The sequence below is a fragment of the Lissotriton helveticus genome, chromosome 10 (assembly GCF_964261635.1).
Source record: "Lissotriton helveticus chromosome 10, aLisHel1.1, whole genome shotgun sequence".
NCBI lineage: Eukaryota > Metazoa > Chordata > Amphibia > Caudata > Salamandridae > Lissotriton > Lissotriton helveticus.
The window spans coordinates 970453434-970525522 of NC_136071.1; the positions used below are offsets into that span (position 1 = coordinate 970453434).

At 46.6% G+C, this 72089-nt stretch overlaps 1 protein-coding gene across 1 annotated transcript; it reads right to left on the reverse strand.

The window, feature by feature from the left end:
* Nucleotides 1-19451: 19451 nt before the first annotated feature.
* MTERF1 (mitochondrial transcription termination factor 1) lies at nt 19452-52757 on the reverse strand. The gene is made up of 2 exons (XM_078664402.1): nt 52639-52757; nt 19452-20644 (listed from the first exon to the last, which is right to left on the reverse strand). Exon 2 carries the CDS (start codon nt 20617-20619, stop codon nt 19483-19485), a length of 1137 nt encoding a protein of 378 aa, XP_078520528.1. The 5' UTR covers nt 20620-20644; nt 52639-52757; the 3' UTR covers nt 19452-19482.
* Between the last annotated feature and the right edge of the window lie 19332 nt (nt 52758-72089).

Genomic DNA, 72089 nt, shown 5'->3' on the forward strand with positions numbered 1-72089 from the left:
AATTTGATATAATGTCATTTTCGTCTACCCATGATTGAATCCTGTATAAAACTATCCGACCTGCTACCTTCATTAGTGCATCAAGCAATGAAATTGGTCGGTAGCAGGTGGGATCATTTCGATTACCTTTTTTAAAAATTGGGACCACTATAGCTTCCCTCCAAGAGGGTATAAACCCCTGTTGGTTTACTTTATTTAAAACATTTGTTATCCCTGGAGCCCACAAGTCAATAGCGTTTTTATAAACATCTATTGGGACTCCATCGGGACCCGGAGCTTTACCTGAGGGACTATCGCTAATGGCCTTTAAGACCTCCCCACAGTTAAAAATAATATCTAACGGGAATGCCCTAAATGGGACAGTATCAGAATGTGTGTCCATCATCCCCGTTCCAAGGTTTACATAGTCTGAGGGGGTCACTTTATCGTAAAGTGATTAACCCACGATTCCCCATCAACGGCTTGGTCTATAATATCTCCATCTCTATTCATTAAAATAAGGGGTATTGACAACTTTCCAAAAAGCGGTATTATCCCTTCTTTTGGAAGCATCACACAAAGCAGACCAGGCCTCTTTCTTCAATTAATTTTTCCTAGTCTTAACGGCCGCTTTGTATTGCTTTCTGGCTTGCCGGATCTCAAATGGGGATCTAGGTGATGCGTGCAATGCCCTTTTCAGGATATTATGTGCTTTAGTGCAGCTTTTGTCAAACCAGCCGTGCAGTTTGTTGGATTTTAATCGGTATTCCTTGGTTAGTAACTTCTTCATCTCACTTTGTATTTTTATAAATGAAGTCACTACTTTTGATGGATCCTCTTTATAAGAAAGACAAACAGAAAGATCCTCACGACAGGCCGATACCAAATTTTTGAGGAAACCCGCTGGCTCCACCTTGTCCCATTTAATCACATATCCATTTCTGGATGCCAGTTTAATTTCCGGCCTGCATGAGGATTTCTCATTCAGGATCTTTTTATGTCCTCTGAGTTTTAAGGTAAAAGAAATGGGATAGTGGTCACTAAAGATAATTGGGAGGGTTTCCCACGAGGATATCAAACCCGCATGGGAGGTTGTTAGAAGTGTAAAATCAATCGTTGAATTACATCCCCTGCCGTTAAAGGTTGGACAAAACGGAATACTTGGGGTACATAATTCATTTATAAAAGAGAAATTGAAGTAAAATATCATGGTATTAAGGATATTACCGAGTTTGGAATGGATGAAATGGGTGGGGGTGTCCTCTTTGTGTTCAGCTAGGCCGCACATGCCAGTCGAACCATACGGGCAAATAGGACAGTTGAAGTCTCCCACCCAGAACAAAACCATCTCGCCTCGTAGGTGCTCCTGTAGAGTAGATAAGCTACTCTTTAATTTGTCCATTACATTTTCCATATTGTTTTTAGGCACATTATTGTAAAAATGTACTATGGTCCTGTTCTTAACATGGCCCCAACTAATACTCAGAATCTGATAAAACTCTGTGGAATAAAACTTTAAAATTTTAATTTCTGCTACCGTAGAAACATACGTGGACAATCCCCCTTTATTTCTTCCTTGGGTAGTTATGCTTGCAGGTGTATGTAGAATCTGGAAACCATTTATATGTAATTCATCCGCAGCCCAAGTTTCCTGAAGGCAGATTATATCAGAATTATGGGCTATATCTAACCAAGGTTGGTAGGAGATTTTATTAGCCAGTCCTGCGACATTCCAGGATAAAAGATTGTAAATAGGTCTTACAATCTGGGGGGGAGTAACATCATCGATGTTACTGATGGTATTTACCCTCCGTGAGGGAGAAGCTGGCTCTGTCTCATAAGCCAGTTTATACCTTTGGACCTTAGGGGAATTATAGGGTTTGTACACATCCAGACAGTGTGTAGACCCTGCATCCTGTTCTTCTCCCATCATGATTACAGACAGCTCCCTGCACGGTGATACTCTTGGTTGTTGATTAATATCGTCCAGCAATGGGGCAGAGACGTTCAGTATTATTTTCTGCACCCTATTTTTCCCCGTATCTCAATCCTGATCGTCCAGGCATGTTAATGCCTCGTAGCGATTTTCTAAGGGAATGGACCAAACCGGGCTATAAACAGACCTCTGTACTCTCTCGTTTTGGTATAAGCGGGGCCCGTCTGTATAAAATGATGGTGGGTAGCAAGCCTCCTGCCTACTATCAATCAGAGGAGTTGGAACTAATGGAATACGGCTGAAGTTCTTCCCAGTCTTACAAAGGGGTCTAGATGTACCAAGGGTTACTAGGGATTGAGGGTAAAAATAGCTCAGGCCACGGGTTGATATTCCGCCATCTCCTCTCGCCACATACCAATCCACAATGTGGGCAACTACTCTTCGATCCTTAAAATTGATAATCAGAACATCTCCCTCTATGTCCTTTGGCCTATGCCCAACCCATGCCAGTCTTCTCACAAAAATAATTTCACCATTTATGTTGTGTGGCAGTGGTCTATTATTTCTTAGACAATAAATTGCCTTGTTCTTTAATTCTGAATAGGGTTCCTTCTTCCCTGCTGCCAGTTCTGGAACACCAGTGAGAACGATGACATAGGTGGCTGCCTCTGGTGGCAGGTCTATATGCGGGCCCTTTATTTTAGTGTTCTTATTCGGTGGATTTTCTCTAGTAGTATTAATATTTAAGCCTTCTGGAGCTTTTACTAAACCAGCCGTATTTACTTCTCTGTTGGTTCTAAGTACACTATCTTTTCCTGTAGGGACTGAGTTGGGCTCTTTAGGCAGAGGTAAGGTTTCCAATGTTTTGTAAGCATCCGCCAGATTCTGCCCACGAGGGATGGTGACTTGTTTAGGTGTCACCAAATCTTTTAGCGGTTTACCGTTATTGGCGGTTGCTTCCGCAATAGTGCCCAGTTGTTCAGATATCCTCTTTACTCTTTCTATAAGAGGTAGGAGTAAAGATTTTACTAAGTGTTCAATGTTTTTCATTGAAACATTAGTCCCTGTGTGCGGAGGCTCTTTTGTTGACACATCTTTGACCTTTGTAGGGCTGATGTGAATTTTAGCTGTTTTTGCACATCTGCCGTGAATACAATCCCCGCCCCGTTTTCTCTTTAGTGTAACACCCTGCCCTTTTTGTCTTGTCTAAACATTTTTATTCCTAGGTATTGTGGTTTTTTTCTAGGGTCTTTGAGGGTTCCTCCAATAATAATTCCATTGAGGTATCCAAGGTATCACTATTTACTCGAGCCCCCCTATATAATTTCGGGGATGTATGTAATCTTGCAAAAGTAATGGAATGCTGCAATCTTTTTCGGAATTTTGTTCTATACCTTATGTAGGGGGGGAAGTTACTGTGATAAGGGAATCCAAGGAGGAATTTCTATTAGCAAGTTCTAGAGACAGTCGATGGTCAGCGATTGCTATCTCCTGATCAATTTTTGAAGCCGCCTTAGTTAGAAAGTGATCAAGCGTCCCTTTATTTGACCCTCCCCCCAATGAGTTCCTGGCCTTAGTTATCCGTTTAGTCATCTCTTCACACAACCTACCTAGCTAGAAAGGCAATCCTTGGGGGTAGTGATTAATAAACTTTACCAAAATCGTAGACTGGATATATAAACAAGAGTCTTACTACATGGGCAGTGTCCAATATCCATGGGGGGGGCCCGCCCCGGCCTCGTCTGGCCCCGGACGGCAACAGACGGCCCGACCTTTGCCCGGGCTTAGCCCGGCTAGTCCCGCGCGAAGCCTGACGCGTTATGGGCGTGGGTGCAGTGGAGAGTCCTGGGCAGTGTAGTCTCTGTTGGCCGGTTCCCCCTCTCGGCGGCCGCGCCTGTTCTCAAATGGAGGCGGCAGCGGGAGGAAACCACAGCAAGGAGCCCAGGGAAGCAAAGTGCCCAGCAGAGTCGTCACGGGAAATGCGAGGTGAGCAAAGCAAAATTCGACGCAAGTGATTACCAGTAGCTGAGATTAATTCAAGCATTCCATCCATCACGGCTGTGTATACTAACTTTAGGAGTTGACATTTCCCAGTCCTTAGCCCTTTTGTATCTGTAGCCTGTCTTGGGTCACATGATTTTGTGTAACAGAAGGGTAGACTTTGTGAATTCCTCTCAGAGAGTCACACAACAGAAGGATTAAGTGTGCCTTAGTGGGCCATCTGCTGACAGAATGGGGGAGCGGAGCTCAGCACAGCCCCACGTATACCTGAATAGCCTGTGCTCTGCCTTCACACAAAGAGCCTAACAACCCTGTATTATCAATTCAGCCAGCTTGGAGCCAGGGCAGGTGATGCAGGAAATTATATACACTTCAAAGCCACTGTCTAGAAGTTTCTCCCACCTTCCAGAACCAGGGCAGCAGGGTATAAAAGAATGTCCTCAGACTCCAGTTCTTCAGTACACTTCTGGACCTGTGGATACTCTGCCAGGAAGAATGACTGCTGTGCTGCAAAAAGGATAGCCACTTTGGCTGCTGCTCTAAGGAACTGCTGCCCTGCTGTGCTGACCCGCTGCCTGCTGCACGCTTGCCTAGGGAAAAATAACTGGATCTGCAACTTCTTCTTGAACCTAGGACCTCAAGAGTATCTCAAAGGGCTAGTCTGCTGGCCTCCTGATCAGAGCCTGAGGACATATAAGGCTCCTCAACTAGCTCCTGGACCCAGCTACAATGGATTCCTGACCCCAAGTGGTGACTCTCAGGTCATAAACTCTTAGTGTGGGTCACAGGCTCTTGAAATCAACTTTTTGGGCTCTTCACAACCGCAAACTGGCCCATTCACAAGAAACACAGTCATTCACAATGAACTTCAGTAGGAGAAGCCGTCAGCCCACCTTCGAACAGCAAGCATAGATCATCCATGGAGGAAAGTAAAGCTGCAGCCTACCTGTCCACAGCAGCCTGAAGTTTTGACTTTGGCCAAGTCCAGAACGACCAGATACCCACGGTTGGCACTTTACACCTTTATGTGCTATTTCTCACTTCATTCTTTAACAAATTATAACCACTGATCTACTGATTGGATTTTTGTTGTTTTGGTTCTATTATTTATTTAATTGTGGTTGCTTCTTGACTAGTGCTCAAACTCCAGTCAACTGGTAACCCAATTTCTAACAAACATTATAACTCTACGTATATTTCTTTTGTTCAACCCTCTCCTGTTGTGCATGGTAATGATATATTCAGATCGAAATTTGATTTGTTGTCCATATAAAGTTGGCATTTTTTGGCCACTGTGGCTAAGTCCATCATCAGGGAGAGAATCTCATATTTGACCTGAAATGCAGCAGGGAGAGGAATTCCTCAACAGTTTGCAGCATCACAGAATTATAAATGAGTGCATGGTTAACTGTAAACAACACACATAAGTAAAAAGCTATAAGGCTTACCTCATCTCTCCTCTTAATACCACACCCCCTTACTTCTTCCAAAGAGTAAGGGGTTCAATCTCCAAAGCAAACAATGTGCAGGACAAAGAACAACAGGGAGTACTGGAAAAGGATTGGCATACAGGCTCTGGAAAGTACTGCCACAAAAGGCGAGGTGGTTGACCAGTACCCGTGGGGAACAGAAACCTGTGTAGCCACCTCCTGTCAAAACATTTTTCCGCAACCAGTGAGACTATAGAAGGCTCTGAGTCATGTCCCTCATCAAGGGCCATTGAAACATTTAACCGGCTAAACGCACACAGCACAAAATCAATTAATCTAGATGCAACAGCGTAGGAACCTATTCATCTGCAGTGCTATCAATCAATCAATCAGTGACACTTATAAAGCGCGCTACATACCCGTAGGGTCTCAAGGCGCTGGGGAGGGGGGGGTGCCGCTACTGCTCGAACAGCCAGGTCTTCAGCTTCTTCCTGAAGGAGAGGTGGTCTTGGGTCAGGCGCAGGTCGGACGGGAGGGAGTTCCAGGTCTTGGCGGCCAGGTAGGAGAAGGACCTTCCTCCTGTAGTCGCTCTTCGGATGCGGGGGACGGCGGCGAGGGCGTGGTTGGCTGATCGGAGGTGGCGTTTGGGAGCGTAGAAGTTGACTCGGCTGTTGAGGTAGCTCGGGCCTTGGTCGTGTAGGGCTTTGTGTGCGTGGGTGAGGAGGCGGAAGGTGATTCTCTTGTTGATGGGGAGCCAGTGAAGGTCTCTCAGATGACCGGATATTACTTGGACAGCATCTTCACATCACAAATTAGTAATGAGAGGGGTCTTTAAAAATCGCACAACCTCATGTTCGTACCTGGTGTGTGAAGATCTGCAATTATGGATTCCCAAATAGATGTGGGAGGATCCCACTTAACAATAACTTGTCACAAAATGGGGAGTTAAAGATCTGGAAACACAGAGTAAAATTTCATGCAAATGCGGTCGCTGCCTGGTTCTAGTCCCAGAACAATCCCTTCAATATCACTAGTATCACACAGTTCAAAATATCCTACCATAGTCTCATAGCCTCTTCCCTGTTCAGGTATGGCAGTTTACCCTTAACTAATATTCTATACAAATGCAAAGTATCATGAACAGAATTAAATGTCTGTAGCCACTAGTAGTACTTATTGGCTTCATTAATAATCCGCCTTATCAACAGAGATGTTCCAGTTTGATAATTGTAAGTCCAGCATTTGAAAAACCCATCTTATAGAGGAGGTAAAGCAGGAGTAGGTCTGCCACACCATAACCTGTTGTGTATGGTTTGGTTTACTTTCATGCTATACTGTCAGTGGAATTCTTGTTTTCATTCATGGTAGAACGCTTGATGCATCCTTGGGCATTAAGGGGCATCTTGTAGCATAATTCCAGTTTGGGAGTGCTTCTGGATGACAGCCTGATGCACATTTGTGACTTTTCCATTATGGGCCTGTTTGATTTCTTCATAATAAATCTACAACCATCAGTAAAGATTGAGTGCAGCCTCATTTCATCTGCGCATGGCCACTCACCTAAACCCCCATCTTGCGATTTAAAATCAACGAAGAACATTCAGTAACTATTCCTCAAAGTGGTGTGTCAAGGTACCAGCTTATGTTATGTTATGTCCAATTGTAGCGCGCTCGGATACTCGTGAGTGTCCGGGCGCGATGCCATAGGGGTAAAGGGAGAAGCTCTCAAGCAAAGAAGTGAGTCTTAAGTTTCCTTTCGAACATGGCTGGGTCCTGAATGGACTGCAAGGCAAGGGGGAGGGAATTCCAGGCTACACTTGCCTGCACCACAAAAGAGCTACCACCCACCCTCTGGAGCTTAAAGCGCGGGACCCGCGCCAAACGAAGGGACATAGATCGGAGAGCACGCAAAGGAAAGTAAAAGCGCCTCTGAAGATAAAGGGGGCCATCACCATGGAGAGCACGATGAGCCAAAACCAGAGACTTGAACTTGACCCTGACAGCCACAGGCAGCCAATGAAGAGAGCGCAATTGAAGAGCCACACTATTCCTCGCCGAAATGCCCAATAACAGTCTGGCCGCCGTATTCTGGACCACCTGGAGCTTTTTAAACAGGTAGCCAGGGGCGCCAGCATAGGGGCATTGGCGTAGTCCAAGCGTGACAAAATCAGAGCACACATGACAGTTTCTATTGCTGCCTGCGGGAGGAGTGGAAAACAATTGCTCAGAGTCTTAAGGAGGTTGAAACAGCTTCCGGACAATATCATAATATGTGTTGTAAAAGAAAGTATCTCATCGAACCACACTCCCATGTTTTAGCTGGCTGTCCCGAAGAGAGGGGAAGAGGAGAGTCAGGTGGCCACAGCTGTTTGCGGAAGTCGGCAGGAAACTTACCATAGAGCGAAATCTTAGATTTTTGTTCATTGCACTTGAGCTGTGCATCCACCAGCCATTTAAAGATGGAAACTAGGCACTGTTGCGCCGCTGAAACGGAATCTGATATTTTGTCCCAGATACGCAGCAACTGTGTATCGTCCGCATAGGCCATCACCTTAGTCCCAAGCTCCTCTGCCAGATATATCAGTGGCTTAACATACATTTTAAAAAGGAGAGGGCTAAGAGAAGAGGCCTGCAGGACACCAGTGGTAACCAGCTGAGGGGAGGAAGCGAAAGGAGGGAGCCAAATCTGCTCAACCCGCTCCCTAAGGAAAGACCTAAGCCAACCCCAAGCAGCTCCCGATACACCAATCTCTGCGAGTCGGACCAAAAGACGAGCATGTTAGACCGTGTCGAACACCGCCGAGAGGTCCAGCAAAATCAATGCTGCCCTCCCGCCGGTGTCGAGGCACTCCCGGATTGCCTTCGACACCTCTACTAAAAATAGTCTCAGTGCTGTGAGAGGCTCATTCCCCTGATTGAGCTGGGTGCAGAAGTGCCTTCCTCTCCACATATTCTGTGAGTTGTATATTGCCCACCTTCTCACAGACCTTGGCAATAGCCAGAAGAAGGGAGATGGGCCGATAATTCCCTTGGCTAAGGGGATCCAGGGAATATTTTTTAAGAAGAGGCAAGATCTTCGCCTGCTTCCACCCTTGAGGAACCACAGCTGTCTGAAGGGACAGATTGACAATACAGTCCACCTCTATATGCACACTCTCTGCCGCTGTTGCCAAAAGCCTGGCCGAGCAGGAGTCCGAAGGAGAACCGGACTTGAGCCCCCTGAGGATTTTAAGATATTCCAGGGGTTCGACTGCACTAAATGCTGACAGAGAGCAGGTGGAAGCGGCAGGTTGCACCGCCAAAGGCCCCACGCGGCAACCATTACCAGAAGGAAATGTAGCCTGGATGGCCTGAATTTTATCTCTGAAACAGCATGAGAGTTTGTTACACCAGGCGAGAGAAGATGGAATCACACTCGCTTGAGCCCGCGGTGACGTAAAATTCTGTACTATGGCAAAGATTTCTTTTGCGTTGTTCTTGGCAGAATCAATGCAAACTGCAAAGAATTGCCGTTTAGCTACGGCAATGGCATCATTGTAAATTTTTTGCATTGCTCTAAGTTTCCTCTTGGCTATGGGGCAGTAACCACTCCGGCACCAAGCTCGCCCCAAAATCTTGCAATCGTGCTTAGCAGCTTTAAGAGTCAAGTTGAATCAAGGTTTAGAAGGTGCATCTCTGGTGGGTCGGACGGGACGAAGAGAGGATACAGAATCAACCGCCTTCGCCACCCAACCAGTAAACCCCGACATACACTCCTCCAATTCTCCTGACAAAACGGGCCTAGAACGATCCAGAGCCTGTATAAATTCCAGAGGATTAATTTTCCCAAAAGCTGGCTTCAGGTAAGAGCGCACCTGTGTCTCTGCACTAGATACCATCCAAGAAAAATAGGATATAAAATAGTCGAACCAGGTCACTGAACAGCATATACTATCCCAGATGAGTTTGTATACTTTGACTGCTGATTTTTTCCAGTATAATGGGTCTGTTAGTACTCCTGGTATTTGAGAAAGTTCTGAGCAATTTTTTAGACCGGTCCTATTAGTGACTTTACAGTTTTCCACAAAATGATGCAGGTCCCTAATTCACTCATGGGGAGTTAATTTAGAGCAAATTTCAGTATTGTCCCAAATTGAAGATCACACAAGTAGTCTACTTAAGGTTTGCACATACACATGTGGGGCATGTGAAACTGAACTTTGACCGCATCATCTCTTAAAAAATGTAAATATTAATCGAGGATGACATTACTTTTTTTCTATTGAGATCTTGCTGGGCAGTTATGAATCACTTTCAAACAGCCAAAATCTAGCTCTATGAAGAATAAATGGTCATTCTTATGGTTGGGAAGTCCACCCACCCCTCCTTTGGAGGTTGAAACTTTGCGTTTTTCACGGATATGTTTGTTTTGTAGTCGACACCCCAGCCACAATCTAATAATCTAACCAAGCGTGCGTGAATGACTTGTGCAATAAAACGTTGCACGGTACCCATAAGTTAGTAACACGTATAATTCTTGTTAAACGGTTTCTTCAAAATAAAGTTTCATTTTCACGGTAACCATTAATACTTCACATGGACAATATCAATTCTATCTTTAACTCCTTCACATTTGTTTTTTTGTATCTTAAAGGTTAGTGAGCTCTATCTTGCAGGCAGGAGAGTCTGACGTGCATTGGGCAATGCCATTTACAAGTACACATGAACTAACAACTGATCTCTGAGAGCAATGTACAACATGCGTAGGAGTAACGTAGTGGGAATGTTCCCTTATTTATGATTAGAATTTGCCGCAATCCTGTCCATTCCATAGTTAGTGTGGGAGCCTATGATCCGGAGAAATGTATTGAAAAGCCAGGTGATACTTGACCACGGATCACCTCCAGAACCTAGTTGTACTTAGGGTTCTTCTCAGTGTTCTCTTTCTCTCCTCCAACCTCATTTCCTTCGCTCATTGGTGAAGGCATCTGTGATCAGCTCAGAATATACAGAGATTGCGTGTGAAGGGATTCACATAGCTTCCACGTAACTAAGATCAGTCTCTGTGCAAGACCCAACACAGTCCTATACCTAGTTGTGCTTGACTCTTCGGAAACGTAAGGAATCTGTGGGCCCTGGTATTAGACATGCATCCCTTAAACTCTAGCTAACTTTGACAGTAGAGTTGATACCACAGGTTTCTTACACCATATAACCATCTAACTCTGCGCTAACTAATAGCGCAACCTTCTTTTCTAGCAGGGATTCCATTAGCTTTTATTCAAAATCCTGTTTATTTTCTTGAAATTGCGATCTCTGCTGGGTTCCAAGTGTCCAGCAGAGCATGATGTGCTCTGTAAAATGGTATGCTTATGTCTTCTCAATGTAGTCCTACCACTGTAGAATGGTCCCGACTCCATGTCAGACAACTAGGCTATCAGTGGGGACTCCCCAAAATATTAGTTATCAGCCCCCTTAGTGAGAACAGCAATGGTAATGGAAACCTTATTATGTTGTACTGAGGTCAGAAATAAAAATTGTGAAACAAGATAAACCATCCTCATAGTTTTGTACTGCAGTCTTTTTAGAGGCTGCACACATTTCTGACAGCTATTCCCTCTCTTAGTCAAATAAAATTAGCTTTACTACTAATTGAAGTGTAGGATTTGGTAAACGTGAATTAAAGCCTACATTTTATTGGGACTGGGAAGCACACATTTGTATAAGTTGCCCATTTTTTTGTTGTATTATTAGTGATTATTAGATATCGTGTCCTAATTAGATTGTCTGTGACTTGAGATCTGGAGATAGAAGTGGCGTTCGATTATACAATTTAGAGACTTTATAAAGTGCCCAAAATATGGTCTAAAACCATGGTGGTAAGGGAGCGAGGGATGATGGCATGAGACTGTGCAAGTAGTAGCTGTGTCTTTCACAGCAAATCTGTCCGTGCAGGGGCAGCGTGATTATTGGGTGCAGTTTGTTCTTAAATCACGCCCAAGCACAGGAGCCATCTTAGATTATGGAGCACAGTTCTTTCAAGAAGCACATGGCGATAAAGTGCCAATTGAGTGAAGTATTGTCTTAAAAAGATAGTTTCCATTCATATTCACATAAAATACCAGAATTGCTTAAAGCTATCCGGTAGTAACTGATGGCGCGAGATTACCAGCTCAGAAACATCATATTCACCTGGGCCCATAAACATTCACACTTTGAACTAGTATTCGATGTTTATCTACCTGCCTATCAGAGTTTTATTCACTTTAGGATGTATACCTGTATACCATGGCCTACCAAATCCTTGTCACATATGCTCTAAGTCCTAATACTGATGGATCAAAAGGAGTTAGAATAATAGGTGTAGTATAACATATACTTTCATGGAAATAACCTTCAGACTCTGGAAAAGATTGAAACACTTCATCTATGCAATATTTTGTGAGTCAGATACCATAACAGTGAAATTAGGGACTTTGCCAGTAAGAAAATCATTATTAAAACAAAAGTCTTGCAAGACTTAAAACATATACTTTTAGACATAGACACCAGGGAAGGGTAAGAAAGAGAAACGGTACATGGACATACCACACAGATTATATTTACCTAGAATGGTGTGAGGACCAACCCTGGCCACGGGCTGGGACAAGAAAGGGCGCCCGACTAAACAGATGCCAACAGGACAGATCAGGTGCAAGACAGGACAGGTAACCTCCGCTAAGTGCAACGCCAGCATCACACCCCTCTTTGCAGCTACTCTCGAAATCCCTCTGGGTGACAGAGTCTTCTCCCTCAGCAATTTCCCAATTTTTCGTTCAGGGTGCTCGACCAGCCCTCTGAGGTCTGTGGCATCCTCGATCTTCTTCAGCATACGTTGGGTCAGTGACAGGTCTGTGACAAGTCGGACAATCTAACTGACTAAAAACTGCCTTAGTTATACTATTTTCCAGGGCATGTACCACCCCCAATGTTGCGAACATTTATATTCCCTTCATTTGATTGGTTAGAGAGACGAGTAGAGGTCATCACACCATACCAGTATTAGATCATTTCTATTCGATGAAATTGATCAATGTTCCCACCCATAATTTTACTTTCCCATTATTTTATTCCACCTAGCAATATTAACTTCAATTCATATACAATGTATTCAAAATCATTCAAATTCTTCCTCTTGCTCCGGGTCACAAGGTGAGGTTCCCATGAACATCGCCAGTAAGATGGGAATTAGCAGCGGTTCAATGACAGAGCTTCGAGGTTTTCAACAACAACTGCGCATGACCAGCAGATTCAAAATTGGAGTTTGTAACACCCTTCAGGCCCAAATACGAACTATTAATAAAGTCACAGAAACACGTCAGAATACAAAAATAAATTATTGCACTGTATACCACTTATTTCTACTCTAACCCTAGGCTGATTGTTGTGGAGGGCGCCCTGAACGTTGTAGGGAAGTCCTCACTTCCGGTTCGTCGGCTAGCCGCCATCTTGGTCGGCGGTCTAGCTGTCCGGAGCCTCCCAACACATAGAGTATTTAAATCGGGCTCGAGAACGAGTTCTGGTTGATACATGCATGGTGCGCCTGCTTTTTTGAGCGTTTTTAATCTGTCACCGTTTATTGTGTGCACTTGTATTTTGTACTCTGGGGCTAATTGTAATAATTTTTAATCTTTAAAATACCTGCTTTGTAAATCCTCATACCTGCTCGAGACGCCCCGGTCCACCGCAGCCACTTAGGCTGATTGTTGGGGAGGGCGCCCCGAACGTTGTAGGGAAGTCCTCACTTCCGGTTCGTCTGCTAGCCGCTATCTTGGTCGGCGGTCTAGCTGTCCGGATACGTGTATTTAAGGGGGCTATGGCGCGGGAGCGCCAAAGGCGCACCAAAGGCAAGCCTGCCTGCGCCCGTCCATGCACGGACCGGGCTCAGGGCCAGTCCCTCTGGATCTTCCTCCATCGAAAAATCAGCATCTCTATGCTATTCGAGAGATATTCTTATAGGACTGGACCCCTTGAATGGAGAGGCTCTATGTCCACGAGTCTTGCCCAATTATCCTTCGAGGGACAGAGTAAGCATATGTCCTGCATGCACGACTCCACTCCCTAGGATCACAGACCATCAGAGCCAGCTGCCTGCTCCTGAATTAGGTAATATGACAGGAGGGCCCCCAGAGATGATACGCCAATCTGTATTTTGAAGAAGAAGAATATAGATAGTGCCTTAAATACTGGGATAATGAAGCCAGTTAAGAATGGGAGGAAGAGAGCCCTTGAATGTGGCCTGCTTAATGTTAGGTCACTCCCTAGACACGCAACTGAAATTCATTTGTTAATAGAGACCTATAACCTTGACGCTCTGTTTTTAACGGAGACCAGGACCGTGACAGGAATGGAGCTGGAATTAGAACCAGCATGTCCACCGGGATATAAGGCCCAGCATAGGCCCAGGACTAGTGGCAGGGGAGGTGGAACGGGAATTATTTTCAGAGAGGAGATGAATCTCACCTTATTGGACATAGATGAAATACACTGTGTAGAGATTTTGGGCTTTTCAGCCAGGGACGATGCAGGCCAGTCTACATCTGGTGTGATTTGTTACAGACCTCCAGGTGCATTGAATGCACACCAACAACAGGAACTGATTAATGTCATAAGCAGTATGGCGCTTACGCACACTCAGCTAATAGTGCTGGGGGACTTTAATCTATGGGAAAATGGCAATATGGACACAGCCTATCACAATATAATTCAATCCTGCACTAATCTGGGCATGAAGCAATGGGTGGAGGAACCCACGCACAAGGGCGACCATATTTTAGATCTGATTTTTGCAGAAGAGGGCCTTGTCAGTATGGGAGCAACTATGCCTATGGGGTGGACAGACCACCACCTCATCCTGTTCAGCATTCAAAGTCTGGACGGAACAAGACCTGGGGACAGGAGAATGAGAACGCTCTTTGGACGTGACTGGCAGGGTCTTCTTAAAAGGAATGCTGAGGCGGATGGCCCTGTGTTTCAAATGGGGGCCCTGTTTAATCCTGGAAAACAGATAACAGAGAACTACACAGCTTTTTATGATCACTTGATTAAGGAACTGGATCAGGACGCTCCAGTTAAAGCCATTGAGGAAATCCATCTGCCCCCTGGTATACGGAGAGATTGTGGAGTCTCAAGCTCTCGTGTAAAAAGGCAGAGAAACAGTGGAGGAAGAATTTCTCGGAGGAAGATCGATCTAGCTGGAGGTGTCTTGTCTTATAAAATATAAATTAGAAATATTCACTGCCAAGACAGAGTTTTTTGCATCTATTATATTAAAGAGTTCCAATAAATCTAAGGATATTTTTAAGATAGTAAAAGATCTGACTAATCCAGAATGTACTATGAGTAAAATTAAACCATCACAGGAATTGTGTGATGGTCTGGCGTGCTTCTTCCCGGACAAAATAAATAAAATTGTGGAAAGCATGAAGGAACAACCTCAACCTACCTCGATGACCCCGACAGGGGGGGCCAGAGGAGTAAACGAAGAGAGCGCCACTGAGATAGCTGGGCCTGAAATCTCCCTGGATAAATTCCCAATTCCATCGGAGGAGGAGTTCACTAGAGTGGCCCTAGGGGTCTCCTCTGGCTCCCCTTTGGATCCACTGTCTCATAGGCTGATGAAAGAGTTTGGGACAGAGTTTTTCCCTATTTTACAACAGCTCTGCTGCCAATCTATTGATACAGGGACTGTGCCCGTGGAATGGAAGTGAGCTATTATCACCCCGCTTTTGAAGAAGCCTACCCTTGACCCAAGCAGGTATAAGAACTACCGACCAATCTCCCTTCTACCTTATCCAGTTAAGATCTTGGAACGTTGGGTTAGCAGGACCCTGTCCCAATATTTGGAGACAAATAACATATTAGAAGGGGAACAGTTCGGTTTTCGCCCAGGTCATGGGACAGAATCAGCTCTGGTGGTGGTGTTGGACGACCGGAGGATGCGGGTGGACAGGGGCCAGTCGGCAATCTTAATCCTACTGGACCTGTCCGCCGCATTTGATACGGTGGACCATGTAATACTGCTCTCTAGACTGAGGTCCTTTGGAGTTAAGGGAGTAGCACTCAGGTGGCTGCAGTCCTATCTGTCAGATAGGAAACAGGCAGTGGCACTTCCTCCGTACCAGTCAGAAATGGTGGAAGTCCCTTATGGAGTGCCGCAGGGGTCGGCAATTAGCCCTATCTTGTTTAATGTGTATATGCAACCCCTGATGGGTATTATCAAGGCATATAACATCAGTGTGATTAATTATGCTGATGATACAAAATTGCTGATATCTCTGGAGGGGGACCAGGCGGAATCATTGGAGGGCTTTCATGATTGTATGCATGAAATGACAAAGTTGCTGAAGGCAAACTCTCTCCAGTTTAACAGCGGGAAAACTGAGATCCTACAATGTAGGACAGGGGGGATTGCCCGTAGCCTGCCAATAGATTTTTGGCCCCGGTCTTCAGATGGTACAATGACCCCAGTAGATACGGTACGCAATTTGGGGGTCAGTTTTTATGAGAATCTCAATCTGGAGACCCATGTCAATAAACTGGTGGGAACCTGCTTCTCCATAATCCGTGGTCTTCGTAAAGTGCTGCCGCTGCTGCCTACCCAGGTGAGAGCAACGGTGGTTATGAGTACGATCCTTAGTCGCCTGGACTACTGCAACGCCTCACTCTTGGAATCTCCAGGGTATCTGATTGCTAGATTACAAAGTATCCGGGCGGCAGCAGCGAAGCTAGCACTCTCTCGACCGTGTGGCTCGTCAACAACACAAGCACTGGCGGATCTACATTGGCTGCCAGTAGCCCAAAGGATCCACTTTAAATCATTGTGCATGGTGTACAAAGCTCTTTATGAGCAAGGCCCTAAGCCGCTGCAGGAAAGATTTCAATGGTACAAACCTACCCGGAATCTCCGCTCTGCGACTACAAACTGCGTGAGAGTACCTAAAGTGAGGAGGGTGACCCTGGGAGGAAGAGCCTTCAGCGTAGCAGCAGCACGCCTCTGGAACAGACTCCCCTTAGAAATAAGGAGAACGCAAGGCCTGATGATGTTCCACAAGAAAATTAAGATCTAGCTATTCCCCAGGATATAATATGCCTCTCTGTGAGGGGTAGAAGGGAATTCTCAGGATAGCATGTCGACCCTCTATTATGTAGCTGACTAGCGCCCAGGATGCCTGCAGGGTTGCAGTGCGCTTTATAAATATTTTTAATAATAATTAATAATAATAAATAACCCTATTACTTTATTTTAACTATAGCGTTAGTGGTTAAGCAGGACATACAAAATTGGGTTCGAACTGAAGCATGTGCATTAGTATGTGAAACATGAAGCGAACAACTTTAGCACTAGTGTGCAGCTGCAAAGAATTTCCACCAAAAGCATAGATACGTCACAACACGTAGATGTAGCAAACGCATGTGCAGAAAGTTGGCCATTTTAAGACATTCGGGTTTCTGTTAGTAAAAGCACATAGAAAAGCTTCCCCTAGATACTAAAATGTCATGTGGTGCAATTATTAATATTTACAAAGCATGTTGGTTAATAAGTTACATGTTATTTCGAGAGGGCTGCATCCAAGCATGCTTCTTTACATATGAAACCTTGCTCCATCAAATGCCCATGCTTCATAGGGCACACACTCACTAGCTCAGGAAGGGAAGTTCACCTGAGCTCACTGTACAATTTTTCACAAATACCCTGCTCATACCTAGCTTCTTCCAGGAGAGGGTGTTCAGCAATCTTGCCGTCTCTACTGCCCAAAGGAAATTACGGGGTAGTGTCAGCTGAAGGTGCTGGAATGCTTTTGACGTGAACAGGGCTGAAATGATTGGTGGTAGGTGGAATTGGACTAGAGAGCTCCACAGCCAATTGAAAGTCAGCAGTCGTCTATGATTTTAGATAAGCATGTAAAGTTGTATAGAAGAATTCTGGTGCCATAAGGCATGGGAACTACATCATAGTGTAGTACAAGTGAGAGTGGGTAGTGGCCGCATCTTTTTAGGGATTTGACTGGGATCACACACAATGGCATTCTAGTTCCATTTAAAAGTAATTACTCAGCCTATTAACGATTTCAGAACAAGGTGGTACCCGATTTCAGAATGTCAAAAGGCAGTTTCCTGGTATTGTCAATAAGGAAATTTGAACCTGGATCTGTTAGGATGGCTGCCTGCTACAGGAAGCTAAAGAGCAGGTAAGCGGAGATGGTCCTCAAACAGAAGCAGTTGCAGACTACACAATTCCTGGACAAAGAGAACTGAGTTGACCACAGGAAGATCCGAAGAATCACATCTGGATGTGCACCCCAATTTGGAATGAACTGAAAGGTTTACAGCCTCAAGTCAGAGCTAAGAAGGTCTGAGCACTGGGTTACAACACAGCTTTAAGTCACCCACGTCTGTTTTCAACAGGCAGGATCTGCTGCTTAGACCTGCTGGATTTATTTATTTCTGTGGGATTTCTGACTTGTCCCATTTACTTATTTTGTGCACTTTTGGTTGCATGATTGCATAAGCCTTCTTACAGTTTTCCATCATGTTTGAACCACATGACCAATCTCCTTAAAACTTAATAAAGGTTGATCGAATACCTGTCATGAACCTCTAAATTATTTATTTCTTCACTGTATTATGGTTTGGTGGCGCTGTTATATGGGATAACTCATACAATTTCCTCGAGCACTACATTGCTACTCCGGCCAGGTACCGAAAGTGAGGAAATTAACTCTTGAGGAAGCCCCTTCTTTTTGTGTACTAGGCTCATGGGTATTTTTAACAGACCGCAGTCTCACAGGCTTTGTTTATCATCTCCATCTATGAACCAATCAACCTTGCATCACTGCAACAGCCGTGGCTCAACTATAAATATATTTTGAATACTTTCAAGCAACTTTGTAACTTGCGAACTCAAAACAGTTAATGGAATTTCCTCTGGTAATTAAATTAAGTAATAGTGCTAGATCCTAAAATGTTTTTGAGTGTGTATTGATGCTGGGCCTTTGAAACTACAAATGTGCCACTGTACAATCTCTGTTTATTTTTGTGACTATTGTTGTTCTGAGTGCTTGTTAGGCAGCAGAAGCCAGAGAAATCTCCATGTGACTCATAGAAAGAGGATCAAAGCATGCAGCAACAAAGGTAGGCAGGTGTCACATGTATTAACACACCTGGGCTGTCCAGAGTTATCAGTAAACCCAGCAGTCTTTGTTCACATCTCTATGTTATGTCTGTGTCTATTCAACACATATCTCAAACTCTTTCAAACCTATTAGCAAGTTAATCTTCTAAATAGCTACAGTAGCTCATGAGCTAATGGTTGGAGACCCTGTGAAACGTAGTCATAGGTTAAACTACTGTGCCCACAGAACGATTCTATAGTAAGCCTTTAAATATGAATATACACACACACACACACACACACACACACACACACACCTGGCTGAAGAAGACACAAAACGTCAGTAATATACACATATAATAAGCGTAACAGCTCTCAAGGTGCTACTCGGATGTCGTTTTTCCCCCCGCCACTAGCGCTTTAGGGGTTGGTCACCTGCAATGAATGGGTGTGCAGAAATGACAAAATATGTATTCATTCTGTATACCATACATGCTTAATGAAGGTTTGTAGAGTTTCCCAGCTCACTCTGAATGAGAGCTCTAATTCTGAAAACATCTAGCATTATATTCACATCCTGCTAGATTATTCTTGTTATCCATCACAAATAACAACTCAGCAGAGTCTTGATACGGTTGCTTCTTATTGTAATGCTTAAGCATCATCTTTGCAAAAAAACAATTTTCCAGACCTGCAAAAAGACTCATCATCTTGGCTGGTGTCTTACATAATCTTGTCCTAGTTCTTAATTACTTGCCTACTTCATCTGACCTGTGCATTGTGTTGGCTAGACAGAAGCGTGTAGCGTTTAAAAAAAAATCCTTTGCTTTCAAAAAGATGAAAACAGCTTTGATCTATGCAGCAACGACAATATTATTTTGTAAATAACATCAGTGTGACCCAGAGAGAACTTGGAAAGATACAATTAGTGTACAACCTACCTGCAAAGCATAAAACACATTGCAGATGTGCCTTTTGCATTAAATTAAGGATTTTTTTAATGATTATTGTAATTTTTCAAATTTAACTTCAAATCGTGTTTTACTTAAATCCAAAAGGCCCACTCCAAAACTTTGAAAGTTGTAGCCAATTTGGTGCAGCCGGGCGATTCTGCTTGCCATGGTGCTGATGCTTACATCAAGGACTCTGGGTCTTTCCAGTATTTGTTCTACCTCGACTCCTGTTTTCAGCAAGCAATCTATTTTATTAGTGAAGTTTTTTGGCGACAGGTAGAGCATGGCTGGGTAACGTAAAATAAAGCTGTTAATCTGATCATCAGTGCAGCCTAGGGGGAGTAGTTTCAGCTGAATATGACGGAAGTTTCTTTTGATGTACTCATGACAGAGATCCAATATATCAGCACCTATGCCTTGCAGCAAGTTTAACAGCTCCTTATCAGACAGCCTGAGAGAGGTCTGCAGGAATTCAATGTTAGCTTTCACTCTCTTAACACTCTGAATGAGAACGAAGATGTTTTGGGTTAGGATCAGTTTCACAAACTCTTCTGCATTTTCACCACCTAGGCTCACATGCACGTCATGCAAATAGTCCACCATTTGCTGATTCAACTCCATGCGATTGGAGAACGTTCGAGGAGCTTTTGCCAGCAACCGAGCTAGATCAGATGGTGTCAAGCCAAGAGAAGAGAGAAATGTAACATTTTTTTCCAAATTGGCATTGTTACTTGAACGGAAAAAAGCTTCCGGAGACCGTTCCAATACCTTTAGTATTTCGGAGTCACTCTTTAGGATTCCATGCCATATCTCCCATTTCTTTTCCAAATGTTCAACTGTACGAGTGATTGATCGTGGGTATCTTGAAATGATGCCAGCAACAAAGTCTTTACTCGCCCCCTTGGCTTGTAGGAACCCGATAAGTCCATCTTCGTGTGTGATCATCTTCTTGAGGACACCCGGCTGACGTTTTCGTGCAGACTGTACATCTACACCCAGGTTTACCAGGTTATTCACTAAGCCAATGTTTTCTTTTGACAATCTCTTAATGCTCCGGGGTGTCCAGCTAAGGAACCTGCAAGCCACAGTATTGAGCAATGTCGGTTCTGAGAGCCTCAATAAACAAGAGCATCTCACACTCTTTAGCAGCAGGGTAGCCATACTCTGTACCAGTCCTCGTGCTGCCATTTTACACCAACACTGAAATCTCAATCTGTGTCAGAAAAAGACAGAAGGCAAGAAATCAATCTTTAATGATACATTATTTCATATACCATATATAGTATCATTTTTTAATAGATCATATCTGTGCGACACAGGTATTTGATTTAGACAAATAAGACACTGGCTAAGCAATGCACAAAATATAGATTTTCAAATGTTATTTTAAAAAAAACTTTCATACGTGGAAATGTTTTACAAAGTTCAAAGGGTAGAAAAGAGGAGATGTTAGGTGCTAAATGTTGTGCTGGTAAAAAAATGTTAAGCATGACCTAAAAGTCACTAAACTATTACGGCTTAACTTGTATAGATGCTCTACTTGAAAAATTACTTATTTTCGTTGTTTATTTAAAGTTGCCAAAAAGAAAAAGAAGGAGAGAGATACAATAATACATTCAGGGAATGCGAGCAACATTATTATCGCATATTAGCAAAGGAAATTGAGCAGTAGTTTCTAGAAAAGTACTAATATAGGGCTGGGGAAGTGTTTAGTTATGTTGAGAAAATAAATGTCGTTTATAATAATGTACAGAATTAATGTGTGGGCTTTCATGAAAAATAAAAATGTGTTTAAATGCAAAAATTGTAGTAGGCAACCATATTTACTCCACTAGGCCTCAATGGCTGAAACAACATTCCTTGACTAGCTGACATGACTAAATGAGTGCTTACGTTGTTTAAAATGTTTATTTCTTGACCTCTCCATGGACATGTTTTTCATAATGAATAATAGTTGTATAAATGTTTATATCTGACGACACTCGGATAGTGGTGTCACTCTTACCGGGAAAAATTGAAAATACAGCAGACAGATTTAAAAACTGCATGCGGGAGGTGGATTGCTGGATGGCACAAAATTGTCTAAAACTCAATTCCACGAAGACAGAAGTATTGCTCTTCGGAGCCAGGGATAACTTCTGGTCCCCGAGTTGGTGGCCAGATGAAATGGGCCCCCTCCCTTCCCCGGTGGACAAAGTAAAAAACCTGGGCATTCTAGTGGACAACTCCCTGTCTTTTAAACCCCAGGTCAACGCACTCTCCTCCTCCTTGCATTATGTCCTTAAAACCATTAGAAAAATCCTTCCCTATGTGGAGAAGGAACATAGGAAAACCATTGTTACAGGTCTAGTCCTCTCCCGCTTAGACTATTGTAACAGCCTGATGCTAAACGCCCAGCAGAGCGTCCTTAATAAACTCCAACTATTACAGAACGCAGCAGCCCGCCTGATCACTGACACTCCCAAATTCGCATCAATCAGTCAGGATTTGGTGACTCTACACTGGCTTCCGGTCCGTAAGCGAATTGTCTTTAAAGCGCTATGCATGGTCTTTAAAGCCCTACATGATATGGGCCCCAGATACATGAAACTCCTCTTTCGCTGGTATATACCGGCAAGAACATTGAGATCAGGGGAACAGGCCCTGGTCACGGTCCCCAGAACCAAAAGAGCTCGCTGGGGAGGCAGGAGTTTCTCCCTCGGGGCAGCCGAGGCCTGGAACAAACTTCCTCTTAAGCTTAGACAATCCCAGGACCTGATGGCGTTTAGGAGAGAGCTCAAAACCTGGCTCTTTACCCACTAAGCCCATCTACTCATACCAGCATTAGCAGTCAGCGCCAGGACACCTCCGGGTAACAGAGCGCTCAACAAATGTGAAAATAAATAAATAAATAAAAATAAATATCTAATTATGTAAATGTTTCTACTTACACAATGTTCGCTGCTAATAAATGAATCAGATTTAGAAAGATAGATATGATACTTCCCTCATGGGGAATTACAAGTAGAATAGATGAAACCGTAAAAGATGAGAAATAGTTGCAACACTGAAAGCTGCTATCTAGAGTCACTGTGTTTCTGGGAGAAGACGAGGAGGGATTCTGTTCCCATAACTGCATCAAAAGATGATTGACTGGCTGATAAAAAGAAGACACCACAAACTCCAGCATTGATAAAATGTGTTGTCTATAATGGTGCATGTTCCAAGAGTAGGTCATCACTCCTATTACTACCACAGACCTTTAAGCTATTTTCGCTTTGTTCTGTCTCTCTACTGAGTTTCTTTAGCCTTTCTCCACATGAGATCTGCTTTGACTGATTATTATTTTATTTAGCTGATTTTTTATGCTAAAGATTCATACTTTTAGTCTCACTCTCTCAAAATAGAGCTCTTTATATGGGTTCTGACAGACACCTTTTTCCCATTCCTAGACAGAGATTCTTACCTTTGTGGAATGCGCTTAATGCTTTTACTATGATTCGATTGACTAATATGGATTTTCAACTTCTGTTCATTTATGATGATCAAGTTTATTACAAATTAATTTGTAACTATTAATAAAGATGAATTTTTCTAAAAGTTTGTATTAATAAGACCCTTCAACTCATAACAAACTCATTGTCTGAAAATAGATTAGCGATTGTGATACTTTATGTGATGTACAGCTCTTTATCTTCTTAAACAATGGTAAAGCTCCATTGGACCAGAGACATAGTGGAGATTAGCCCGAATGATCGTAAACCAAGATTTTAAAATTTTAACTAATTACCGCTACTGCAGTACATTTCTGGTTTATAATATAGCACATGTCTTAGTGGTACAGCTACGATACATGGTACGTTGTGCAACCTGTATGTGTATACTTTGCAGATGCAAGCCGTCTGTAGCGTTTTTCAATCATTTTATTCACCATCTGCAGCTTGGGAGGCCAAATATATCTGTAGTGGGTCTCGATTTGATGGGTATTTGCATGGTGAAATTATCAGCCATAGCACGGAAATATAACCCAGTCATCTACGAATGGAAAGGGACCCCTTCCCCCAGGCAATTCACCACATTTCCCTTTGCAAGTAGTGTCAATGAAAACGACTTGTAGCAACACAAACAGCAGCTTCATGTTGTCATTAGTCAAAATAAAGTTCCATTGCCATGCATGCGAAAGGGAAAAACACTTTCCAACTACACTGCAAGGAAAAAAAGAATCCCATTGCCAGCACTGGCATTAGAGGATCAAAAAAAGGGAAAGAACAAGTATTGGCAAAGCCAATATGTGTCGCCTTTCAAACCTGTAACCTGACCTGTTGCCCCTGCCAATGATTTTTAGGTTGAGCGTAAGCGAACGACCTCTTGTATACTTTAGTATACTTCTCTTGTGGGCTTAAACCTATCTGATTTGTTTGTTGCAGTGTCCTTTGAAAATCCTTGCTTACTAGTGGTCAGTCCTGCCTCTTTGTCCTTCCTTTTCCCTTTCATTCCTCCCAGCAGCAGGGACTAACTACAGTATCATTACGCTTTCTTCAGTTTATCGGGTTCTCTCTGGACCGTTTTTACTTGGTTTTCAGCTCATTTTGGATGAACACTCCCTTTTCTTTTGCAGAGTATTCTTGCTCCGAGTTTAGCTTTGTTGCAATGCTTTTACTGGGAGCAGGGCTGAAAATCAGGCTGTTTGTCACATTTACAATGGCCTGTCCTCACGTGTGTTTATTTGTATTTCTCCCTCAGGCCGACTGCTGTGCGAGGTTCCTCTCCATGCGCTGGGTCCCTCCCTCCAAACCTTTGGCTCATTCACTTCCTTACGGTCTGCTGCTGTGCTGTAGGTCCCCACTCCCTCCGCCAAGTGTTTTGTTTCTTGTTATACCAGCAGCCGTACATGGTAGTCTGGTTTTCTGAAGTTTCTGTCCCGGAAATAGTGGCTTGTACATTGATGGCAGCCTTCCATGTCAACCCCCGTTTGGTGCCGACGCTGTTCTTCAGCTGATAAAGGCAGCTTGCGCTTTTCAACAGATGCCTGTGAGCCCACGCCACAGCAGGTTACATTATCAACACGAAAATATCACTCTGCTCACAACTGTCAAACACTTGTGAATGTACCGGGGGCACACGAGGTGTCTTGGAGCCCGAGGACATTGTCGGAATTCACTACAGGCCCCTTATCCAGACATTCACAGACTCCGCTTTTGGATGCTTGCAGAAACAAGCATTAGAAATGCAATAGGTCTCGCAGCATTAGAGTTAGTGCTTTTAGAATTGTTAATGGGTTTAGCATGAGGGTGAGGGTGAGTGAGGGTGAGGGTGAGTGAGTGTGAGTGTGGGTGAGTGGGGGTGAGTGTGAGTGGGGGTGAGTGTGGGTGAGTGTGGGTGAGGGTGAGGGATTGAGGGTGAGGGGGTTGAGGGTGAGTGAGGGTGAGGGGTTGAGGGTGAATGAGGGTGAGGGGTTGAGGGTGAATGAGGGTGAGGGAGGGTGAGGGGTTGAGGGGTTGAGGGTGAGTGGGGGTGAGTGAGGGTGAGGGGTTGAAGGTGAGTGAGGGTGAAGGTGAGTGAGGGTGAGTGTGGGTGAGTGTGGGTGAGTGTGGGTGAGTGTGGGTGAGGGATTGAGGGTGAGGGGTTGAGGGTGAGGGGTTGAGGGTGGGTGAGGGGTTGAGGGTGAGTGAGGGTGAGGGTGAGTGAGGGTGAGGGGTTGAGGGTGAGGGGTTGAGGGTGAGTGAGGGTGAGGGGTTGAGGGTGAGTGAGGGTGAAGGTGAGTGTGGGTGAGTGTGGGTGAGTGTGGGTGAGTGTGGGTGAGTGTGGGTGAGTGTGGGTGAGGGTGAGGGGTTGAGGGTGAGGGGTTGAGGGTGAGGGGTTGAGGGTGGGTGAGGGGTTGAGGGTGAGTGAGGGTGAGGGTGAGTGAGGGGTTGAGGGTGAGGGGTTGAGGGTGAGGGGTTGAGGGTGAGGGGTTGAGGGTGAGTGAGGGTGAGTGAGGGGTTGAGGGTGAGTGAGGGTGAGGGGTTGAGGGTGAGTGAGGATGAGGGGTTGAGGGTGGGTGAGGGTGAGTGTGAGTGAGGGTGAGTGAGGGTGAGTGAGGGTGAGTGAAGGTGAGTGAAGGTGGGTGAGGGTGAGGGGTTGAGGGTCTTGAATATTAATATAGATATACCTGTTTGTGTGTATATTTTGCACTACTGCTGTACTTGAAATGAATCGTTTTATGTATTGATCAATTGACAAATGTATTACAAAATCTGCAGAATGTAAGGGGTTGAGGCAACACACTGGGTTATAAGGGGTGACTATTATTTACACTTCGCTGTGTTGAAAGTATATAAATAAGATACTAGGACAAACATTTTATTTTTATGTGTTTATATTTGGTATAATTCAGATTTTTTAAATTCATTCTGGGTAAACTCGAGGCATATTCGAGTATTTGCGTGTTATAAACTTGGATATATTACTTTACTTAGAGCACTGCCATGATGAGTGAGTTTAGAGGTATTCGCGGCGCTAGTCCTTTTTTAGTTTCCGCTCTAAAGTTGGGATTGTGTGCCCCGGTTTAAGTCTAGTTGGTCCGCCCTCTATTTCTAAGCCCTGATATGGCGCGAGAGACAAACGCAAAGTTTAATATTAATGCAATCACCAGTCACCCATCAATAAGACCTGTGGGCCTTTGCCGCAAATAATGAACGTTTACTCATGATGGTGCTCTCTCGCCCTAACAATGCTCAGGGACCAAGGGGCAGATTTACAAGCCCCTTGCGCCACTTTTCCCCATGTTAAAAATGACGCAAGGGGCTTGTAAATAAGCCCCAAGTCTTTGGCTACACTTTGTTAGTGACCAATCGCTGCAGTTCGTCATGCCGATGCTTCCAGGTCAGATGGGCAGCTGCTCGTGCCACCAACACATCTTGCTTGCTATGGGACTGGACAGTAGTGTCGTTCAGTCCTAGTTGCGTAAAGGCAATGGCGAAACAAACCCTATCGCCCTCAGCAACGTAAGACCCTGTGCCAGTAACAGTACTAGATCAGGCTCACGGCCAGCCAGGCTCTAAAAAGACCGTTTATCTTCTTGGGGCAGGAACAAACAAATAGAGGCAGGTTATTCACATATATTTCAGTGTGCGCTGCAAACGACTTTAACAGAACCAAGGAATCCTAACTGTCCGACGCAGGTAGTGAGCGACCATACCAGGGTTTTCGGACACTCCAAAAAGACAAACACTCACCTGGTCGCAGATGAAGTGTTTGTCAATTCACACAATCGTGCAGACGATGAGAAAGCGACCCTGGATACGACCAACTGCCCGCTGCGAACCTCTTCGTGAAAGGTGGCACCAATGCCCGGTCTGAGATTTCACGGGACGGGAGAGGGCAGGAGTTCCATACTCGCAGCACTTCGCTTAGTACGTGCTTGTTAACATACAACTGCGCATGCGTCCCGGCGAGCTTCGATTCCCGCAAGTGAACTGTTGAACGTTCCGGGATGTGACGTCACTGGGCAGGCTGCTGTTGAGTGTCTCCAATGGAAAATCCCGAGCCTCACTGATCAATTGTTCCAAGAGTGTCAATCAGAGGGGCCGGAAGTAAGCACCAGCGGCGATTCTGGGAATCTCCTGTGTTTCTCATCACCTAGAACAATAAGAGGGCGGAGTATTGTGAAAGTTGCTAAAATCGTAGCTCTGACCCAAACACGTGGTGGATCTTACAGAAGATCGAGGAGGCGGAGAGTTGAGGCAGGCATGGGAGGAGAGGAGGAGGGGGGAGGAGAGTAGGGGAGGCACGGCCTAGTGGCCGTGCAATCAAGTAGTGAGGGGGCGGAGTTGTGGGAAGGCTGAGAGAGAGAGTAGGCGGCTGGGGGCATGTGCACGCGCATTTAAGCTCAATGCGCATGCGCATTGAGCTTAAATTTATCGTGCACTGCAAGGAATCGCCACGATTCCTTGCAGTGTGGATAAAGAGCGGATAAGTGCCAATACTCTCGCCTTGCTCGATGCGCATGCGCATCGACAGGCGAGACCTAAAAATGACCTGTGTTGTTTTTGTGTGTATAGCACTGCATATCGCACTAGTGGTGTTCTTGCGCTCCAAACGCTGGTTACCAGGAGGGCAACCTAAAGGAGCGACTTTAGGATATTGCCAGGTTATGAGAGTAGAAGCTTAGTTACGAGGGCGCTGCTTTAATTCGGTTTTATAGGTGCTGCTTTACAGCCTCACAAGCTCAGTGTGGCATGTTAAGGACCGCCCATGAAAATTCCACTTCACCAGTAGAGAACGGTTTCAATTTGATAGAACTGACCTTGTTTAAACCATTGCACCGTATAGTCCAGTGGCAAAACCCAGTATTGGGATACAGTACAAACCATTTTTAAATGGACTTCTGGAATTTCTGTCTTGAACTTGCACCCTTTTCCCATCATTCTTCATGTCAACGTTTTCTGATGCCCTTAACTCAAACAGGGGCAGGAGTTTGTGAGGTTCCTCTTTCCTATTTATTATTCATTGTTGATGAGGGTCTGAATTAAAAAATTAAGACGATGTGAACATTAATTTCCATGAGAAATTCCCATACCCAATGCAAGCATCTTACACTGTATGCAAATCACTTTCAAAATGAGCTCATCTAAATAATCCGTTTAAGTCAGTGTTGTCTTCAGTTTACTCTCTTATTTACAGATTCGCGACATTGGCCCTTAGCCTAGTTTCATAAGTCTAATGACAGTTGGGAAGGGGTTCACCGTGTGTTTTACACTTTTTTTAAACCGATTTTATTTTGTTTTTATCAGCAAATAATCAACTCTATATGGTATAACAGTTTCTAAAGCTAGAACATTCCCTTTCCCCAGGAAAAACACTTACTCCTGACCTTTGCAGAAGTCGTGGTTAGAATGGGAAATGTTATAAAAAAACTGTAAGGTTAACCACAAAGCTTCCCCACCTTGTGGCCTTTCACAACACTTTTCACAGACCCCCTTCTCTCGTCCATAACACCCCTGTCCTCACATTTTCATTACCATAAAACAGACTTACTTATGCAAATAAGTCCACCAAGAATGATAGACTACAGTGTAAGTGAATTTGCCCTTTGGAAAATCTACAAATACTGATTAGACCAAGGATTTATAATTTCTGAATATAATTCAAAGGTTTACTAAACGTTCAGGCACACAAAATGTTTTCAGTGTGGCTATTTATTTGAACTGTAAATGGAGCTAGAAGTTAGAATTGAGCATTACTTTTTTTTTATATTTTAGTGACAGATGAGTCTTATTTTTTGGTCCCATGAGATTTGAACTTGTAGACTCTGCCTCTAACAGTGTAGACTTGCCCTGACTTATCTTTGGGGAAAAGAACTGCCTCGTGAAACAATAAGAAACTCTAAGTAAACGATTGTAGAGCAGAGAATATGTGCATGCATTGTCTGCCACGTTTGACACAGTTCAGCGTTTTGGGGTTCATTGTTTTTGGCAGCAATCTAAGTCTTGGCAAGGCGTATCAGATGTTAATGTTAATGCATTTGAGTTTTAATCCTGCATGTAGCATAGCCATTTGTTCTTTATACTGATCAGAATGTGGCATGTAAGTCAGGCAGTTCTGCCCCTCACACATGATTCTTGCTGCACAAGGTAAATGCTAGTCTTTTACTTTTATCTGATTTTTTTCAGTTTTTCAGTTGCCATCGCTGCATTCATTTTTGTAAACGATTTATTGAACATAAAAACACAATGATGATGCAACATAACTGTATCTTTACTCAGATAGTGAAAAAGGGCATTTTACACTTGCTGACAAAAATACATGCATCCAGAAAATAATACTTTAAAATACATACTTGAAACAATATACAACACAATTTCCACATCTAATCAGCAATAATTTATCATATAACCAGGATTTTCCAAGTTATCAGTGTATATTCTTTAATATTGTTAGCCCTTAATAAAGCGACAGGTGTCACAGTTTTCATATTCATGCGGTCAAACAGTAACATCCAGATAGGTTTGCCCATACCACATGCATGGTAAAAGGTTTGCCCCGACCACGGGTGGAAGGACAACAATACACTCCAGTCTGTGGATCTCAGAACATGGAACTAACAAAATTGTTATGTTTTGCAGCATCCCATGAGCAGTTAGAGCTACCTATTAGGAAATAGGTAGTGCTCCTTTTTATTAGGTCAAGCCTGGGTAGCGCTTGCGCTGCTCTGGGAGCCATGCTGTATGAGAGTATGGAATAGAAGCCCTGCCCGCATGGCTTGTATCATTGTCCTTCCTAAATCCTGGCTTCTGATTCTTTAATAGGCTTGTTAGTCCCTCCTTGGTACCTCCTTGTCTTTATTTGTTGTCTCCCATGAGGACTGGCCCATTTACTTCGGTTATTACACAGTGAGTCTTTTTAGTCTGTAAGCACTATTTCTTTAAATAGTTTCTCCTACTGCAGGCACGACATGCTTTTCTGACACATTCAGTGCAGCATGTGCACTTTCATTTTCTATGCAGCCTGGGACAATAGCGGCCACTTCTTTGAATAGGTCTTGCAATTACAAGACTTTGAGCTAGTGGCATTGTATATGACAATGCCTTTTATTTATGTGTTCATAATCAAAACCTATAAATATAAGGCATTGTCAATAGCTTAAACTCTCAATACATGCAAGACCCATTTCATTGCAAATGCTTGTCACCAATGCACAGACCCCCAGGATATTGCGGCATAGATTTGCAAATTTAGCGGCACAAAAATGGAAATTTAGCGGCATTATTGCGGCACTTTATTTTTCTCGTAATTATTACTTTTCAGCATTAAATCAATGTAAACTGATTTTGCCAGTATTCCACTGTGTAACAGGCAAGTGTCTGCGGTTCTACGGAAGCACAGCTCCAATCTGCACCTCGTTAGAAGCGGCCTTATTTCCCCCTGGGGTTTTCTAGCACTCATGTATGCACCTCTGCCTCCAGACTTGTCCATTTTAAAAAACAGTGATTTCTATCAACCTTTTTAACATTGAAAATATATTGATAATACAAATATCACCCATGCAGGAAGTCCTGCTTTGCTCCTAGAGCGCTTTACCAGAAAGTAATGCAGCAAATTAAGTGTGAGAATTTAAGATACAGTTTGTGAGCGGACAAAGGCAAGAAAAATCATTTTAAAAAACTATCATCTTTTCTGAAACCCAATGTTCTAAAAGGGGCCTTAAAATATCCCCAGCAGTTCTGAAGTTCGGCTGCTGGGTAAATAGCTGCCACGGTTTCAGATTGTTTGTGTGTGACATTTTCATAAATTCAGTGTAAATATGAGTGACACTCAACGACCCCTATTAGAGCAATTAGAAACTTTAAGAATATTTCGAAACTGCAGCAAAGTATCGGAAATTGGAGGACACTATCTTAGTGCCTTTGTAACCTGATTTACGTCCTTTGCAGCAGGAATAATCCTCTGCCCTTTTTTATCATGACAAAGTGCTGAACTTGCAACAGAAGGAGCATTATTCAGCAGTTAACTTGACATTTTTTATTGAGCTTGAAAACTCCTGGATACTAAAGGAATTCAGCACCGTGCTGCATAAGTTTCACAAGCAAACAAAAGGATCTCTGTGACAAAAACAATACCTCACAGTTTTCCTCATAAAATATGGTTTTGCGAATATGCGCGCTACGCGTGATCAAAATTACCACAGACCATGATGGTGAACCTACAATTTTAAGTTCCCCCTTAGGCTTCGCAATCTATCCTCACCCTGTCCCCTTACTTCACTACATTCCGGTCCTTAGTTTTTTACCCCAAAGATTTGCACTGTTCTCTGAGTAACTATCCTTGTGAGGAAACGGCTCCAAAAAAAACTAGAGTCTCAGCTACCCAGTCAATGGTTAATTTACAATTGGATCAACTAGCGTCTCTCTGTATGGTTCTAACACCTCTCCCCCCCCCCTCCCCACCTAAAGACTGTCCCGGCTGGTGAGAGGAGCTCATCATATTGGCACCACTGTTCTGAGAGCCATGCTGTGTGCCTTTTAAAGACACTCAGCACCTGCTGTCAGACTCACTATTACCAGATACAAACCCCGGTGTCCAGGTGTCCCAGCCCCCGCCCCCTCCCCCTCACACACAGCAGGGTTACAGCACATGTCGAGGTCAGGAAGGATGGGCCGTCTTGCCATGCTCCTATAATTGAACACTGAGGCTCTCTCCGAGTCTCTGGCATCATGCGAGCAAAACCCTGTTCATGTAGGACTGACTGCAGCGAGGCGCCAGTAGGCGAAGTTAAGGGGTGCATTTGCACATCAAAGCCACGTAGGCGCCTAAATGCTTCGATCTTGCTGGAGGAAGGGCCTGGGGTACTAGACGGCTGAACGGCGCCACGTAGTGACGTGTGCGCGCACAGCCATTAAGGAAATTGTTTTACTAACGCTTCTGTAAATATCGCGGCAATAATTGGAAATATTGCGGGCATCGCGCTATTCAGCTAATTTCGCGATTTTTTCGTGAATCGCGAAATCGCGAAATGCTGGAGGGTCTGAATGCAGTTCTCTATCAGTAAAAAGGAAATTAGCTTGTTTGCTAATGGACAGCAGCATTGGAAAAACAAAAATAGGCTGCAAGAGGGTGATGATACATATGTTTGGATGCAAATATATATGTCATGATGCAGCATCCTTTTTTTCTAGTTAGGTTTTAATCTTCCGTTCCAAGAAGGCGACTGCAAATTTTATCTTAGTATTTGCATCAATACAAACAACTACTTTTTAGGTCTCGTCCTTTACCATTCCGAAGGAATGGGAAATGGCCGAGAATTCAAGTGCTCGAACTGATTGTCAAACCACCGCTTTTTTTCGTGGCGTTTTCTTCGAGTGCACGTACAGGCACGCGCTGTTGAAAGTAGGCTGAAACCGTCAACATTATCGGCGCCCTCTTGCTCTCCTTAACCTTTTTGTGCGCGTAAAACAGCCGCCATTTTGAACACCATGGCTTCCCTGCTCCCGCCGAGAGCCAGCGCGCCTCTCTCCCACTCCTAACTTCGCCGGCATCCCCCGCATACTGACAACCCCCCTGCCTGCACCTGCCGCGAATCATAAAACCCCTCTTCAGCGCTGCTCTGCCCCAGACCCTCGTCCTGTTCCCAGCGCGACACCTCCCCTCTTCCCATTTATGATCCCCGGCCCTTTGATGCATACCCCATTTCCCCGTGTGCCCGTTTGTCTTCCCCGTTCCCAGGCCGACACCCAGCTCTGCCGATACCAATCCCTTGCCCCTCCCCGTACAATAGAAAGCTTCCCTCCTCAAAGGACCCCCGAGATGATCAAAGCCCCCCCCCATCCCACGAGATCCGATCGAAACCCACACACTCCGTGGATCGGCGGAATATCCAGCTGCGCGATGATCATCACCTGTTGTGAACGGGGCGGGGACTTCCACTGTAATCTTGCGTGGGAACGGGCTGGGAAGGGGGGGATTCTAAGGATGTCTTTCCGTACATCAAAGTATCGACGAAAATGTGTTACATGCAATAAACAGATAAACGTGTGTATAAGAGGCCAGGCCTCAGGGATGCAGTTAGAGCACCCCAGAACGATACCTTCTGTCCGTTTCGTTGTGTTCTCCTCCGGAGAGAATAAAAACCTTGTTTCCTGCCTTCCAGTCTCCAGCGCCTGCCTCTTCAATAGTTTAACTTCTTTGTGGGTTCAAGAGGCGACACCGCCGGGCAATACTTAAGGATCTTATATTCTGGTTGGTAGTGCCCCCCATTTAGTTTCTACAGCGCTTTTGGCCCATACACTTTCATGGCCATCTGTTCCTCAATGTCCCTCCCACCCTTCGTCAGGCTAATGGCCCTCCCCCCTCCCCCAGCGCGCATCGCGGCCGCACAGCACATCAAAGGGCTTCTCCCAGCGTGTGCTGTGCGGCTTCTCCTCCCCTAATTATGTGGCCGGCCGTACTTGTGTTTCCCGGCCGCTTCCCGGCCACTCTTGTATTTAATTAGCAGCAGCAGCATTTCTCCTGCGCCAGGCCACATCAAAGGCTCTGTGCCACTTTCACCCACACAGCAACACTTACAGACACGCAACGCCACTCACACCCACGCAAGCCCACTATCATCCACGCAACGCCACTCAGCCACGCAACGCCACTCAGCCATGCAACGCCACTCACACACGCAACGCCACACACACACGCAACGCCACACACACACGCAACGCCACTCAGCCACGCAACGCCACTCAGCCACGCAACGCCACTCAGCCACGCAACGCCACACACACACGCAACGCCACACACACACGCAACGCCACTCAGCCACGCAACGCCACTCACACACGCAACGCCACTCACACACGCAACGCCACTCACACACGCAACGCCACTCACACACGCAATGCCACTCAGCCACGCAACGCCACACACACACGCAACGCCACACACACACGCAACGCCACTCACACACGCAACGCCACTCACACACGCAACACCACTCACACACGCAACGCCACTCACACACGCAACGCCACTCACACACGCAACGCCACTCACACACGCAACGCCACACACGCAACCCCACACACACACGCAACGCCACTCAGCCACGCAACGCCACTCAGCCACGCAACGCCACTCAGCCACGCAACGCCACTCAGCCACGCAACGCCACTCAGCCACGCAACGCCACTCACACACGCAACGCCACACACACACGCAACGCCACACACACACACGCAACGCCACACACACGCAACGCCACTCAGCCACGCAACGCCACTCAGCCACGCAACGCCACTCAGCCATGCAACGCCACTCACACACGCAACGCCACTCACACACGCAATGCCACTCAGCCACGCAACGCCACTCACACACGCAACGCCACTCAGCCACGCAACGCCACTCAGCCACGCAACGCCACTCACACACGCAACGCCACTCACACACGCAACGCCACTCACACACGCAACGCCACTCACACACGCAACGCCACTCACACACGCAACGCCACTCACACACGCAACGCCACTCACACACGCAACGCCACTCACACACGCAACGCCACTCACACACGCAACGCCACTCACACACGCAACGCCACTCGCAGATTGTGGGTGCAGATTGTGGGTGCAGATTGTGGGTGCAGATTCAGCGTGCAGATTCAGAGTGCAGATTGTGGGTGCAGATTGTGGGTGCAGATTCAGAGTGCAGATTCAGGGTGCAGATTGTGGGTGCAGATTGTGGGTGCAGATTGTGGGTGCAGATTGTGGGTGCAGATTGTGGGTGCAGATTTAGAGTGCAGATTTAGAGTGCAGATTTAGAGTGCAGATTTAGAGTGCAGATTCAGAGTGCAGATTCAGAGTGCAGATTCAGAGTGCAGATTCAGAGTGCAGATTGTGGGTGCAGATTCAGAGAAAACTCAGCAGCACCACCACCATTGCAATGCAATAGGTCTCGTTTTAACGCAAATTTAAGCTATAGGCCTTGTAAATGACAAAGCCTTTTATTTATGTTCCAAAAACCAGAACGCAAAAATAAAGGGCATTATCATTTACAATGCTAATAGTTCAGACTCGCGTTATTGCGAGACCTATTGCATTTCCAATGCTTGTTTTATACAGTGCTTCTCAAAGCACTTCTGTTGTTTCTAAATATTGTAAGTAGCCAGTGTTACTGTTAATTAATTTATTGGTATTCAATTTAGTGAAGTAGTAAGAATGAAAGACTGTCGGCCTTGCTAAGATTCAAACTTGTGACCTTACAATTATGGTACATTTCGGCAGCAACCAGTTATCTCACTTAGCCATCTTGCTGTTTAAGCCTTATGTTAGTCCCATGGATGATCGAACATCCGCTCAATTCATCTCCACTCTGTAAAGCAGATTTGCTCCTGGCCCTCCTCCGGAGATCATAACTGACATCATCCCACAACCACCAAGATAGCTCAGTGAGCAAATGTTCATAGCAGACATCTTCAGCAATAAGGTCACATGCGGAGCACCATTAAATGTTACTTGTTACCTGCAGCACTGAAAAATAGAATTTCAAATAACACTCCTGCCACACTCCTACACACCGTATTCTGCACTCGCTAACAGCACCCCACCAAGTTCTACCACCCTCTCACACACCTTCCATCCTTAACTCAGTACTCCTCTTCTATCAGCTGCCATCTAACTCACATCAGCACAAAACCATATGCATTTCATACCCTGCTACAGACTGCTACTCATCTCACATTTTTACCTTCTGCCAGACACAATGGAGGCATTTCACTCTTTCCCAAAGATCTTTCTCAGATTTTGCTCTCCGTCTCTTTACCTCCTACTTTCCCTCTCCACCTCTCATTTTCTCTTTCCACCTCTATCCCATTCACCTCCAACAGGTTTTGCTCACTCTCACGCTCCCGTTCTACTCTCATTCACTGCATCCCACCTCCTGCCACCTTTCAAAGGCCCATTACTACCCTTAGCACAGCGGATTAATATCACATTCATTCTCGAGCCTGAGTTTAGAATACATGTCCATACAGTTAACTACCATTTATTCTGATTTCATATTCAAATTTATTACAATGCACTTGCAAATGTGTAGTGCTGACTCAATGCAAAACTTTGGATCAGTGTGAATAAACACTGCCACTGATCTGCAAGTAGAGAGCCACATACCCATAACCACCAAGAAGGGATGTAGACTATTTTCTTGTCAAATGGACACTAAGAGGCCTCTTCACAAAGACATTATGGAGAACATAAAACAATATTCCTGCAGTACTCATTTAAGTACTGATATATGCCTTTGTGAACTCTCCCCGAAACTTCGAAAATGGGAATAGGATTAAAATGGTCAGGGGCAAATCAAAGAACTTAGTACAAACCAAAAGGACTGTGCTCTCTTTGCACTTTTACAAATTGGGAGTTGGAGGTTTCAGGGTCAATTCACAAAGGTAGTGTACATAAAAAACAAGGACTTCTGTAGTACTCTCACATAACGATACATGTGTTTTTGTATCAGACCTAAAATCACAGTTCTAGGTAATCCTGCAGACAATAATTACTCGGTACAAAAGGCGGTGGTGATGGACGGAGCATCTGAACCAATCAAACACTCACACCCAGTCAAAAGATCTGGGTTTGATCAATCACCGTTCTTTAGCCCACTCTGCCACCCCAGTTCAGACATGGCTATATGCAAATCAGTCTGACCCTGTGCCTCATGGGAACAGTCCAGCTTGAACTGCCAAGCCATGCCTTCCCTGGACCGGAAACAAGCTTCCGAGGACCGGTTTGGCATTCCAGCCGTCTTCAGCCCGGCTTGCTTGAATCCAGTGGCAAAGTGAGCAAGGGACTCACGTCTGAGCATACCCTGCCACACTTATGGCGGCCAAAGCGGTACAAAAGGGGGTGGTGATGGACGGAGCATCTGAACCAATCAAACACTCACACCCAGTCAAAAGATCTGGGTTTGATCCATCACCGTTCTTTAGCCCACTCTGCCACCCCAGTTCAGACATGGCTATATGCAAATCAGTCTGACCCTGTGCCTCATGGGAACAGTCCAGCCCGAACTGCCAAGCCATGCCTTCCCTGGACCGGAAACTGGGATGAATGTATGACATTGTTCTACACTCTGTCCATCAACTGTGTTTTTTGCAATTTTCACCTCGAGTGGGCTGGGAATGCTCAGACGTGAGTCCCATGCTCTCCACACCACTGGAGTCAAGCTATCCAGGCTGATGAAGGCCGATATCCAGAAACCGGTCCTTGGATGCTTGATTCCGGTCTGGGAAAGACATGGCTTGGTAGTTCGGACTGGATTGTTCCCATGAGGCACAGGGTCAGAGCTGATTTGCATATAGCCAGTGTCAAACCCATGGTGGTGTGGAGTGCAAAAAAACGATGGATTTAGGCCCAGATCATTGTACTGGGATGAATGTATGACATTGTTCTACACTCTGTCCATCAACTGTGTTTTTTGCGACAATAATTACTCAACACCCATCTTTAAGCTGTATAAAGCATATGTTGATGATCTATTGACCCATGTACCTTAAACAACTGTTCATGTGACATGATAGACTAATAAGGAATTCTACATGTGCCCTGGTGACATCTATGTGCCAGGCAAAGATGTAGTGTAATACGCATTCAAGCAAACACCATGTACTGTTATCAAAACATACTCCTGGGGTGCCCTAATGTCAGAAGAACAGTCCTTTGTGTAATATAATGAGCCGGGGTTACAGAGCTCTCAAGTTTTCCAAGTCTGTCCAGGTTTTTGTCTTGAGATGCGAGGACTTGTAGCCCACTTGATTCTCTTAGAAGATCAGGACTAGATACTTACTTGTGCATGGACCTGAGAAACTTAAGAGCTCTATGTTCCTGTGTGTGCGTTCCCTGAGGAACAGTGAAGAGTGCACATACGTGCCAGCCCCCTCTCCAAAATCAAGTATGGATAATTAGTCTTTGCCTACTATCAAGCTCTGGAGAGAGTGTCCGGCATTTCTAAAGGGTTACTCGAAGAGGAAGGCAAGCCACTGAAAGCTCTGTGTGCGCTGCAATCAAACACCTCGTTGCCTACCTGCCTGCCCGCCACGTCTGATCACGGCCGCCCCGCAGCACCGTCCTCTCTCTGTCTGATGTCACACGCCGAGAGCTGAGAGTAGAGGGAGAGACGAGGATCCTGAATGCCGCGAGTAGAGCGGAAAGTAGGCTAAAAGTACGCTTTACGAGGAAGGAGGCAATTCGGCTATACAAACAGCGAAGGAGCACAAAAGAGTATAAAACTGCACAAAAGGAAGGCAGAAAAAGCGAGGAGGAAGGAGCCGCCACGACCAGGGGGCTCCCTGCTCCTGGCTAATCAGCGGATCATGGGGCACGGCACGGGCACGAAGGCTGATCTGACAGACACACAGAGGTAAGTGGGGGAGCGGCGAGGAGGTTAGAGCTCTGAACACTACCCCGTATTTTATGTGTATCTTGAGTCCAGGCTTGGAGATTCACACAGACAACATATGGTGACTGTATTGATGTGAACCTAAGCAAAGACAATCTACAGTGCACGTTTAGGGTAGCAGAGTGTCTAAAAGACCTGGACTTTGACCGAGTAGACGCACTTAACAGTTCTTTCATACTTCCTCCTAAAAACTGTTATAAAGGGTATAACAGGGGATATGAAGGAGACTAACTCCCGGCGAGCTCTAACGGTGCTGGGAGAAACTCAACGATGGCCTCAAAAAGGGAAAAAATTGGTAGAACACAACTTGTGGCCAAGATTAAATGCAGCAAATGCAGCAAGCCCGGGAAATTTGGAAGAGAGCAGTGAGTGTATTGAAATGACACCGAAAGCTAAAAGGAAAGGAGCAAAAAGGCCTAAGGTGGTGGCCAAAACCTGGGTAGCGCAGCGTCAAACTCAATAAAGGAGTTTATGGGGAAACATTTCAAAAAGGCGTTTACACCTGCAAAAGGCAAAGATATCACAGCAAGCAAAGTGGCATCCCCGAATGGAAGTCAGGAGAGGGAGGAGAACGCATGTGCATCCCTACCCCTGGAGATACACGTGTCCAACTCCCTTAATATGGCCAATCAGTCGTTACAGCTTTTATTAGACCATGGGAGCTTAACCTCGCCACGGCTGTCATCATCTCCACGTGATCCTTTTTCCTATGACTTGGAGGGAGGATCCTTGGACAGCCCGATCCCAATGGACAGCCCAATCCCTCGGGTAGTGACGGAGAGAGCAACAGAAACCTCCCAGAGGAGCAGGATAAGCCAGAAAAGAAGTGAAAATAAAAGCCCGCCTGAAGTCGGAAACATCAGTTTAAGACAGTGCCGAATTGGATAAAACACCAGAGTCAAACCTCTAATCAAATCGTGACCTTTCATCATTGTCAGCTACATCTATGTTGGACCAAATGTTAATATTACAAAGGACTTTTAGAAGTAACCTTGTCTAATAACTCTATTCTAAAAACACAGAAAACGTATTTAGCTAACATAGAGGGGGACCTGCGGGGGATTAAATCACATATGCCAAACATGATAAGACAAATCCCCGATCCTGAGCCCCAAATTCAGGCACAGGGGGAAACTGTTAAACCCCCAAAGGGAAATGAGCATATGCCAAGTACGGCAGGTAAAATCCCCAACCCTGACCCTCCTCCGCGGGGGGAGGGCCAGCGTCAAACCGACAAACAACCCAAAGAGGGCCACCAGATATATATCTCAAAGTGGCCTATGAGGATAATAAGAAGAGCAGAGCAGACAAGGCGTGGGAAAATAAATAGAGTAAGAGGCGCAGGAAAAAAAAACGTAAGGAAGGTGAGCCACACCCCTGAGGAAGAAGTAGTGATGGAAGTGGAAGACAATATGAGAGGAAATGAAACAAAGGGACCCAACCCCCAGTTGAGTATATCAAAAAAGGTGCGCGCCCACATAACATACCAAAACCCCAGAAGAACCTGGTCGACAATAAATCCATAGCTCAGCTGAAGGGGGGGGAATTGAGAGTATACAGACCTAATAACCAGTCAGTGAAGGCCAATACGAATGAACCTTCTGTACCCAGCAGGGCAAGGAAAGAGGGAAACGACAATATGGGGTTATACCTCGAACAAATCCCGCTAAGGACAGGGGGAAAGAAGTTCGGTAAGAGGCCGCCCTTAAACAGATCACAACTCCTGCAAAGTTTTGCCAAATGTCAGAAATTGAAAGAGATAGGAACGAACGACATTAGGGTAGTGGGTTTCAGACAAACTAGAGAAGGAAAGGAGATTACTAGAATCACGCTGTACTCAAACCTGGTAAAAGATTCGATTGAGAAGGCAGCAAACGAGCTACAAAAGGAAGGAATTCGCCTACTAAACGAGAACAAAGTTTTAGTAGAAGGAAAGGGGTGGCAGGGAAATAATTTTCTAAAATGCCACGCTGGTTTGGGAAAGAGACAGGTTAGAATATGTGATCAGGAGGAAGAGGAGGAAATGCCGCTAGGAAACATAAAAATAGTAGCAAATAACTCAGAGGTTGAACACTGGTGGGGAAACTGGAGCAAGGAGTCTGGCCAGGCAGGACCCTCATCGAAAAATGTTAAAGACCGGGGGGGAGGGAGGTTGGCTAGATGATATTGAATAGGAAAAAGGTATGCCACATAGCATAAGACTAGCCTCCTGGAATATAAATGGCCTAGGAAATGACCTGAAACTAAATATAAGGGAATTGGGAGAAAATCAGGAGATCATGTGTATCCAGGAGACTTGGGTATGTGGCAAGACCCCGATTTTTGATGGTTTCTACCAGCTAAATCGACCAGCAAAGAAATGTAGATATGGGCGAGCTGCTGGTGGAATAATGACCCTGGTATCGACTAAGATCATGAAAAAAGTAATCAAAATAACTGTGAAATGGAAATGGCTGTTGGCCTGCAGAATACTGTTACTAGGGGGCATAAAAATGGATACAATTTTGATGATAAATGTGTACATGCAATGGGCCACTATAGAACAATATGCAGAAGAAATGGTTCTCTTCAAGGAGGATATGGATTATCTTTGTGAAAAATACTGCAGGGATATGATTATCTTAATGGGTGATTTTAATCACAAACTACACCTCAAGAATGTAGACTGCTGGTTTCAAGATATATTGGAGGTCTATGAGATTCCACGAGCTACCTTCCCTGAATGTATAACTAGTGCTAAGGACATGCAGTTGCGAAACCTCTTGGGAACTAAAAACCTGATTGTTTAAATGGAAGATGCCATTTAGATTGCCCCGCTAAAAAAACATTTAAACTGGGCTCACAAATCTGCCCTATAGATTATGCCTTTATCACACCGTGGAATTTCCGATTAATCTCCGGGTTTAAGATCTTGAATAGAGAAGGAAGTGATCATATTGTGGTCGTTTTGGAGATCGCCGATGTGCAATTTGAATCTAGCCCACAGGTAATGGAACAAGAGGTGGACTACCCTAGACGTTGCACAACTAGGCTTACGGAAGAATATGTCTCCAGATGAATAAAATTACAACAGAAGCTAGACCTGAAGACAGCAAGGGGTCAGAGCCTTGAATGGTACGTAAGAAAAATTGAGGAGGTGATCCAAACTCTCATGAAGGGGCTAAAAAATATAAATAGGTGCAAAAACAAAAACAAATTGAGAAGTCTAAAGACAGAGAAACTCACCGGCTGGTTCACAAGGGAATGCCAGGAGAAAAAAAAGAGAAGTTAGGAGAATGACCCGCCGTAATCATTTAAAGAGAGACCAGGGTAGTGTAAACACCTTAGTGGGCTTAAAAAGAGAATATAACATGCTTATTAGAAAGGCAAAAAGGGAATTTAAAGAGGGATGCTGGCTAAAATTACTTGAGGCAATCGAAACTAAGAACTTACTCCAGTTCTGGAAGCTAGTTCACTCAGCAGCAGATCGCAAGCCAGGGGCAATGAATTGCATAGTAGAAGAGTCAGCATGGGAGGATTATTTACAGGACCTGTATAGCCCAGGGAAAGACTGGGAAGAAAATCTGTACACAGACTGGAGCGGTCTGGTAGCAGATATAAAACCCGGTTTGTCTGTCCAAGAGGTTAAAAAGACGATAAAGGGTTTGAACCTCACAAGAGCGGCAGGCCCGGATAACCTCCCGGCTCAGATAATTAAAACTCATGTAGACTGGTGGGCGGAATCTTTTGCTAACATGTTTGAAGTCATCCTAGACACTGGGAAACTCCCCGGAACTGGAATTGGGCTAGAATAAGGCCCATACATAAGAAAGGAGAGATGAACAACCCGAAAAATTATAGATTAATTAATCAACTGGACATTGGGGAGAAGATATTCACTAAAATAGTGTTAGGCAATTTAAAGGATTGGGTAGAGGAGAACGCAATTATCCCGGTGGAACAGGGGGGGGTTAAAGAAGGGCACTCCACTGTGGATCACTGTTATGCTCTCTGGGCTCTTGCCCGGAAGTCGATAGAACAAAAGGGGAACTTGTTTTGTTGCTTCATCGACTTCCGGGCAGCCTTTGATTCGGTGGATCGGGGGAAATTATGGGAGTGCCTGATTAAATATGGAATCCCGGTTTGCTTACTTGAAATCTTGAAAGAATTGCATAGAGGGAACTGGGCCCAAGTCATTAAAGACACACAAGGGGTATTGACGAGGAAAATAGAAATAGGGAATGGGCTGAGACAGGGCTGCGTCTTAGCCCCATCCTCTTTTCAATATTTTTAGCTGACCTGCCTGCAGCACTAGAGGTGGAAAAGAGTGCCAGCCCTAGAATGTAACTATCCCTATCCGCTATCCCTGTTCTCCTGGGTACTTGCAGACTACCCCTTCTCCCCACATCACCACAACAACTAAAACCTGTACCCCCCTGCCCCCATCCCAATTACCCGACCCCACCCCCCCGTCATGCTTGCTGATTAACTGCCGATCCGCCTCCTGCCATGCAACTGAGATAGCAGAAACTATTCTCAGTGAAAACATTGACATAGCATTCCTTACCGAAACCTGGCTTAACCCCCATTCCACGCCTATTCTAGACCTGCTTACTCCCCCTGGTTATCTTATCATTAAAAAAGATAGAAGTTAACAAATAGGAGGTGGCCTTGCCATAATCTTCAGAGACAATCTTAATATATCGCTTGTCCAATTACAAAACCCAACCACATTTGAATACCTCTGCGCTGATATCAATACCCCAGGCTTCCCTACCATTAGGCTTCACACTATCTACCACCCCCCTGGAAATTCTATCTCCTTTACTGAAGAGATGGCTGATCTTATCACGAAAGCGTCACTATCCCACTCTAAAAACATCTTTCTAGGAGACTACAACATCCATTGGAATAAAAATGACGACCCTGCGGTCATCCGGTTTAAAGATATCATGGACATTACATACCTGATCCAACTATGCCAATCCCCAACCCACACCAAAGGCGCCACTCTTGATGCTATCCTGACTAACAAGGATCTCGCCTCCCTCTCTAAGATCCTTCCTGTAGACTGGTCCGACCATCACCTTATCCTCTTTAAATTAAATGGTCATGGTATATAGCCGACCCCCACAGGCAATTTACCAATGAAACCTACTCGTAAACTTCACCTCATTCCACCGGGAGATTTGGAATCTACCATTAACTCTCGCTTACTTCTCCCCCCTCTCTCACATAGCACCAACGACCTTACAGACCACTACAACAATTCGATTTGTGATGCCCTGAATCAAATTGCCCCTATTAAACACAAACAAGAAAAAAACATCCCACCAAAATCCTGGTTCAACTTGGACCTTAACATGGAAAGACGGGCACTAAGGCATTCAGAACGTACCTGGCGGAATCATCCCACCACTGACAATTTGGTGCTTCTGAGAAATGCGAGGGCACAATATAAAAAACACATCTTCAATGAAAAAGCCTCCCATCTGCGCATGCAGCTAGATCATGCAAGAAACCGAACCAGAGAACTCTTTAATATTGTTAAAAAACAAACCACTGGCGCTCCCAAAATACCAGCCACTATTGAAAGATGTGAAGAAATAGCAAGCTTCTTCTCCAACAAAGTCAACGCGATGAACTTTCCTTTGCCGCCACCCCTCTCTCACCTCATCCTCCCCTCAAACATCACCTCCTCCCTAACATTCATAGCTCTAGCTCGCTCTCTTCTCCCCCGTTTCACGACATCTTCCAACCACTCGCAATATCCCCCCTCCCAGACTCCTCTCTCACACATCACCATACTAAAAACAATGCCTCCTGGAGCGAATTCTCCCCTGTCTCTGAAACAGCTATCATCAATATCATCTCTAAACTCAAACCATCCTCCCACACTAAAGACCCTCTCCCCTCACGCCTGGTCCAAGAATTCAAACACATCATTGCCCCACTTTGGACCAACATCATCAACTCCTCTCTCTCAACGGGTTGTGTTCCTGCCTCCCTTCAATTAGGTCAAATCACGCCCATCCTCAAAAACTCCACCGCCGACCCCAATGACCTCAACAACCTTCGCCCCATCTCTAACCTTCCCTTCCTCTCTAAAGCCTTGGAAAAATGTGTCCTTTCTCAACTTGATAACCATATAATCTCTTTCAATCTCCTTGACACGTTCCAGTCAGGCTTCAGAAAAGGATGCAGTACTGAAACGGCTATGCTCAATATTTCTGATGACATTCACCGCTCTCTGGACAGAGGTGAATCCTCTCTGCTAATCCTCCTTGACCTTTCGGCAGCATTCGATACTGTACACCATCCCACCCTCCTTAACACCCTTAAAATTCGATTTGGTTTTGAAGGCACCATACTCAATTGGTTCTCCTCGTTCCTTCAAAACAGATCCCAACAAATTAAGCTCAGTCAATGCCTCTCCAAACCCCAACCGGTCTCACTTGGCTTTCCCCAAGGCTCTATCCTCTCCCCCACACTATTCAACCTATTCATGGAACCACTCACCCTCATTCTAAAAGATGCCAAAATATCCTACCACCTCTATGCAGACTACACCCAACTCTACTACAAGATCAAATCCCACAATGACATCCTTCACCTTAACGACACATTGAGTAAAGTCCAAGCATGGTTCCACCTCAACCACCTCAAACTGAACCCTAAGAAAACTGAAATCATCCTATTCAGTCCCAAGAGCAACTCCCTCCCTATTCAACTCTGGATCAATGATATCACAGCTCTCAACTGCCCCCTCTCCACCTCGAACTCTGTCAAATCCCTAGGCATCAGTATTGATCTAAACCTGAACCTCATCCCACACATTAAAAATGCTAGCAAAAGTGCCCTTTTCACCCTTCATCACCTCAAAAAACTAAAACCTTTTATTCCTGCCGATGACTTCAGAATCATTGTCCAATCTCTTCTCCTGTCTAAAATTGATTATGGTAACGCAACACTCGCCGGCACTCCTAAAATACACCTGGCACCGATTAAATGTGTTCTCAACCTCGCTGCCAGACTTATCTCCGACTGTAAAAAATTCGACCACATCTCTCCTGTCCTTAAAAACCTCAACTGGCTCCCAATCGAAGGTAGATCCACATACAAAATTGCATGCATTACGTACAAAGATCTTCACCTTAGCACCCCCTCTTATCTGGCTGCCAAAATACAAAAAGCTGGATGCTCTAGGTCCCTTATGAGCACGAACTCCCTGGTCCTAATCCCGCCCAAACTCAAATGCAAAAAAGCCCAATCCCGAGCATTCTCGGGTAATGCCCCTACGATCTGGAACTCTCTCCCCAAAGATCTCCATTGCAACCCCTCCTACCCTCTCTTCAAAAAAAGGCTCAAATCGCTTCTCGACAAATACTGGGGCACCTAAAGTCTCTGTAAAGTCTCTGATTCGAATGCTGCCCGACTCCTACCCCCTGCCTTTCCCATCACCTCTCCCCTTTACTCGCCTCTCTAACCTCCTCTCCGCCTGTTTCTCACCCCCTTTTTCTCCTACTCTTTATACCTTCCACCTTCTTCTTATTCTCCCTGCCTTCCCTCCCCACTCTTACCCTCCTTGGTTATTAGCATGCGGCTATGCCGTCATACCTGGCTACCTCCTTTCCATGTGAATGTTATGTTTTGAATTTTCATGATTAATGCACATTGTTATCTATTTCGTGTATGTATATTGATCTTGTGAAGCGCTCTGATACCCTCGGGTCCAGTAGCGCTATATAAAACTCTCGAAATAAATAAATAAATAAGAATGAATGGTAGAAAGGTCTCATGCTTGCTGTACGCAGATGACCTTGTGATTACTGACCAGACAGAGCTCGGGCTACAGAGAAAATTAAACGCATTCAATGAATACTGTAAGGATAAATTGTTGATAGTAAACATGGAAAAAACAAAGATCCTGTGCTTTGGAAAAGGGAGCAAGAGCTTTAGCTGGTATCTAGATAAAATAAAATTAGAAACGGTAAAATAATATAAATACCTTGGTCTATGGTTCGAATCCTCTCTAAAATGGGACATACACTTGAACACCAAAACGCAAAAGTATCTTCCTCCATTTGTGGCTTGAAAAAATTCAATAAAAATTATGGGGATATGTCACAAAAACCCATGCTAAAAGCGTATGAGGCCATGATTCCGCCCCAAGTACTGTATGGGGCAGAGGTGCTCCTCTTAAGCGGTAAAGGAGGTTGGGATCGGGAGGAAGGTAAGGCCTTGAAATTGCTACTGTCATTGCCCAAGTCAGCAATGATACAGGCAATTAGGCTGGAAGCAGGTATGATAGGATGGAATACCCAGGCCAAAATGGCGGTGGCAAGATTCTGGAAATGCCAATCCCAAGGGGAAGCCGAAAAAGTCTCACACTGGTGTAGCAAGGAAATCCGTCACAGTAACCTAAGATGGGCGTTGGAGGCAAAAAGAAAAATAAAGGAAATAATTTGGAGACTAAATGTGGGAGTAAATCAAAATTCTTTAGACATGGAGTTCACGAAGAGTGCACTCAGAGCACAAGGAAGGGAGTACTCCAGAAGGTAGGATATAGGATACCTGAGAAATAAAAAAAATCAGTCCAATATATGATAGAAGCTTGGGAAAACGAGGCAGGGTATCCGTATTTAGAAACTCTGCCAAATCACGCATTTAGGTGGGATATTCTGAAAATCCGAATTGGTACCATCCCTTGGCTAATGGAGGGGAGAGTTAAGGCAGAAATGTTATATCCGGACGGTACATGTAAGTGTGGCCTGGGGGTCAAGTGTGAAATGTTGCACATATTACTTGATTGCTTGACATGTCTAGAAGTGAGAAAACGGTTCCTACGACCTTTATTTACAAAATATGGCATAAGACAACGCGCAATGAATTGACTGATAGGAATGGAACATCTGGATATAGCAATAGCACTCGGTAACTATCTGAAAGGGGTGAACCTCTTAGCGCAGGAACAGTTAAAGAAATGATACTGAGGAACCTACTTGTATTCCATTGCCAGAAATAATCAAATGTTAAAATGCGAGGGGCTGAAAGCTCATAAGATACTAGAATACTACTGTAAGTGAATAATGAGAAATATAATGAATTAGCCTAGTTTTAAAATGTAATAATCTCCAGTTTTATTATGTATAGCTTGTTTTTAAAATCCTTTTAACGATTTTATATATTAGCTACCCATGGAATGTCTTTTTAACATAGGATAAGATATAGGGAGCGGCATAGAGAGTAACTGCCTGATTCTATAAATTTTGTATGGTTTTGATACGGATTAATTTTGTACAATGTGTAGCATTTTATTCGATCTCAAGGTTTAAAGACTATGGTCTAAATAAACAGAGTTTCTCTCTCTCTCACTGAAAGCTCAAGCCAGTCTAGCTCTGAATCAGGCGTAACACAGGCCCCTGCACCACAAGGGCCTGTCTTACTCCCCTAACTATTCTCTACTGCGACGACCAGGATTAAATTCCATGGCTCTCTGATTACTGGCACAGACCGCTGCAGTGCATTAACTAATCAAGGTTTCATAAAGTTGGATAGTTCGTTTCTCATTGATTAACTTAACTTGCATTTATTTTACATTTAAGCCAGGACTTATTTTATATACAGTTACCTGAAGGTGAAAGACTGGAAAAGGTTACAGAATATTTAGTTTTTTATCCACGCCTTTGAACTTCGCCACCATTGTAGACAGCAATGGTGGCGGGGTCTTTGACATCCTTTCCCATAAGAAACTGCTGGCTCGTCTTCAATCAATTGGAATTGGTGGCTTAGCTCTGAAATGCCCAACTTCCTTCCTGACTGATAGAAGGAAAAAAAGCGTGGACACCTCCCTTTTCTTCCTACCTCTCCTATTTATTACTGTGAAGAAAACACTTATTCAAGCACTAAACTTCAGACTTGATTATGGCAACACACTTTACTTGGGTCTTCCAGATTACCTTCTCCATAGAGAGTGCAGAATATACAAAGAGGTAAAAACAAAGCTTGAACAAAAAAAACGGAGAAGCCCACTTAGTGGCTGATTTGTACAAAGTGAAACAAAAAAAAACCTTAATACATCACTGCTTGCCAGCTCAAACTGAATGATGTTATGAAATTTTTTTATTTCACCAAAACTCCTTTTTATTCATTATTGCGTTAGAAAGCACTATCAAATATGCGACTTAAAGCACCAGTTGTACAAAAACCTATTGTGTTTGATTCAATGGACTACACACTGTTGCTCTATAATGATCGGGGCCACTTAAAGGGTTTACGTGACAACTGTCTAGCCACTTGGTTCCCTAAAGGTTTAGGTTTTAAAATGATCACGTTTCATAAGTACTTACCAATGCAGTGCCATTATGGCATTACTGCCAAAGCTTCCAGGTGTGTTTTTAATTGTTGAGAAACTTTATCTGCACGGCGACCCTTAGCTTGGTTCTACCTGTTAATTTCCTGGCTCGTAACCTCTAGATATTCTTTGGGTGTCCTCGAACAGGTGTCGACACACGCTCAATTAAAAAACAAGCACTGGCGTTGCCAATAGGTTTCGCATTTGGAAAGTTGGAGCTATTGGTTTTGTAAATGACATTTTATATTTATATATTGTTATTGACAATGCCAATAACGATATATAAATATAAAATGTCATTTACAAAACAAATAGCTCCAACTTTCCAAATGCGAAACCTATTGGCAACGCCAGTGCTTGTTACCCTTTCTGTTGATAAAGAACAGGCCGAATAGTTCCAGCATTTATGCTGTTCTGAAAAGCACAACTTTCGAATGCAGTGACCGGTTTCCATGGGTGGCCACTTCATGCGCTCACTGACAATTTCCAGGCGCGCCTATGTGTTTTAATGCCGCATTACAGACTGAAGTGTTTACTTGTGTGGGCGCACGAGGAATATGGGCTCTGTAAGATTACTTTTGTCTGATGACAGGTCTGTGGCCAGAGTTCAGTTACAGGGACTCCTAGTGGCAGAATCGGGGTTGACACCATCCAGCAACAATTTACAAAGCTCGATTGAAAAACTTGGCAGCTTAGGTCTGTGTTGTGTTAACATAAATTGTGCAGCGCCTTCTGCAATTAGTGTAGCACGGCATCGCTATGGGGGCTTACTAACCCCCTATAACAACCCAAGCTGTTACACCGCTAAGTACACTTTAAGAGAAGACAACGACATGACAGTTCCAAGCCGGAGTCTGAGTTACCTCAATTCACACCAATGGAGCACTGAATGTGCCTTTTCGGTGCCCATTGCCGGCGTATTAACATCTATGAATGTCTATTCTGTTACTTGCACTGGGATTCCCGCATTGACATGTCCACAATTTTCTGCATTTCGCTAGTGTGTTTGCCTCGTCTCTCCGGAATGTAAACTCACGGGAAGCCTTCTTTTACAGAATACATATTTTACCCCATCCCTTACCCTATTGAACGTCGTTTCAGCCGACATATGGTCACTGAGCTGGTCAGCTAATGTTTAAGTCCTCATGCAAGGTCTGGGCGCAGCAGACTTCGGACTGTACTTTCACAGCCTGGCACAGGTCGCCGCGGCACAAAATAGTTGTAGGACACCGGCAGAGAAATTCAAGGCAGAAGGAGGGTGAGGTGGGCACAGAAACGCCCCTGCATGTAGCAGCGGAAGGGCTTCGCGCCCTCGACCACATAGCTGCCAAGGTTTCAGATTGCTATGTGTGACAATTTCATAATCCCAGTGTAATTATGAGTTACATTTCAACAACTATGAGTGACACTGCCTCGCAAGCAAATTCAAGCAATGAAGACAAAGGAAACATAAATATCAGAAATAAAAGACATGACGAGCGTCTCATACCCACACACCCATGTAGCCTGTGGTTTACTTTAAAGGTATTGGAACGTTTTTCCGACCTCAACGTTATAAGCAACGGCCTATACCTTGAACTGACTGTAGGATGTGAGAAGCTTCAAAGAACAACTGTACTTTTCAATTCAACTTTGAAATTAAAATTATGAAGTCGTAAGCATGACTAGAAAATCAATATTTTCGCATCAGACACAAAAGCTAATATGAGTCCCTCTCTCATTTGAGCCAGTAGGCCAGCACGTCAGAAAGGTTGGACCTGGGAAATAACTGCCTTGTCTATGCATTAACAATACATATCTCGGAATTCAGAATTAAAGCAGATGGAACATTTTAGCTGTTTTATCTTATGCCCGTAGCTACTGACAGTCCAGGGGGATTTCCGTTACACTTTCAAAGCCGACACCTGGTTCCCATTTATACATCAAAAACATGTGCTGAAAGGAAGTATTTCTGCGAACCTCGCTGCCCCTGTAGTAGCTGCACACTTTTCCGACCGGGACCATTAAGCAGTGTGATTTAAACAATTAAATCAATAGATGAGCATTGCCCCCGGGGTCAGTGTACGTCCGCCCGTTATTATTAACGAGTTTCACGGCTTCTCTGGTCAAGCACCCAACACCTACCAGCAGTAAAAAAAAATCACAGCCCCCCCACCCCCACCCTTTCTTCTCTCTTCCCATCTCAAACTACCTCACGCGAGGGCATGATGTCTGACCCCTGGATTTTATTTTCTCGCAGACTAACGCGTTTTATGTATACTCTCTCAAACCGACTCCGGGGCGCATCCGTGTGCCCGGTTCCACACATGGAAAAGGTCAGTCTGCCGAAGCAAAACACAGATGTATTATAGCGCGTGTTTTACATTTCACCCTAACCGCAGGCCGTATGCAATCCTGACTCTTTTCCGCGTTGTACCGAAGGCATTAAATAGAAGGATGTCCTTTGAAATGCTAAGTTACTTTTCTCGTGCCTCTGTTTTCATTTCCACCTCAAAGGTTGCGTAGCAGCGCTGCATCACTCCAAAAGAAAGCAGTTTTGAAAACCCAAATAACTATATTGCTGCTTGTTAAAACCACAAGAGGGAATTATGCGGCTCATAATGACGCTTTCGGTTTTCTCTTTATTATTGTCGTCGCTGTTCATTCAGCCTCGCCATCTGTGAACAGGCATGAGCAGCTCCGCGCCGTACCTTCCCGCTGAGGCTGCGCCGTACCAGCTTGATTGCTTCACTGCGGATCTGACCTATCTCCCCAGCCGGTGAAGGCGTACTGCACTGCACTGCACCGGGAGAGATCCCCGAGGCCGCGCCGCATCAAGAGGAGCTGCCCTGTACAACGCGTACAGGCTGCTCCATGTGGCATTTCCGCCCCAGATCTCCCTAAAGCTTCGCGTCGAAGGGACACCTACGCCCGGACACAGACAGCGTCCCTGAAAGCCCGCAGAGCCCCTCGGAGGCCCCGCTCCAGCGCCGCCCGTCTTGACGCCGTAACGAGCCGGACCCACATCAGGCGCCCTGCTGAGCCCTGTCCCGGTCTACCGCTGTCCCCCCGCATTTGTCCACGACAACCCCTACCAAGGTACTGTACAGTGTGTGCTCGAGGGCGCAAATCGTGGAGTCGAAGGTCCACCCCTCGTGAAACCTGTTGCTGGATGTTAACCCCTTGCAGGGCCGAGTAATCTGCCAATGCCCCAGTAACACACAGCGGACGAATAGGCTTACCTCATGGCCTCGTAGACGCTGCTCGGAAAGCACAGCGTCCTGTAGGGATTCGGGGGCGTGCTCTCCCCTTCCTATTGGCTGGAAGGTAAAATTCCAGCCAATGGGAAGAGGAGAGGGCGGGACTTAAAAAAAGACCCAGAAACGCCCCCGAATCGCGTCAAGGCGGGCCCTGAACTCAGTGACGCTCCTCTCCTCCAATGGCTGGCCAGCATTTACGAGGCCAGCCAATCGAGAAGAGGGGCGTGTTCAGGCCCCCATACTACAGACATAAGATTTCGGCTCCGCCCACTGCTACGCAGTGGGACGGTAGCCGAAACCTAAAAAACGCGGTCGGAGTTAAAATCTTGGAGTACTTTAGAACGATAAAGAAACAGCTATTATAATTATATTTCCAGTGTGGACCGAAAACGTACTCTACTATCGCTGTAGCAAAAATGCCTGCAACACACCTGCATTATGATTTGCTCTTTTGTTGTTGCTGAAGTTGTGAACATAAAAAACCAAACTCAAAATGCACTCCGACAGTAGGAGTAAGTCAATTATTTTCCATATTCCCATTTTATATTACTATGGCTCCCAAGGTATCGTGAACCCAAATTGATAGCCCTGTTTTATTTATTCAGGCAAAGTCTTTTTTGTCGCAGAACTCACGAGTTGCCTACCACTCTTCTAATTTACAAACATATATAAAACTCGAGCTGCTGAAAACAGATGCGAAGTTATATACCACCCAGTGGTGTCGTTTTTTCTTACCAAGATTCATCAGGAAACACCAGAACAGCAACAAACCAGACGCCAGATCCCATTCTCACGCCGCAGAAACGAAACTGAGAATTATTTCTTGCAGTAAGCCTGTAAACCGCGTTTTCATTGGTCTCAAAATCAGGCTCATGATTTGTCACAGAGATCTCTCTTGTGATAGGCTGGCCGGTATCTTTCCGTACTTTTATTAGTCTATCATTTTTAGTTGAAAATACAATTAGGAAAGTTTGCTGGAGCTAGAGTTTTTAGCTTTACCTCCGGCTTGTGTAACATCTAACTGTGGTTCATGTTTTTATTAATGTAATTGCGATTTGTGCGCAAATAAAAAGTAAATGCAGCTGAATTGTTAATTCCAAAAATGCCTCATTGCAAACGGCTTTAAATTAAAAAGAAATGAATTTGCAGCAGAACTCTCAATCAGAAAACAAGAAATGCCTGATTTGCAAACTCAGGAGTAAATAAATCTGCATCAGTACCCAATCAGCTAGAAAATGAAGGGAAAAAAGCAAACATTGGCAAAGCCAATAGGTTTCACATATGAGAAATGTATTGGCTTTGTTAATGTTTTTCTTTACATGTTTCACAGCAGCCCATGCATGCTGCTGTGTAAAGTCTTTAAAAAGCAGAGGGGCGTTGGGAGTGGCAAGCCCCACGAGGGAGGACGGTGGGGAACAAATAATGTGCACCCCGAAGCTGGGCATGAGTGAAAACCCTAGAAAGGTATCAGCAACTCTTTTGCAATGTAGTTCTGATGGTGGCTAGACGGGACATAGTTCGCTAAAGGGTGGCAGTGTAGAATCCTGGACCCTAGGCCCATATGCTACTAAATGATTGACACAGACACCGACATGCCAAGAGCTGATTCAGGCAGGAGACTACCGATTTTTCAAGTCAAAAATGGTTTTATTTTAGCTGTCTACCGCCTGAAATTGCATTTTCTACAATAGAAGTCCATGGGGAATTTTCATTCTCACGATTTTTTTATTTAAAATCTCCCACCTCCCTGTCCTAAAATGTTGGCACGTATGCACTGTGGATATGCTTCGTTAACCGTCCACAAACATGGGCACTCAAGTCATTTTATTAACAGGCCCAAGTCGCTTGGGACTCCTGTGTTGGATGTGTGTGGGGTGTGAGTGTGGCCAGCCCTCGAGGGAGTGGCTCTTAAAACAAGTGCCGGCTGAGACAGTAGAATGTATCCAGCAAGACACTACAGGCAGTGTCAATACTGATGATGTGCAGCTTGAGGAGGGCAGTTAAACATCATATGGAGATCCACGATCTAATTCAGGACGAAGTTCCAGATGTTTACTTTTTAACTGAAACTTGGCTGTCAGATACGATGGTGGCTGAACCTGGTTTAGCTCTTCCTCCCGGCTTTAGCATCTTGACTTTAAATAGGGAATCTAGAGGCGGGGGCATAGATGTTATTTTTAAATCTTGCTACCGCTGCTCATTCGTTAATTAGGATGTGGGGGGCTGCAAATGTGCTCACTTCGGGATCTCCTTCAGCGCTCATTTTACCATTATAGGGCTGTTAATATATCGCGCCTCGGGCCAGCAACGGAGTTTACATTTTCTATCCTCGAAGCTGTAGGTTCTCTGGCCTTGACGCCCGCTAATTTCTGTGTTGTAGGCGATTTGAATTTACATTTTGATTGCTCTGCTGATCTTGAAATCAGCAATCTACTTGCTGACTTCACTGCTTGTCAATTAAATGAGCTTGTGGTGGGGCCTACTCATAGTGCTGGTGACCTGCTCGACCCTGTTTTCTCTAACATCCCGTCCCTTACTGTTTAAGACTCCCAGCCCAGTGTGCTGGTCCGACCATTTTTTGCTTTCCATGTCACTTTCGCTGCACGAGACAGCGTACAGAGCTGATTCAACAGCTTCCTTTCGACGATGGTGGCATACATTGAATCTGGAGGAGTTTCATGCCATCCTGTCACTTAGCCCCCCTATTTTAGCCAGTGACCCCGATCTGACATATAAAGGCACTCCAGGCCTGTCTCCAGGCACTTTGTGACTGGATTCTATCTGCCTTGGATTCACTTATTCCAGCCAAATGGTCCAAGGGCCTTTTCACTAATTCCAATCCGTCGTTCAACGAAATCTTGTAAAAGACTGGAACGGGTCTGGCAGAGGGTTTAGGATCCAGTGGCCAAAAAAGGCTACCAGGATGCCATCAAAAACTATCACAGGGCCCTACACTCCGCACTGGCGGCTTATTTTACTAAGGAAATTAAGTCCAGTAAAAACCCTGCCAAGTGTATTTTTAAAATCCTTAACGATCTTAAAAGCAGGAAATATTCTGCTAATTCTGCAATTACATCTGAGCGGCAGTGTGAGGACCTGGCTGCTTTTTTTGTGAATAAGGTGGAAGCAATTTATAAGTCCTTTCCTGGGCCCACCACGGGTCATGCTGTTGCGCATGGTTCCCGCGTGGTTCCCCTCCTACGCACACTCTGGCAGCCATTCCGTCTATCTCACAGGACGAGTTACTCCTGTTAAGTAAGAAAGTTAAATCTGGTTCTCCTATGGATCCTATGAAACCAGCTCAGTTTAGGGACTCCCTACCTGTGCTTCTTGTACCATTGTGTCAGATGATTAACATCTTGCTTACCACAGCAGTTGTCCCTAGGATGTGGAAGCAAGCTAGAGTAGTTCCTCTACTTAAGAAACCCTTGCTGGATCCAGCTAAATTGGAACATTTCTGTCCTATTTCGCTACTGCCATGGGTAGCTAAAATTGCAGAGGCACACGTTAACAACATTCTCACGTGCTTTTTTAATAACACCGTGTGACGGGGAGGACCCGGACCCGGGCCCTCCCGGCTTACCTTTACCTGTGTCCTCTTTTGTCACCCAGCACGCAGACGCCTGGAAGCCCGTAACGGACTGGCCCAACACGCCCCGAGATGCAGAAGAGCCGTGTTTCTTTAACTGGGCGGAGCTGGAGCCGGAGGCCACCCCCACACAGGAGGTAAAGGTGCGCCCAAACAGATCCCAGGTGTGTTTTTCACCCGGAGGTAGCGGAGATTGGTGGCGTGAGCGAGGAGCGGAGTGGAGGAGAACCGAAGACGAGGAGGAGGCGTGTGAGCAGTGGAGGACGGGAGAGGACGGAAGCAAGGAACATCAGCTGGAGGAGGCGTGTGAGCAGTGGAGGACGGGAGAGGACGGAAGCAAGGAACATCAGCTGGAGGAGGCGTGTGAGCAGTGGAGGACGGGAGAGGACGGAAGCAAGGAACATCAGCTGGAGGAAGCGGGTGAGCAGACGAGGAGACCGGGAGCGGATTGGAGAGCGGACCAGCGGAGGGAGGAGGCGTTAGAGGAACATCGGAGGACGGAGCCCAGCGACCACGGAGACAGCGGACAACGGACCTGGGAAACCGAGGAGAGAAAGACTAGTGACGACCACGACAAGCCGGGAGGCCAACGAGGAGGCGCATCGCCCAGCCACACTTCACATGAAGTGTGGCTCGAGCAGGTACGGTCAAGGTTCACAGGGTGGGCGGGACGTAAGTGGGGTAAACCCCCGTAAGACAAAGCAACCGACCCTCAGTGCACGTTACCTACCCTTCACCTCACCGGCACTTTGAGAGCTACGAGCACGTGTGATCCCTCACTTCCCTTCCCTGACAACCACCCCAAAACCGCGAGCTAATAGTGGTTTTCTTTGTTTCTGTTTCTTTGTGGTACCGAATCTGGAGCAAAAGACACGACGGCGGAGGCAAAGCCTACAACGCCCAGAAGGCATTGGGAAAGTCGGAGAATCGGAACAGCCAAACAAGTTAAAGAGGACATTGACAATCCTTTGCCTTTCTATCGAGTACCAGTGCAAAAGCGGAGGCTGTATAAAATAATAAAACCCTCTTTGCCTCGCAACCCGGTATCCGTGAGTTTATTGGATAACCCGCCCGAAAGCCCACAAGTGGTGGAGAATGCGGGGATAGAGGAAACCATCCAGGACACAGAGATGGAAGCCATGTTGCAAGCACTGATAAAAGGCCAAGAACAACTGGGGTGGGCTGTGGAGCAACAGCTCGCCTCCGCCCAACTGGACCGAGATACGTTCCGCTCCACAGTAGTCACTCAACTGGAAGGGCTGCAAATCGCTACTGGTCCCGGGAGTAGCCCTGTGCGCGATGCCAGACCGCCTCCAACACCAGCAGGCATCTCCCTACAAAGGTACACCCCCGGAGAAGATCCGGATGCCTTTCTCTTGAATTTTGAAAGGGTGCCACTGGCATGCGGATGGCCAGTCGAGAAGTGGCCTTTCTTTCTGGCTCCCCTACTGACGGGCGAAGCCCAAGCCGCCTATCAGGTGGCCAACAGCAGTGGACAGACACCCTACAGACAGATCAAAACGATCATATTGGACCATCTTGGGTTAGATGCGGAAGCATACCGAGTGCGCTTCCGGAAGGAGAGAGGTCAGGGGGGGGACAATCCTAAAACCCTCTTCTTCCGCTTGAAAGCCGCCGCGGATAAATGGCTGACCCCCTCCACCAGTACCAAAGAGGATATAATGGATACAATCTATCTGGAGCAATACCTGGAGGCTCTGCCATACGGGACCCAACGCTGGTTGCGACAGCACTCCAACCTAACTACCCAGCAGGCTATGGAGATGGCTACCACGTTCGTCCGGGCCCAGCCCCGCCTACAACCCAGTGAACCAGACAAGACCCATAAGGCGATCCCTAGACCGGAACGCAGACCCCGACCCCCTCCAGGATTACCAACCCCACGTTTCGTGAGTCCAGAGGCACCTCCGTTCCGAGGACCGCAGTGTTTCGATTGTGGGACCTGGGGCCACATAGCCCGCTTCTGCCCACAGAAACGCCGCCAAGAAGAACCAATGGAAGTGGGTTACATGCCGAAAGCAGTCATGTACTCCGCTGAACTGGGAGGCGCATACCACGTGAGTGTGACCGTAAACGGGACAGTACTCCAGGCTCTGCTGGACTCTGGGTGTAAGCAGTCAGTCATGCGGGATGTTTACGTCCTGCCTCTCCAGGTGATGCCCAACGAACAAGTGTTCATAAAATGTGTCCATGGGGATGTGAAGGGGTATCCAGTGGCCTACGTCCCCATAGTCTTAGAAGACAGGAGTCCCTTGGTAGTGAAGGTGGGAGTAATGGGTTCTCTGCCGGAACCTCTCATATTGGGTACTGACAATCCTCATTTCCTGGAACTGTTCGAGGACCAATTAAGGAAACGCAACTCCCCTAAGCAAACCCCTGTCCCGGCTTTGCTGTCCCCTGATCCTTGGGGAAATGATAGGAGCTTCAAGTTCGCTCAAGCAAATGATTCCACTTTGCTCAATGCGTGGGAAAAGGCCCATGCGGAACAAGACATCCTCCCAGCGACATATCCCAGATTCCTCATTAGAGAAGACCTCTTGTATAGACAAGCGAAAGCAGACGACCCAGTACAACTCCTAGTACCAACCTGCTTTCGTGAGCAGATAATGTTCTATGCGCATACTCACTTACTGGCTGGACACACCGGCAGCGAGAAGACGACTCATAACGTGCTACGTAACTTCTACTGGCCGGGTGTGTACCAAGATATAAAGAGTCACTGCCAGACGTGTGACATCTGTCAACGGAAAAACACCCATCGACCAGCTGCAGTACCCCTACAACCCCTCCCCATTATCGGGGCCCCGTTTGAGAGGGTCGGGATGGACCTGATCGGCCCTCTCCCCAAAACGCGGAAGGGACATCAATACGCGCTGGTAATAGTGGACTATGCCACGCGATTCCCAGAGGCTTTTCCCCTGAAAGCACCCACGTCGAAAAATATAGCCGAGAAATTCCTTGAGTTATTCTCCAGGGTAGGGTTTCCCAAAGAAGTCCTAACGGACCAGGGGACCCCGTTCATGTCCCGAGTCATGAAAGAAGTCTGTCAACTCCTGAATCTCCACCAGCTCCGTACGTCTGTCTATCACCCACAGACCGACGGACTGGTGGAGAGGTACAATGGTACCCTGAAAACCCTGTTAAAGAAAATGCTCACCGTTAACGGGACTGAATGGGACCTCATTTTGCCATTGGCTTTATACGTCATACGAGGCCAAACGCAGAGCAGCTTAGGCTGTTCGTCGTTTGAGATGTTATATGGACGACAACCCCGCAGCTTGCTAGAGATGACCCGAGAAGTGTGGGAGAACGAGAGTGACGGTGAGACAAGATCGTTGCTAGAGTATAGTCAAAACCTAAGGAATCAACTCGGGAAAATACGTGAGTTGGCCTTCACGCAACTGGAGTCCAGTCAACGGAGACAGCAGACCCACTACAACAAAGGAAAGAAGTGGCGACATCTAGCAGTAGGGGACTGGGCCTTGGTGTTGTTGCCCTCGATGGCCAAAAGGTTCCAGAACGAATGGCAAGGCCCATATCGAGTCACTGAAACGATCGGGAAAACCACTTATCGTTTACAAATGGGCAGGAAGAAAAATCAGGTTTTTCACATAAACCTCCTGAAAAAATGGTTGGGGCCAACCCCTCTGGTATCGGTGGTAACCCTCTCGGATACAAACAAGAAAAACAGTTCCTCCCTGGACGAATTGGTAATAAGCGAGGAATTGTATGACAGAGAACAGGAAGAACTACAAAACGCTTTACGACCCTTCACGAAGATCTTTTCGAACATCCCAGGGGCCACTACCCTAACCGAACATCGGATAGAAACCCCCGAGGGCGTCACTGTAAAACAAAGACCCTATAGAATACCAGCAGCCAAGAGAAACGCTATAAGCAAGGAAGTACAAGAGATGCTGAGGCTAGGGGTCATCCGGCCCTCACGCAGTGAATGGTCTTCGCCCATCGTAATGGTGCCCAAGCCAGATGGTAGTAGCAGGTTCTGCATGGACTTTAGAGCCTTAAATGCCGTGTCATCCTTCGACGCCTACCCGATACCCCGCATTGATGAATTGATCGAGCAATTGGGAAAGGCAAAATACATCAGTACCCTGGATTTAACTAAAGGGTACTGGCAGGTCCCTCTCAGAGAGGAAGACCGGAAGAAGACGGCCTTCGCCACACCCGACGGTCTCTATGAGTTTAACGTCCTTCCGTTTGGCCTCCACGGGGCTCCGGCCACATTTCAAAGACTCATGAACGAAGTACTAAGAAACCATCATGAATATAGCTCGGCCTACCTGGACGACATTATCATTTTCAGTCCCTCATGGGAAGAACACCTGACGCATCTACACAACGTCCTACAGCAACTGAGAGAATCCGGACTGCATGTCAATGCAAAGAAATCCAGAGTGGGCTTTCGCAAGGTCAAGTATCTGGGGTATGTACTGGGACATGGTGTCATTGAGCCACAAATAGAGAAGGTCCGGGCTATTGCGGATACCCCTTTTCCCTCCAGTCAGAAGGAAATGAGAGCCTTCCTTGGCCTCGTAGGCTACTATCGACGATTTATCCCCTCCTTCTCAGACATAGCCGCCCCCTTGACGGACACCTTGAAGAACCACACCAAAAGCCAGGTTCTACTGAATCCGACAGAGGCCATGTGGAACGCGTTTCAAACGCTGAAGCGGGCCATCACGACCAGTCCCGTCCTCACCTCCCCTGACTTCAACAAACCCTTTCTCCTGCACACGGACGCGTCTGATTTCGGTATTGGGGCGGTGTTGTCCCAGGAGACCGAATCCGGCATTGAGCGCCCCATTTTGTACATTAGCCGCAAACTGTTCCCCAGGGAAGTTAAATACCCGACCATAGAGAAAGAATGTTTAGCGATCAGGTGGGCCATGGACAAATTGAGGTATTACCTGGAGGGGCGTTCATTCATCCTCTATACTGATCACGCCCCCCTGACCTGGATGAGCCGGAACATCTCGAACAACCCGCGTGTCCTGCGGTGGTTCCTGGCCCTGCAACCCTTCAGGTTCCAGGTCCGTCACCGTAAGGGGAAGGACAACGCCAATGCGGACTTCTTGTCACGGTATCCTCTCCCCGATCGGGAGAATCGTGGGGGGGAGGGATGTGACGGGGAGGACCCGGACCCGGGCCCTCCCGGCTTACCTTTACCTGTGTCCTCTTTTGTCACCCAGCACGCAGACGCCTGGAAGCCCGTAACGGACTGGCCCAACACGCCCCGAGATGCAGAAGAGCCGTGTTTCTTTAACTGGGCGGAGCTGGAGCCGGAGGCCACCCCCACACAGGAGGTAAAGGTGCGCCCAAACAGATCCCAGGTGTGTTTTTCACCCGGAGGTAGCGGAGATTGGTGGCGTGAGCGAGGAGCGGAGTGGAGGAGAACCGAAGACGAGGAGGAGGCGTGTGAGCAGTGGAGGACGGGAGAGGACGGAAGCAAGGAACATCAGCTGGAGGAGGCGTGTGAGCAGTGGAGGACGGGAGAGGACGGAAGCAAGGAACATCAGCTGGAGGAGGCGTGTGAGCAGTGGAGGACGGGAGAGGACGGAAGCAAGGAACATCAGCTGGAGGAAGCGGGTGAGCAGACGAGGAGACCGGGAGCGGATTGGAGAGCGGACCAGCGGAGGGAGGAGGCGTTAGAGGAACATCGGAGGACGGAGCCCAGCGACCACTGAGACAGCGGACAACGGACCTGGGAAACCGAGGAGAGAAAGACTAGTGACGACCACGACAAGCCGGGAGGCCAACGAGGAGGCGCATCGCCCAGCCACACTTCACATGAAGTGTGGCTCGAGCAGGTACGGTCAAGGTTCACAGGGTGGGCGGGACGTAAGTGGGGTAAACCCCCGTAAGACAAAGCAACCGACCCTCAGTGCACGTTACCTACCCTTCACCTCACCGGCACTTTGAGAGCTACGAGCACGTGTGATCCCTCACTTCCCTTCCCTGACAACCACCCCAAAACCGCGAGCTAATAGTGGTTTTCTTTGTTTCTGTTTCTTTGTGGTACCGAATCTGGAGCAAAAGACACGACGGCGGAGGCAAAGCCTACAACGCCCAGAAGGCATTGGGAAAGTCGGAGAATCGGAACAGCCAAACAAGTTAAAGAGGACATTGACAATCCTTTGCCTTTCTATCGAGTACCAGTGCAAAAGCGGAGGCTGTATAAAATAATAAAACCCTCTTTGCCTCGCAACCCGGTATCCGTGAGTTTATTGGATAACCCGCCCGAAAGCCCACACACCGACTTCTTAGATATGTCCCAGAATGGTTTTCGCCCTGGTCACAGCACCGAAACTGCCCTCCTAGCTGTGACCGAACATCTGCGGACCATTTTGGACGGAGGGCACACCGCGGCACTGATACTACTTGATCTTAGCGCCACGTTTGACATGGTCTCCCACCGGATCCATCTAGACCGCCTGGAAGGGGCTGGTGTCATAGGTCCAGCCTTGGAATAGTTTAGTTCATTTCTGTCAGAGAGAACATTCCAAGTATCTGCTCACCCCTTTCTTTCCCGCTTCCATTCCATCAGGCAGGGTGTTCCTCAGGGCTCTGCCCTCAACCCCGTACTTTTCAATCTATACGTTCAACCCCTAGCCACGGTGGCCAGGGACAACGGTCTTACCATGGTCTTGTATGCTGATGATACGCAGTTGTAGTGGCCCTCTCCAACGACCCAAATTTTGGAATGGCCTAGCGGTGGTCGCTGAGTGGATGACCACCAACTGCCTTCAGCTCAACGTCAACAAGTCCGAGGTGTTGCTGGTGGGGAGAGATCAGGGACGTTGGAGTGAGCATAGGTGGCCCAAGACCTTGGGCTGCGCTCCCACCCCCAATTTGGCAGTAAAAAATCTTGGGGTTTGACTGGATGCCACTCTCAGCTTTCAGGAGCACACCAAGAAAATAGCAGGTACCTGCTTTCGCCTACTACCGGGGTTGAGACCCTTGTTGGGGTTCTTTGATCCATCCACCCGCCAGATGATAGTACAGGCGGCCATACTGTCCAGATTGGACTATGCTAATTTGCTCCTGCTAGGGGCAAATAAGGCAGAAATGACTTATCTGCAGCGTGTTCAGAACGCAGCAGCTCGAGTCCTGCTGAGGCTTCCCAGAACTTGTTCTGCGACGGGGTCGATTCGTAACCTTCATTGGTTGCCTATGACTAAAAGGATCGAATTTAAAAACCCTGTGCCTAACCTTTAAAATCTTAAAACTTTCTTCCCCTGAGATCCTGTCCAAATTGTTGGTACCCTACGTACCCACGCACCAGCTACGATCAGCTGGGCAACATCTGGCTATGGTCCCCCGAGTGAAGCGTCTCCGAGCTGGCGGACGATCTTTTCGCTGTCTAGTGGCTAAGTTGTGGAATTCCCTGCCTATGCAGACTCGTTGTCTGGATAGCCTCATGCCCTTTCGTAAGGCTGCCAAAACCTTTCTTTTTTCGGTGGCTTAGTCCCGTATTTCCTTATTGACACTGCTACTAGCGCTGGGACTCCTCATGGCTGAGACAGCTGTGCGCTATATGAAAAGATTTAACATAACATAACATAACAGTGGGTGGATTAGAGAGGCAGGGTGTGTTGAAGAGAATGATGATGGGAGGAAAGGGGGCTGAAAAAACAGACATCAGGAAGAGTGGGGTGGTTTAAAAAGAACAGAAGGTGGAAAGGGGGCAGGAAGCCAACAGCAGTTTCTCGTCCAGAGCATCAGGGCTCCGTCCCCTTTACTTTCGCCCCTATCACCATCAGTGGCGGACGGTAATCTTTGGAGGGAAGGGGGGTTGGACGGGACACACACACACACATACACATAACACTCACAGCTAAGCATTCACACGCATGCACACACACACAAACACATCCATTCACAACACTCTTTACCAAAAATTCATACATACACATACCAAAAATGAATTACAAATAAAATAAAACACACACTTACCTGCAGCCAGCTCTGCCTTGGAGGTTCCAGGAGGCTTTGAACTGCTACCTGAGGTCAGCCAATGAGGGAAGGCAGCAGTCCCAACGTCATCACATAGTAGGACGGGGTCAGTCAGACTGCTGACCCTACCCCACTCTGTTATGAAGTGTCTCTGATTGACACTTAACCCTGGGCACTTCAGGGCTTAAAACTGAAGCACCCAGGTGCGAGGCAATCAGTGACGCTACCCCTTGTCACTGAGGGGAGGGCCTCAGGGACCTTTGCTGAGCTGATGAGGTCACACCCACAGGAGCTGTGACTTCTTCAGCCCAGCCAAGTTCAGCTCAGACAGCCAGGAGCCTTCGCATTTAGCGCATGAGGTCTCGCTCCTGGTTGCCTGACCTGACCTGAAAGTGAAGAGTGTCTGTGAGGCAGACCTTTGTACAGCCTGACAGACACTGTTCGTGAGGGGCAAAAGGTCGAGGGGCATGGCCCCCTCAGTCCCAATTGACCGGCCAGGCCTGATCACCATTTCCAAAAAAAAACAAAGGTTGCTATTGATGTTTTTTAAAAGAAAGGCTGCACTCACGTAAATACTTACTTTTTGTTTTCCGTGCTGGGGTCATAAGTGCTGCGCACTGCCAGTCTGACACTCAGCCTGAGGCACTGATGCTGAGTGATGCTGGGTGATCTATTTGCCAGACTGACGAGCTCACAGCCCTGAGGCCTGTGAGGTCATCAGCTCGGAAAACCGCATTGCCCAAAGGATCAGTCTCCACCCCCGATGACGTGGGGGTAAAGTTAGCCCCGGGCGCACCAGGCTAAAGCCCTTTAGTGCCGGGGCTTCACGTCAATCAGAGAGTGGAGAGCATGGTTACCCCACCCTGTGACAAGTTGGCAAAGGGTGGGATAGAGGTTGCAGGTAGGTGAAAAATGGAGAAATTGAGTCTGCACATGTTGTCATCAGACACACTGCTCAGACTCGAGGTGTCTGTTTCCAATGCATCACTATATCCTAGGTGTGTCACACGTGTATGGCACTACACAGAGATAGTCTGGCAGCCAGGAGCAGACCCCTGGACCCGGTGGCAGCGTGGAGAGAAGGTGGTGCAGGTGTACACTGCAGTTGTCTGTGACTCGTGCCTGCGTCGCCAGCTTGCAGAGTCTAGATGGTGCCCTGCAGACTCCCAACCCTGTGAATCACAAGGTGAGTTGTTTGCATTTTACAGCTCCATCTGTCCAGGAAAAAGTTTAGATCAGCAATTGAGTGTACTTTTGGTGTTTACCTCTTCCTGCATTTCTCCGCAGTTCTAAATAGCAACTGGGTGAACTCGACCCAAATCCACAGCTACTCAGCTAAGGTTTTTTTTACAACTGGCATTCGCACATCTAATTAAAAGTATAATCAATTATGTTTTTTAAATAACTGGCATTCTGCGCGCATATATATATATATATATATATATTTTTTGGGATTATAAACTTTTATTAACATTCAAGCAGTCATACACAGCAGTGTGCCTACAACCATACAAGGCCGGCAGCGATACACATATATTGTTGCAATCGGAGGTACTTGAGTCTCAACCCCAGGGAGTGTAGTCAGGGTCAACCATCAGCAATGTAATAAAGTAATAATACATTCATATCAAATCTTAGCTATAGGGGAACAATCGAGGAGGGTACGCAGTTGATAAAATGTGACAGGGCGTAATACAATTGACAGCACAGCAGCACAACGGCATTCAGGGGAGTATAAGCATTACCCACTATTTGAACAGTGAGGAATTCCTACCAGGGAAGAGGTTACAAGTAGGTGGTATATTAGGGTAGCTAGGGAGTTCGGTCTGATGCATTGGCATTAGGTAGCCCACGAGAAGCAGCAATTCAGGTGTTCAGTACAGCCTCGGAGGAGTACCGTCAATCAATTGATACATAGTTTCCGGAAAGGAATCTCCACACCGGACATATCCATAACAGTACAGTCACTCCTCAATACATCCCCTCCAGCACAGGTCAAGAAATGGTATATGAGAACAAGCCAGCTAGGTAGTCTGTGTGTGTGTTGTGTCGGCAGTGTCAGTATCTCCCTCACCCTGCGATGCTCTAGCGAGAAGGTAAGTTTGTAGGGGGCCCCAAATGTCCGCTGGTCTCGAGTTTAGAGGCATCAGTTCCGAAAATACTCCATACTGTTCCTGACAGAATAGCATGTCATGCATCCAATCCTTAAACTTAGGAGCTCGGCCTCGACCCCATCTACATGCTAAATGTCTTCTTGCCAATAGCAGTGCTACATTTGTATACTTCCTAACCGTCCGCGCTATCTGCGCAGTATAGCCTAGAAGGAACATCATCGGATCCAGGGTCAACGCAGCACCTATCATGTGGGATAAACCCTCGCAGACCCGCAACCAGTATTCTTGTACTTGCGGGCAGGTCCATGCTAAATGGAAGAAGTCCGCCCCTTCCTGTCTACATCGCTCACACCTGTCCGAGTCGGCTAGCCCGAACCGAAACTTTCTAGCAGGAGTGTAGTATAACCTATGGAGGAATTTGTAATGTATGATTTTAAGGCGACAGCTAGACATTACCGCTCCCGACAAGTCACAGCAGTACTCCCATTGTGCCTCTGTGATATCACTACCACCAAAATCCCTTGTCCAGTGCGCCCTAGCCGCACTTTCCACTATTGGTAGTTCCTCTCGTATGCACTTATACAGTTTAGAAACTAGGTGTGCGCCATCAGAGCTGTTTAACACTATCGTAAGCGGGGCTATACTGGGGGGTTCATGAGGATAATCAGGTAATAAGGCTCTCAAGCCTTCCCTGAGCCGTAGGTTATAGAAGAGCTCCAGAGGGTTATGTGCTCTATCTCCGAAAAAATCATCTCGAGATTGGAACTTCCCATCGCGGAATAGATCCCCCCATACCCATATTTTCAACCTTCTACACATTCGTTGGAATCCTACCTCTTGCAGGAGCGACATCTGTGGATGGTAGGATAGTGGCATACGAGCCGTATACAGTAACAGGGTGTGTAGCCGTCTCCCTATTTTGTGCCATGCCTCTATCGTGCAGGACACCGTGTTTGAGTGCATCTCCAGTGCGGCAGTGGGGGCGTGTACCACTCCTACCAATGGCAGCGGGTGTGCTATCCAGTCCTCCGCTGCCACCTGCGGCATAAAAGCAGTAGGCCGTAACCAATGATATAGGTAGTGTGCCTGAGCACTTAAATAGTATACTTCGAAGTCCGGGACATCGAAGCCACCCGCCCTGTAGGGCTGTGTCATTACCGCCCAGCGGAGCCTAGCCTGTCTCCCCCCCCCCACCAGTCGAATAAGTTCAGAACGTAAGGTTTTAAAAAAGTATGCGCCTGGGTGATAGGGAATATTGAGGAACAGATATAAAAAGCGTGGCAAGACCACCATTTTTATGAGGGAAATTCTTGCCGCCATAGACAGGGGTAATTTGATCCACCGCGTCACTGAATCCGTCAGCTTGGTGATGGCCACTCCGTAGTTCATTCGCAATGTGTCCCCTTTGTCTCTGTAGCCGGGGTGTGGGTTCTCGCCCTATTGAGGGGCGCCCTCTAACGTTGTGCGACCCCCCCCTCTTGTCTCCACAGCCTCTTCCTACCCCGGGATGGACACCTGCTGAAAGGTACAGCTGTGACGAAGAGGACGAGGTAGGATGGGGCCCCTTTAAATGGACGGACACCTTCAGCGAGGAGGCGGAGTCAGGCGAGCCCGTAAATAGCAGCCTCAACATGCCACAGGTGTGTTATTTCACCGGAGGAGCGGACAGAGTGCAGGAGAGCGGAGAGGCGGGAAGCAGTGCAGCAGAGCGGAGCGTTGGAGAGAGCGGAGTCGGAGAGGAGGCGTGGAGGAGAGAACAGCGTTGGCGGAGTGGAGAGACCATCGCTGAGAGGGAAGAAGATCTCGACCGGAGTGTTTGGGACCCCGAGACTACGGATCAAGCACAAGTGGCGAGACCTCACAAAGCGGCTACGGAGAGAGGAGACACCCGACCGTTAGGAGCTGGAAAGCCGGGAGGCCAACACCACGAGCCGCCCAGCCGTGCGCCAGGAGGTGTACGGCTAGCTGAGGTACGGGAGCGGGTCCTGGGGTGGTGGAGGCACAAAGGCAGACACCTGACCTAGCAGGGCATTACCTAGCGATAACCCGTCCCTCCGAGTAGCGTATCACTGTATCTGCACAATCACCGACCCTGAGTTTACTGCACCGTGTGTACCCTTCACTGCCCTCACTCCCCTGTCCTCTCAACCGAGTTGCCACAAACCTGAGCACTTACTTTGCCTCTCTTTTCTTTTGCCTTCTCGGTGACCGGCGAGGGCGTGCACTACGGAGCCTCCGGAGTCCAGCACCAGCCGGAGGAGGAGCCCGGTCCGGAGGAAAGAGGAGGGCGTGCTCCGCAAGAGCCGACAAGAGAGAAGCCGATCTCCGAGGAAGAGCTACTCTAGGAAGAAGTGTACAGATGACTTATTGTTGAGAATAAATACAACTACCACAAAAACACGTATTCTGCCCATTCCTCGTCCCGCGACTACAGTCTCTTGATATCTGTATCCCCAGGTAGCGTAGTTCCGAAGTACACCACTCGAGCGGGTAGTCCAGTGGGAATTCGGAGACGGCTGGTGTCAGAGGGAAGAGCTGGGATTTGTTCCAGTTAATAGAGACACCCGAAAGGCATCCGAAGGTAACGAACTCCCGCAGTAGCGGATTCAGATTAGATTGGGGATCCTTAACGTAAAGACTGACATTGTCGGCATACAACGAGATTGAGAGTTGGCGCTGAAAACAATTGAAGGCGCTGGGTTTGTGGAGCTGTCGAATTCGACAGGCCAGCGGCTCTATCGCCACCGCGAAAAGTAGTGGGGAGAGGGGGCACCCCTGCCGGGTCCCCCTCGTTATTGCGAATGCGGCAGTAAGTTGGCCATTTGCAAGCACTCTTGCCGTTGGAGATGTGTAGAGCAACCGTACCCAATCCACAAAGATAGGGGGGAATCCCATCCTCTGCAAGACCGCGAAGAGGAATCCCCACTCCACAGAATCGAATGCCTTTGAGGCATCCAAAAAGACCCCGGCAAGGGGAATCTCAGGGTGAACCGTTTGAATTAGGGAAAATACTGTGCGAAGGTTGTGCGAGGTTGACCTCGTGGGGACAAAGCCGGACTGGTCTGGCAAAATGATTGTGGTCATGAGTAAGGAAAGTCTGGTTGCGAGCACCTTCGCCAGAATTTTGGCGTCGCAGTTTAGCAACGACAGTGGGCGATACGAATCACACTGTGTAGCATTCTTCCCGGGCTTAAGTAATGATGTGATGATTACTTCTCGCATAGATCTCGGGAGCACTCCCACTTCCATTGCATCAGTAAATACCTCCCGTAGCACCGGTGCCATAATCTCCACGTAGCATTTATAAAACTCCGCCGGGAGGCCATCATGACCCGGCGCTTTCCCGTTGCTCAGGGACATTATGGCATCCCGTACCTCACCCAGCTCTAGTGGTGCCCCCAGAAACTGTCTGTGGACATCGCTTATCCAGCAAAGTGCTATATCCCCCAGATAGCTATCCAGGTCAACCTCCCCAGCGGCTCTCGAGGTATACAATTGTTTATAGTGTGCCTGGAGTGTGTGGAGAATACCATCATTGTCTTTGTGTACTTCCCCATCCGTTGCAGTTAGCTCCAAGATTGTGTTTGAACCTCGTGCCATCCTTACTGCCATGGCCAGCGCTCTTCCTGGTCTCCCTCCCTCATTATAAGCCCGGGCTCGCCAGTGTTTTCCTTTGAAATGTACCTCTCTCTGCGCTTCCGCTTCGTACTCCGACAATTTAGTTCTGAATGTGCTGTGCGCCTCCCCATCAATCCCCTGTGTCATGCAAATCTCTAAAGCTCTCAACTCCTCCTCCAACCTGCATAGTGTTCGCTGTATGTCCTTTAGCACCCCAGAGCTTTTAGCTATACACCACCCCCGTACCGTAACCTTAAACGCCTCCCACACTGTTTCTACACTACCCACCGTGTCTTTGTTTCGGGGAAAGAAGTCTTCTATATCGGTTCTAAGTTCTTCGCAGAAGACAGTGTCAATCAGGATGTTGGGATGTAGTCGCCAGAGCGGGCGTGGTTTGTGAAATCCAGGCATATCTAAAGATAGGAGAACAGGGCAATGGTCGGAATGTGTTCTAGGTAAATGTTGAGAAGTTAGAACGTTCGGGGCCAAATTCTGGGACACGAAGATGTAATCAATTCTAGCCCATGTGCCCGTGTAGGACGTAAAGTGTGTGCCCTCCAGCAATTCAGGGTGTAAGTGTCTCCAACTATCAATCAACCCCCCCTCCTCAACTATCCCCTCAAGGGAGTCTCTCGCCCTGGTGTGGTATGTTGAGCACCCATCTGCTCTGTCCAGGCTCGGGTGTAAGGCTACGTTAAGGTCTCCGCCCCAGACCAGATACCTGGAGCCAACATCCAATATATCTCCCCAGAGTCGGGTGAAGAAATGAGGGTCATCAACATTGGGAGCGTAGCAGTTGGCAATGGTGATCGTCTCCCCGCCCAGTCTCCCCCAGATAATGACATATCTTCCCTCTCTATCCGTTTGTTGCCCCTGTAGTGTAAATGGGAGAGTTCGGTGTATAAGAATGGCAGTGCCTCTAGCATATGAAGAGAAATTTGAGAAAACTCTCACCCCCGCCCATCTCGCACCGAATGTAGAAGCAGTTGATGGGGGAATATGAGTCTCTTGTAGCATAACCACCTGCACATTGTGTCTATCCCAATACGCCAACAATTGTCTACGCTTACGTGCATCTTTTAGCCCTCGTACATTCCAGGATATAAAATTACATCGGTTATCAGTCCCCGCACCTGGATCGGCTCAATTGGCTGCGCTGTAAAAATGTGCGGTGCATCCTCCCCAATCGCAAAGTGTCATTAGCAATACTCCAATTCACATTCCTCAAGTATATGACTGTGGCCTTTGTCTTGTGTATCATATCTACATACAGTTCACGTAACAACCAAACATTCCCCCAGTCCCCTCCCACCTCCCACAGAGGCAACCCCAACTTGCCAGTGCTATCTCCCTCCCCTTCCCTCCCCAACTCCCTCAACAACCAGGGATGACAATAATCCCAGCTATAACAACAGTAACTGCATGGGTAATGCCCGTTAGGAACCATTCTAGGTGGCGACACAACAACCCCTCTTCTCCATCAGCTGCCCATGGTAGACCAACCTCAGCTATAGGGAGAGAGGGGGGGTACCTGGCGACGCAGTAATGCTTCAGCGTTTCTCAGGTCTCAGCCCTCCCTCATCTAATCGGGAAGGGGGAGACGGTCGGGCCGTAACTACAGCCCCCATCGCTCTGTGTACCCCATATCAGTACTCACATACAGGAACCACAGCAACGTCCAATGGTGTAGTAGTAGTGGGGTCAGTGTTCATCATCTTCAAGCCGGTCATTTCCGCGATCAAGTTCATCCGCCTCCTCCCTATGCTGGTGTGCTGATCGTTTTACCTGCTTAATGAAGTCCTCAACTTGCTGCGGTTTCGTGAAAAACTTTTGGCGCGCTTGATAAGTGATTCGCAGTCTAGCCGGATAGAGTAATGCGTAGTCAATTTGTAGGGTCCGAAGCTTTGCTTTAACTTCCAAAAATTTGCGCCGCTCTTCCTGTACCATGGGTGTGAAGTCAGGATAGATTGTGAATTCGTTACCATCACATATGAGCTTGTTGGAAGAGCGAGCTGCTCGTAAAGCCGCATCTCTATCCCTGTAGTTTAGCAGACGGGCTATGATAGGCCTCGGCTTCATGCCCGGCTTGGGCACCGGTCCCAGGGACCTGTGCGCCCTCTCCACTATAAACTGGGGGGAGAATGCTTCCGATCCCACTGCATTCCTCAACAGACGTTCCACATATTCCTCCATTCTCCCCACATTGGTGGATTCCGGAATTCCAACTATGCGTATGTTATTACGCCGGCTTCTCGCTTCCAAATCCTCATTCTTAGCCGCAATGGTGCGCAATAAGTTATCCATTCGTGCTAGACGTGTTGTATGTTGTCCGGAGGTGTCCTCGACATCCGATACCCGCTGTTCCACTTCCTTCAACCTCCCCTCGTGGACCTCCAATTTGTGGACTACAGCATCCATACGGGACGACATCCTGTCCACCTTGTCCGCAATGGTTGCGAATCCCTGGCGCATTTCACGAAGAAGTTCCTGGGTATCCGTGGAGGTGGTCGCCTGGTTATCAGGAGGATCGTTAGCCTCTATTCGTTTCTGAGATTCCGGGCTGGTGCGATTCGTCTTCTTTGCGGCATCAAACGTGAGCTTCGGTTGCCGCGTGTCAGGCCGACCCATCTTAGCGGCTCAGCAAAGGCGGGTGAATCTGTGAAATGGAAGAAAGCAAGAGCCGTTCCGCCTAAGCAATCCCACTGTTCAGCAGAACCTGCCGTGGAGCTCCCTCCTACAAGTCGTACTCCGGTATGGAGCAGCACCTGCGCACGTGGGGGGAGAGAGGGGGGGCACGGGCAGCAGGTGTGGGTAGGCGTTCGTCGCTGCCCCCGGGCACAGCACACCCCTCAGCGTTAAACCTGGCAGTC

Coding starts and splice junctions, on each gene's coding strand:
- MTERF1 (XM_078664402.1), bottom strand. CDS start 20,619: ATGGCAGCACGAGGACTGGTACAGAGTATGGCTACCCTGCTGCTAAAG.